The following is a 72089-nucleotide window of genomic DNA, read 5'->3' as shown; positions in this document are numbered from 1 at the left end:
TTATGAACAGAGAGTAGCGTGGGAGTAGAGGTTAGTAAGACATCACTTCACATGATAATTTTGAGTATTCAGCAGTATGATAGTACTCAGTATTGCAAATATGACAAGGTAACAGAAATACACTGAAAAGCAACAAAAACCTCACAAAGAGCAGATAATATGCAGACACCTCAACGTGCAGGAGATTCACCACCAAAGCCTAAGAGTCAGTTCCAAGTTTTGACTAGTGAACTATTCCCAGGGAGAAGATAATGGATAGTCTGGGCGGAGATCATGAGTAAAATCTAGGCAGGTCAATCTTCTCTGTCCCTACCTGGGAAGCGTCAGTTGTGTTACAAAGCTACTGTGATCCACAATCCTTTGACAGAACAACGATCATGGAATATACCAGGCAAAATTAAAGGAGTTTTGCCACAGACCCTTTGATCCACTCTGAAGCTCAGTGTTTGCTGTCATACAAGGGTCTAATCTGAGTACGGGAAACCGGTATTTCTGTCAGGAGCAAAATGTGAAGGACAAAATTTTTGAGGTGTGATGAACCAGTAGCTGAGAGATTAACCAGGAAGAAGGGCAAAATGTAAGATATGCTGAGACAGTAAAGTGTGGTTTCCAACTGTGTTGTGGGTTAATGTAGAGACTGGGTTAGAGGGAATTTTGAAAAGCAATCTGTATTGCACTCCGTTTTACTGGATAACACCCTGAGAAGAAATAGTTTCCTTCTTTTAACAGCACAACCTTAATATGGAAGGATCTGAGAAGATCAGGACCAAATAAATAAATAAATAAATGTAATTCCAATTAACATAACAGAAGGCCTATCTATGTGTACACACAGCTGCTCTAGCAGGGCCAGGGATTCTAAACCATCAACAGGAAGGCCACAAGGGTAATTACAAGGTAATACGGTTTTTACCTATAACAAAGGACCAAATATCACACTTGATTGCACTAATCTTACTATACTCAAAAAGACATATATATACATATATACGGGCAGTTCAGGTTGTGAATCTCCCAGTTCTGCACTTATCAGGGTTGTCCAGAGAATCTGAAATTACTTGGAAGCTTTTTTCCTGTACAGCTTGATGAAAACCTAGAGATTAGCTATGCTGGATGAGTGTCCAGCTTGGAGAGTGCTGTTGTGGCTGCAATGAGCAGCAAAGTCATCCTATTGAATGGCCTTGTCTCTGATTACTGCCCGTCACCTGCCTGGATACCCAGAGGGCTTATTCCCCTGCCATCAGTACAGGAAAGGGGCCTTCCTACCTTTGTAAGGAAAGAGGGGAGTAAGGAAGGTAAAAGTAGTTACAATGCAGTTCTGGTTTAGGAAGCTCAAAGGCAAATGGAGTGATTCCTGTACCTATGTGTGGGTACATGCAGATTGCCTGTGTGTTTCCTTTCCTAGTCAGAGAAGGGGAATTTGTATTAATCCCTTCTGCAGTTGTATCAGGGCTCAAGGAAACTTTAGGTGAAGGCTCTCACATAAAAGATACTTCCACATTTAGCTTGTTCAGAACTTCACAGTGTAAAAATGATATAATAACACATTTATGGTGGCAGGTTTTTTTATAGCAGCAAGAAATTGAAAGAGCCTGAAGACTGGTGGTTCATTACATGTTTGACATATAGAAATGAAATAAGATTTTTTCTGGCCTCATCATGGGAACTAATTTTGAGTCTGAAGCAGCTGATGTAGTTAATGATGTCCCTCTCTTTACCTTCCCAGTCTGAAAAAACAGGGTGGGTTTTTTTTCTTTATTTATATATTACAAGCATGTAACCAAAAGCCAAGGTTTATAAAAGGCTTTTATAAAAGTTACTGACTTTGTGCTTCCTACGTTGGCCTCAACTACAAGCAAGGCCAGTGGAATGCTTTTGATTCCCTGTATCGTGATGCTTCAGTGACATCTGTACAAGGAGGAAACCAAAAGATACCTTACTCTCATTGAAAGCTCATCCCTAGGAAGCCTTCATTTTAACCGGTTTTTTTTATGGCTTATTCTTTATTTCAGTGTCTGAGTGCTTGAGACAGAAGTTTTCCAAGACATCCTGAAATTTACCTGGCTCCCTCACAGAAGAGAAGACAGAAAAACACTCTAATGTTTTCACCACAAAATGCAGAAGTCATCTTTACCTTTCCTCAGATTCCTACAAATTTTACTCTCATATGACAACATCATCAAGTCATTTGAGTCTACCAAGAATAGTCAGATTGATTGTTAACCTTGACCCTAAGAGCTTCTAAAAATTACCCTGAGCAGAGCTACATATGAACTAAAACCAGAAATACTGGGTAAAACAGTTACCTGGTACAACTGAAGGCAGGCGATGAATTCTGGTTACCTCCTACCTCACAAAAGCACAGCACCAATTGCATAGCTGAAGATATTTTTTTTCTGCATCTTGTAAGTACAAGTTTCAGTTTCATTCCTAATGCAGAAGTTTATATTCACAAATTACAGTTCTGTTACATTTTGGAAGAAAAAAAATATTAAAATAGGGATGCATATAATAATTCTTATGGATTTTAATAATAGAAAAAGTATAGAATGGTATATGTCAGGAGTGACCTAAGTACAATCAAGTTACTTGTCCAATAAAGATATGAATATCTTCAACATAGAGATTTCACAACCTCTCTGGGTCCATGTTTGGACATTTGACCATTTGATGTGGTGAAAAACACATCTCCTAATAAATCATCAGAATGCCCTTTCCTGCAGTCTCTGCCTTTTTACTCAGTCTGATTCTGTCTCCTCTATACTTTTTTACCCATTACAGCTTAATTTATTTACCAGAATCCAACATCCTCAAAACTTGAGATAAGGAATATTTCAGACAGATTTTATTCCAATGGTGAGTGTACACTTCTGATAATCTGATTTTACCTGTAACCATTAAGATTAATGCACATTATAAACATTTTCTGTTTGCAATAATAAGTCGTCAGTGGCAATGTCTAACAAATTTTGTTTTGCTTTTCAAAACTGAAGAGCTTGGTTAATATAATATTTATTTTTAAAGAAGAGCTTTGTCCCCAGGCTATAAAATCAGATGAATATGGGAAAGAATAGTAACAGGGCTCATTACTACCCAGTCTCTGAATGTGGATAGCTGACAGATCAGTTACTACCCTGGGAATTTCATTCTCTGCAAGATACTGTTCAAAACTGTGTTGCTCAGAACTGTTGCTCACCTTACATGGGTTAGGGATAGTTTCAATTACTAGTTCTGGTACAGTAACACAACTTAACTTCTAATAGTGTGCCAGTAGAAGGTGAGCAACTGGGGTTTTTATCCCCAGGAATAAGCTCAGTTTTGATCTTCAAAGCATGCCTTAAACCTCTATCTCTTCACCTAATGCCTCCTTAAGATTTCAAAAGGTGATCAAGCTCATCTTGTGACTGTGGTGTCTCTAACACCTAGCTCTTCTGCCTCAAATGATAGAACAGCTGAGAAGACTCATGTGTGGCACTAGCTTTCCTGTGAGCAGTTGCTGTGTTTGCTAGGGTGTTGCTGTAGGTTCACACTGTAGTTTTTTGAAGTTGTGAGTGGAATAGGAAGTCTAGAAGACTTCAACATTGTGAATGGAATATCTTGAAAACTTGCATCTATTTAGTATGGGAAATTGGTATAATTATTGAAGGATACTTAAGGTCCACGATAAATATCACTGTCAAGGGTTTTTTTCCCCCTCACATGCTACACTTGAGACAAATCTAACACCCTGTGGTGATTTGTTCTTTGTTTGCTTTGGGTTTATCAGTTCCTTTAAGACATTACTGGAATGTAAATGTTTCAGGCTCAAATCAACTGTGATGGCACAGAGGTTACTGGCTTATTATTTTTCTACTGTTTTTCTTCATCCACGTTCATAAACCAGCATGTGGTGAAGAGCATCCTGGGCAGCACCGTATGGGCCAGGTATGAGCAGGTGTCTGCTGCGGCACATGGTTACAGCCTAGGATAGCTCCTATGGTGAACCACTAGAGGCTGCTCATTTGACGCAGCCCACAGCTTCCTTCCTTGAGGAGGGTGGATGAAATCGTATATGACTGAAGAAAAACATTATTAGGATGGCTGCTTAAGAGAGAACACTTTCGTCCTTCCCTGCGAGGACTTGTGAGAACAGACGTTAAAAATACGGAGATTTCTTTTTCTGATTTGCATGCCACTTATTTCCTGGTTATAAGAGTTAATGGTTGAAGTCAGTGTCCTGAAGATTGATGCTATTTTTATGACACTTAGGTCTGTTTAATGAAATTGAGGGGAAAACAAGAAAAAGTATGCAGAGGAACAAATTAGAACTGTAAAAACATCAAAGGGTTTCAGGAATCTGCTGTTCTTCTGAATAACTGCTTGGGGAAGAAGTGTGTGTATATATACTTCTATAATATACATTTCAAATATGTGTGTGTATAAATACACATGCTTGTTAGTGAAGAAGGGGTTCCTGACAAACCAGTTGATCCTTGCACCTTCCTGTTTCTGTCAGCCACTGGAGTTTCTCAGATGAGAAAGCAGTGATTTTCCTTTCCCAGGAGCTGCTGTCTCTCCAGTGGCTCTACCAACAGAGGATTTGGATGCTTAGTTAGGTCGTACAGGGAGTCGCTGTAGGTCTTGTACGGAACCCTGAATCCTTCAGCTTCAAACATATCTAGAACCTTTCCAGCTAAGAACAACAAAAATTATGTAGATGAAATGAGTTCTGATAATCAGAATGAAGTAATCTGAGAAGTGAATCGTGGTTACTAGAATTTAGAGATGGAATCAAAGGAAGAAGAGATAAGAAAGTATCAGAGGCAAATAGGGGCTTCATAATGACCTCCCAAAATAGAGGTCACCTGAGTCCTGACACTTCCATCAGTAAATTTGGCATTATACAGCTCGAGAGACAGTAGTGTCAGTAGCTCAGTGCTGATTCATCTGAGGTGTTAAATGTTGCATTAGTTAAGCAACACAAAGAGGAAAGCAGTTTCCCGGACATTAACGGGTGATGGGGAAGGCTCCGTGGCCTAAGGCTGCTTTTGTTATTGAAAGGTAGGACCAGGAGGAAAAAAGCTAGCTGCATGATATTTATTCATGAGCAAAGTGGGTTAACAAATAGGGACAGGATGTTTCTAAAATGACTGTTTGAGCCAGAGATTGAAGTCTCTTCCTGAAAACCTGAATCACTTCATAGCAGGCTGAAATTATACTTAAAAATGCAACTGTTAAAAGGGTATGTCTTTGCATAGTGCTATAAATGCACATTCAGGACTACTTAAAGGGAGCGTTCCAAATACATATGTTCATGCATCTGATGTGTTGAAAAAATCTGCCCTTCATACCACCAGTTTGTTGTGATATTCCTGGAAACAATCCCTGACATCCTTGTCCAAGATAAATTTTTGTCTTGTGCACTGATGATACAAAAGTTTAACTATAGTTCTGTATTATTCTTTTTCCTTGGCTGTTACATCTGTCCTTTAGCTATTGTTCTAAGAAGATCTGAAAATGTAAAATTCCGAAAGTGACTTGAAAGACCCAGAGGCTAAAATAGTAGCTATTGGTATTTCAAAAAGCTAAGTAGCTATGAGTGATTAGCCATTAACTCATTGAGAGTTTGGCTGCTTACTGTTCTTTCCACTTTACTATGTTGCTTCCTTTTGTACATGCATCTGAAGTAACTCTTATGTCTGTAGAGACATGCAGTCTGTCCTAAGCTGATTAGAATGTGTGCTGTAACACTTTAGTTGTGACACCTTAAGGAAGTCTGTTCTTACATCACCTCTCATACTACAATTATACTTAAGGACTCTATAAGGACATAATACCATGAAGATTCTGCTTGGTGGCAGTACTTGCTAAAGTTGCCTATAGCTAAAACAGCATTTCTAGCCCCAGCTAACCCCCAAAACCAAAAAAGGTTGTGAAACTGAAACTTAATTTAGCTAAAGGATAGTTTGGGAGTCAAGGCTTCTGAAAAATATACTTGCCAAAACAAGTTTTAAACTCCTGGTTATGAATGCAAAATAAACCTTCTACACTGTGTAAGTAATGAGAGGGATGTTGCATCATGACTTTAGGCAGTTGTATTGTTTGCTGAAGTGGGGAGACTCCATACAGTCTTGCTCCTGACTGTATGCCCCTCTATTTATGTAGGTTCTGGCAGTAACAGGCTGTAGAACAAAATCAGACTGGTGACTAAAAGGTGTTTTACTGATAAATTAACAAGTTGCTAGAGACTGACCACAAGAGCAGCAGGTACAAAGAGGTGGGATATATGAAGCTGGGAAAGAAGAGTGAGGAAACAAGAAGGACCTCCCACTTCTGGCAGTGACAAGCTGTCAAACCAGCTTAGCTGTAGTATTTAACTTCAAAAATTGTGTTCAGAAGTTTTGCTTGAAAGGCAAGTGTCAAAGGTTTTTCTGAACAGAGTTTATGTTCAGAATTCAATTTAAATTTCAAGTGGTTACATGAGCCTGTTGTCTGATAACTATTAAAGCCATTAAAGTTTTAGGCTTTGGTATAATTTTCTATGTCAAAGTATTAAAAATTCCCCTTGGTACTACAGTGCAATGAAACAAAACATCCAGAGACTTAAATACCGTCAACCAGTTCTGCAGTTCTCTTACCTTGCCTGCTAACATGACAAGTGGCAGAGCAATGTACCAGTTTATTGTGGTTTTAGTAGTTTCTTAACTCTAGTTCAGCATTCTCTTAGCAGTGCTGCTGAGACTACTGAATTTGCTGTCAGTCACAACCTGTGTTTTTGTACCTGCAGTTCTGAGCAGCAGAAAGGATTGGGTGAATGCTCCCTGGTACTCCAGGGGTAAAATCATCCTAAATGTCATACAATGTCTCTGTTGTGTGTTTAAACTCAAGTAGATGACTTTGAAGGAAATTAGAGAGTTTATACCTGCCTTTTCTGACAGTAGACCCAAGGTGACAGTGGTTTCTGCTGTAGAAGCTAGGACAAATGAACAGCATGTATACTAGTCACAAAGTAACTTTACACCAGGTCTGGAAACACTTCCCTTATGCTGAGGCTGAGTAGATCTCTGAAATGCTTTTGTCAGGCCAACTTTTAGTGCATACTCCTGTGTTAACTAGTTACAACTCACACAAAACATGAAGAAAATACTGGCTGTAGGCCAGGTGAGAGCTGAATTAAGATGTGAATTGTGTTTGCCTGCTGGATCATAGCTTGACTGCTCTGATCTACATAGAAAATGTTCAAGCAGAGGATGCTGTATTAATCAGCTGTAGGGTTAGTGTAGTAGGTGAAGGCTAAACTGAGCATTTAACATAGGGGATGTAGTGTTTCTCCTGGCAAACACTGCTACTGCTGAATGTTCATACGGACTGCACATTTTCATCTTGGCTTTTTGGAGCCACTACTCAAGACAGATTTTTTTCCTAAGAAGTTGAAATATTCCTCTTTTCCTCCTGCCTTACTGAGACAAACTGTACAGCAACACCATGGCAGCAACAGTATGTTTGTCCTCTTGCCTTGGTGTATTGTGTGGTCGCTGCCTAAGAACATTTTCAAAGGGGATCTAATTCTGGGTGGGCTATAAAGAAAAAATCTGCTTAAAAAGGGAAAGGAAAAGAATACCCATGTTTCTCCTCAAGGTTTCTGCCTATCACCTCTATATTGTGAAAGCCTTGTATCTGATTCCCACATGTCATTACTATATGTATGTAAACATACATATTTTATATTTCAAATTGGACATGTCTATTATCCTGTGGTTTTCTTTGTAGTGCATATGAAGTGTGAGACTTACTACTGTTTGAACATGCCTCCTGTACTTTTTAGATACATCTACTTGTTTTGATACTTTTTATGGTGAAAAATTCACATTGTTCTGGACAACACACAAACCTGGGGGAACAAATCTAGCCATTGGATGAATTTGACTGTCATTTTCTCCAGACATTAAGGAGGATTATTAGAATTAAGGTGAAGAGGGCGAAAATGTTGGGTAACTGTTGAGCAGAGACTTCTATAATGCTTTGTAAAACAAAAGCAAAAACCTCTTGATGTGGAGTTACTCATTTAAGACAGACTTTACAAATCTGAATGGTATTTGATCAGTGCAGCAGTTCAACTGTAAAAGTAGGCTAGGTACAGCTTAATGTTTCATCCTTCTACTATTTCCTGAACAACTTAAACTATTATGGATTATTGTTTGAATGAGCCCATAGGAGACAATCCACAGTGAGGTGTTGGTTTGGCTCACCATTTGATTTGAAGGTGAAACAGTAACTGCAAAGCACTGGTATGGGATCCTGTGCCACTTCTGTCTTCAAGTGTGTTTCTTAGAAGATGCTCATAGCTTCATGGCCAAACACAAATGCACTGTGATGATGTCTACTTAATGCCTCCTACATGAATTTCAGCTTTTTAAAGCTTCACTGTGTGCCTAGGTCTTGCAAAGGTGAAATGACAGTTATATTCCATTAGTATAATTCTGCCTTTTAGCCATGGGCAAAAGACAGTTTTGGAATCTTGAAAATTAAGGTGAGTATTACAAATAACCTTAAAACCTGCATTTGCTGCATATCATACCATGGTGGAATAGAATGCATCTAAATTGTGCAGAGGAGTAGGGTATATCCAGCATGACACTGGCAATGCATTCTTTATTCAGAATGGATTCAAAGTCCAGGAAGTATAACTGATTATATAAAATAGCAATAAAGCTTTTCTTTTCTTCCTTTAACTTTCAACAGGATTTCTCCCCCGTGCTATTCATGACTGCTAAATGCATTTTTACAAGGCCCATTGGAGTCTCTTTGTCTGTTGACTTCTACTGAGTCTGCGTAACAGGAAGCAGTAGTTGAACTTGAAGGCCAAAAGTTATCTATGTGCTGAATGCTGTCTTCACAACTGACATCTGTCATATCACAATGAAACTTCTTGAGAAACTGCACAAATGGTAGGAAATATGAGATCTACAGGAATGTGGTTTACATCACGTTTGGGATTTTTGCATGGCCTGGGAAAAGATCGGTATGATCCAGCTTTAGGGTAAAACCTGCCACTGGAGCTGACCTGATGTACAGAGAGCTCTGCATTATTACTCAATGGAATCATATCCTCTACCCTTTCCAAAGGCCCTGTCAAACAGATATCTTTTCAGATGTGGCTAAAATATAATTTCACACTCTTCTCAAATTGGGGAAGACATCCAGAGTTTCTGAATCCTCACAGAGAATTCTGCATTATCTAAAGGGCATCAAATTAAAGGAACATGGACTGAAACTGTAGCCATGTGCTGGCATGTACATACAGAGGAAGAAGTAATGACAGAAAAAGGTAAGAGATTATGCACCCATTCTGTGCAGTGCTTGTAGTTTATAATAAACATATGAAAAATAAAATTGCTTGAAGTCAAGCAGTTCAGTGGCAGTTCTTGCTGTACCGATGTGAACTTCATTTTATTACTTTTTAAGGTGCAGCCTAATCCAGATGGAAAGTATTTGAGGGCTACCTGAAGAGCAACAGTTGCATAGGTGTAGTAACTTCAGAGTGAAGATGCTTAAACATGAAGACATTGCTGGGAGGGCTGGTAGAAATGTGCCATAAGGAAGTGTTTGTGGAATAAGCATGTCTGTCCCAGGCAGTCGTACTTGGGAAGGGGGATGGTGGGGTGGAGTGTCCTATTTACTGCTGGTAGGAAAGTGAGAGTTGTGTTCAAATCAGATGTAAAAATATTAACTATTTTATTGCTTTATAGCAGGTATGAATTTCACACTACAAAGGCACTTTTTCTTTATGTCAGTTCCTTTCTTTGGAAGAAAGGGGGAGGCAGTAATGGCTGTCCTGAATGATGTGTTAAATAATAGGTATTCTATTTATACTTGTAATACTATTGTGGGGAAACTTGTGATCTATACAGACACTTGATCATTCTGTATTGCTGTACACTCAAATAATAATCTGCACTTTCAGATACTTGAGGGAAAATATATTAAAAAAACCACCAAGCCCTAAAGGAAGATTGTAGGAAGCCAGAAATGCTGAAAGGGTTCAAGTGTCTGCCTTTAGGCCAAAATTGAGGATTCTGAGGGAGAACAAAGGTGAGGAATGAAAATGAATATATAATAAAGGACCTAAGTCTATGTGCTTATAGATATGCATACATATTTGTCCATAATATAGGGTCATGTATTTTGATGAGCTTGCTATCTAACATCAGCATTTCCTTGGATGAAATAAGATGTATTTTGATCTAGGAAATAGATTAGCAAACAGAACTATTATATTTTGATTCTTTGAAATTGATGCTGAAGTCATTGAAGTGGTTCAATCTGTGTAAATTACCTTTGTATATGTCTTTTAGCCTCTAAAGGGCTGAAGAAAATAGACAAATCCCTGACCTCTGATTTTAATTTGGGTATAAACAATATTCTTGAAATTACTGGATTTCGTCTCAAGAACAGTGGGTCAAATGAACTCCTCAGTGTATCTCCTCTGTACTAATCTTTCTTGATACAAGCTGAAGTTTGTTTTACATTAAAAATTGTCAGCAACTGAGGCTTTATAAGTTTGAGAGCGCTCTAGTACCCATCCTTTGCTTCAGAATTCCTCAACCATTGCACAAACCATCGTGTCCAATGCCAAAGCACATTCTCTGTTGAAATGTGACAGGGTTTTTAGTCATCTAGCATCCATTGGGCTCTGGCCAGTCAGAAACTGAGGAGCAAATTTTATATTAAACACCAGCACTTGACAATGAATATTTGTTGCCCATGAATCAGGAGCTGTGGGCAGGACTTTAAGGGCTGTTGGCTTAATTATCCTTTTTCCTGAAACAAACTTAAAATCCTATGATCCTGACAAAAACGTTCTTTTTTTTTTCTTCAGCTGAGGCTGTGTAATCGTGCCTGCTTAACCCAGGTATTACCAGTCCCTTAGGATCCTTCAAAGAAAGGGATGTTTTCTCTCTTGCATGAGAGGAAAATACAAAGTCTATCTTATGCAGTATATTGTCCACATAATGAAGAAGTTACTCTATGACTCTGTGTGTGTATATAGTGGTTTTATAAATCCCTCTGCGCCTAGTCTTGAGAGAGACAACTAATCCCAGTAAAAAGGTACTGCTTTATATGAAGTCTTTGCAAAGCTGGGGAATATATTCCTCCACTCCAGTTGCCCAAGCTGTTTGCATACTGGGCCTTTGGTTGCTACTGTACAAAAAGCCCTGCACAAATAAATGAAACTGTCTGTTATTTTACACCCACTGGTTTTGCTTCATTATGTATATGCTCACAATCTCTTTCTTTCCCCAAGAGTATGTATTATAGAGATTGTTGTTCCTTCGAAGCCATGAAGATGTGTCCTCAAATGCATTGTTTGTCTCCTATTGCTTTTAGGCCTGTGCAATTGAGTTGCAATTCTTATATGCAATGGGAAAGGGTCGGCACTTTGAGCCTAAATCATCCTGTGTCTCATTCTCAGAAGAGCAAATGTAACAAAGTAACTGAATGCCAGTTTTTGATTTTCCATAGCTTTCTGCCTGTAAATATTTTCTTCTTTAAAGAAATCCTGGAGGAAACGTGTATTAAAATGCTGTTGATTTTTTTTTTTTTTTGCCTTTGTTTTTATTGCTCTGATTACAAAATACTTTCATACCCATGAGCTGGAGGATTCTGGTAAAGTTCCCACAGAATACAATTATTCACACCACCTCCACCTTACTGCTGCGTTAGTAACTGTTATTATTCATTGTTACTATCCACCCAAACCATAGAAGCTACAATAATTTGTACCATGCCACAAAAACTGTGAGAAATACTTATGGCAACCTGAAGTCGCAGTCTTTTGTTACCTTAAATTTTCTACCAGCTTGTGTGCAGTGGCAATAAAGCAGAAGATGGCTTTATGCACTGAATCAGAGGGAAGGGCAAAGGGGGGAATATGTGAAGCTACAGGAGTGGTTCATCATAAGAAGGTTTCCAATATGAGTGCTTTGTGTGCTTTAGGCATTTTCAGGCAGCAGTGAGTTCTGTGCTTTGATTTTTGTTTTAGTAGTGCTTCCTGCATGTTTAAAAACTGCCTCTTTTAGGTAGACTATGTTAAAACCAACAGCCCAAACAACAAACACAACAGCTTCCTGAAATTCATAAGACATGCTGAGCACAGACAGGACTGACAGACATTTCTAAATGATTATTTAAATTACAGATGAACCAGAAAAAGGAGTATGTGAATGATCTGCAATTATATGGTGATGCTGCCTCAGAGGACTGAGAGGGCTGTTTACATGTAATGAACCCTTATCCTGTCTGCTGGAACTGCCAGTCAGCCTGCCATTACTCTAGTACAGCGTACCCCAGAGGGATTTGAGAGGAACCCACCAATTCATTTTCCTCTAGTCACCAGGCAGCCACCAATGGAAGAGCTGGATTGAAACCGATGAAAGGGTAGGAAACACATTATCACTATCCTAAGCATCGAGTACTTTTGAAAAATACCTCTCATGGTAAATGCTTCCCTAAAATTTGTGTGAACCATTTAACAAGAGCACAAAGACAGGTGACTGTGCACCGGCTTTGCCAGTCAGCCAAGAGCTTAAGATCTAAATGTTTATGCTTCTTTTACCTCCAATTATCTCCCTGCAGTGTAGGAGAGTGCTCTTAAGGCTGTGCTGTGCAGGAAGTGTTAAGTATGTTCATAAAGGTGTGGCTTAGCTCCCTAGCAATTCCATGGTAACAGGGGCGTAGTAAACTAGCCTTAAGTAAAACAAACAGGCTTTGTGGAAATGAACAGTTGAGAATGCAAGCTGCTCACATCTCTTTGATTAAAGCAGCTAATCTTTGATTGAAGGTGGTGGGCTCCACCTTGTTCCCCTACACCCAACAGGTTAACAAGGGTTGAATAGATTAAATCTTGTGCTTTCAATACCAGTGCAAAGGAATGTTTTTAAAGTATTATTTTCAAGATGTGTTGTGAGAAAAAAAGAAGATTGAATTTACACATTATTTTAAACTGATGTTAAATAAGAGCAAAATGCCTGTATTGTTTATTAAAAATACATCTCATCATCCTGTACAGAATGGCTCATCTGGCACTGAGATACAGAGCAGAACCCATAATGCTAAAAAAAATCTCTAGCCTTGGTTGAGTCCTTTTGTACCTTATACAAGGTAAAGCAGATTGCTGATACGTTCCTCTGGCTAGTGCAAATTTAATTTATAGACAGTTCCCTTCTCCAGGAATCTACATGGCAAAAAGCACACTTGTTTCCGACTATAGATACACCCACAGACATGGATTCCTGCATAGATTAAAAAGTCATTCAGAGATCTGAAGAGACAAGAAGACCTGGTCTTCACAGTCCTTAACTTACAAGTCTATACAAAGTAGGTGTAAAATGCTACCCAACATGACTCATCTGTAACAGTGATAGCCAAGCTGTCCAGTGACAGCCACACAAGTAACTGATCATAGAAAAGCTTGATATGCCCTGAGGCCATGGATTCATGATACTGTAAGGCAGCAGTACCCTTCTTGTTTTCCATTCCCATGGGTCACTGTCTTGTTCTTGCCAAGATAAATGTTTGTGGGACCAGCCTCTGAACCAAATGAGGGAATGGGTCCATCTTAAGGAATACCCTACCAAAATGAGGTGGTGTGATGTTCTGTTTTTAACAGAATCAGATCCAGCTTTCTGAAACTGGCTCAATATTTCAATGTTAATTCGTAGCGTAGCCCCACAAATAGGAGTGCTGAAGAATCAGAGAGAACAATGACACAAGGGTGGGATGAGAAAAGGTATGCCTGAAATTTTTATTTATGTCAAACATAGTTTATTATGAAACATACAGAGTGCTGTTTGCCATATGTGGCAGGCCCAACCAATGAAGCTATTCTCATTTCTTCACTGGGGTTATGTTTGTTTATAGAGTGTAGTTGGATTTAATTGGTCTGAAAAATAATGGAGTAGATTGGATGACTCTGCCTCCTGCTCACACACAGCAAGGCACTAGAGAATGGAAAGGAGTGGTTGAAAGACAGCAAGTTCAAGTTATGTCCTAGACATCTACTTTGCCCAATGCGTTATCAGTAAGTTCACCCTACTTACTGAGCCACTCCCAGGATGTGCCAGGCAGCTTTCTCTTGTGTATGCCTCAAGGCTCTTCTCCTCACTGCCATATATTTAAGTGTAGAAAAGGCAAAATCCTAATGTATGTTAACGGCTACACTATGAAATATTTGAGAAAACCGAAGAATGACTGAACACAAGGTACTATTTCCCGTCAAACAAGGGTGTGCCACATTAGCAGAGAGTTGTGGAAAGGAGGTGTGGCAGCACTGGCACTTATAAAACAGCTCTGTCATGGTATGTTATCACAACTCCAACTTATTGGGAAGGGAAAGGGCAGAACTCATGGCACCTGCTTGCCATGTGCTTAGTTATTATCTCTGTTTATAAAGCACTTCTGAGGCTATTAAGTGATAAAATGCCCTGAATTGCATCATATCGTATCTTAAATTTAAAATTTCTGTGGTATACCCAAGGGAAGAACCTTGGTAGAGCTTTCCTCTTTTCTATTTTTACTTCAATACATTTATTGACTGTGCAGTATGCTTCTTTGAGAATGTTTCTTCTCAGGAATTCATATCACTGTCTAATATCAGCCAAATGTATCAGTAAGGACACTACTTCTATCTTACTTCCACTGAATATTCCACAGTGTATAAAATCCATCACCAGGCCAAAGGAAGAAGGATATTTATTCAACCATGCTCAGATGTTAAAGTGAAGGGAGGATTTGTTGTGTGGAAACAAGGAAATGTATTTGAGTGAGAATCTGAGGATTCTACTGATGTAACTGTAACTATATAATACAGTTCTAGAGTCTTCCATGCAAACAATTCCACCTAGAGGTGCTGTAGAAAAAGTGAAATATCTTTGGAATACCTGTCGTTGTCTTACCAAGTTGCAAACAGCAGAGTAGAAAATAAACTCATCTCATCTTCCTAGAAATTGGCATATTAGTTCTGCTAGAGTCCGGTAGGAATGAGTTGGAAAAGATGTTTTAAAGGCCATATACTTTCAAGACAAAAACAGTAAAAAGAAAAATACAAAAGTCGTCTCAGAGATGTGATTCTTCAGGGAAATTGTTCTATCCTTGTAGTGAAATAGAATAAGGCATAGAGCATGTTTGAAGTCCCCTGTGAGATCCTAAGTATATAATAATGGTAGAAGTGAAGTGAAAAGCAAAATAAACATAATCAAGATGCAAGAATGAGAAACCACTGAATGATAGGTTTCCTATCATGTCTATTTTGGATGCATAGAATTGTATTAATCAGTTTATTATGCAAAACACTTTGGTGAAAAGTTTTTAAAGCTGAAGTACTTCAACAGGCAGTTACATTTTGCTTAAGTTTTGCATTTATATTTATGCTGTGGTGAGAAAAAGATGTGTATTAGCATATCTGTATGTGGAATGAGTGTAATTAAATTATAATGAAGAAACAGGTTAAATATCAGAACACTTAAATCAAATGGGAATTAAACATTACAGGAACACACCCTCATTTTTTATCAGGATTTTAAAGTCATCTTGTGGTACAATCTGAATAAAAAGCCAGAGCTTAGTCATTCCTGCCAAGACACTCTCATGAGGCCAGTATCAACCAGTATCAGTAAAGCCTGAGAAAGTGTAACTTCCATAAAGTTGTCCTTAATTGAGTGATTCATACAGGTTTTTTTCACTGGGCAATTTGGACATACAGGATATAGTCATTTGTATTCACTTGGTGATCGGTCCACTCATCATTGATGCTGCAGGATTGATTAGAACCTTCAGCAAATGAGAGTAGTGGTCAGCATGTAGGTAGTGACACTTGCATTTCTTATGGTGACTGATTGGTTTTTATGGTTGCATGCAAGGTGGCTGGACTTGCATATCCACAGTTCCAGATGGCTTTGGCTGTCTCACTTAGAAACATGAGTGGGTTTGTGTATCAGTGAACTTGTGAGAACTTCCCAGATCTTCAGTGGGAAGGCAGTTATGTGTGGGAGTATGGTGGGCTGATTATCATCAATTCATTAAAGGAGTGAATGCAAAAATTCTTTTGTAAAACACTGAAGACTACTAATATCCTGTTTTGCTCTTCATGTGACTGAAGTCTCTGAGTTGTTCTGTTAAAGGTAAAGTATAAACTGGTCCAAGCAAAACATTTCACATGGACATCAGGTTATTCTAATTTTATGTTATGAGGAGCTGACCCCTTGATCTTTTCACAAGATGATATAAAATTTATCTTGTTGAAATTTAAGCATCCAAAGTAATATTAGATTTTATGGTTTATAAAGTTAATAAAATGATTGCATTTAAATGAATGAAAGCCTGCATTGTGGCAGATTGCTATTGCAGTGGATTGTGTTATGCATCTATGTACTTAGGCTCTTTGCTACAGTGTGGTAGTCGTGGTAGCAGTGTAGTGGGGTTTTCCTTTATAGTGGTGTAACAGACATCATATCAAACCTCATGATTGAAAAAGAAATTTTTCACTGTCGGATGTGCAGTCACACTGACAGACTTTTCAACTGCTGTATCCTCTCAATGGACAGCGAGGGGTTGGGTGTTTTAGAAGTGCTTTAATCTAAGACTGAACACCAGCTTAAAAACCTGCCACAGCAATAACATTTTCCATTGAATTTCCATTTCCATGTTATATCTGGTACTGGTAAAAAAGTGACCAGTTGCAATGAAAATTTGTTTTGTCAGATTCTAGGGGCAATAAAGCAAAGTGAATTTTCAATCACAGGTAAGGGAAATCGAAAGGTTGGGGAAGTACTTCCATATTCATCTCATTAGGTAACAGCAATCCTATCACATGGCTTGTCTAACTTCCCACAGCTTAGGGATCCTGTCACAACTAGTTGCAGTGAATTATTTAAAAATTTAGCTGTGAAATCAGATTGGTCACTAGGAGAAAGTTTCTCATCAGCAAGGTACCGCAGCATTGGAACAGGCCATCCATGGAGGTTTGGAATCTCTGCCCTTGGAGGTTTTCAAGATGCAGCTAGACAAAGCACTGGCTAGTTTGGTCTAGTGCAGGCAGTAGCCCAGCTGTGGGCATAACGTTGGACATGAGGACTTCCAGAGGTCCCTGCCAAGTAACGTTTCCATGATTCTAATTCCAGAAAATGGGTAGATTACTTGAAGGAGAGCATTATTTCCAATGAGATAAATCTAAATTCACTGTATATTTGTTGTGAACTATTTACTCAGTTGTAAATATATAATAATAATAATGAAAGGCACTGCTATGCATGCATGCTTTATTCGTCCATAAATTTGACAGAAAAATAAATGCTTAGATCTTCAAATGCCTGATACCTGCAACCTGGAGAAATTTGGCTAGAGAGCATACCCCTATATTCCAGTGGGAGCTGGGCATGTATAAAGCCTTTGCTGGATATATTGTCATTCCAAAAAGGAGAAAAGCTATGTAAAATAACTGGTAATTTCATTTTTCTTTATCTATTAATTTATCTAGCCAATTTAATGCTTTAATTTACCTTTGAGTCAATAGAACTTAAATTCCAACTGATACAGGACTCTAAGTGAATGCTTTTGGTATGGCTTGATGGGGCTCGTATCTTCAGGGTAACAGCCCATTGGAAAACACCTTGCTGCAGCATTTTTGCATATTGCCAGGCCTTTATGAATATCACAGTGGGGTTGATTTCAAGTCTTCCGCGTTGCACTGTAATCATGGCAGACCTACCTGGCAGACCAAAAAATCAGATCTCTCCAAACATCTGGACAGCAGTCAAAGAATACTGTTAAGTAGTCGTTCCCATGCCCTTTCCCACTCATTTGCTGTTAAAGAAAGTGTGCCAGAAAATTCAGGAGTTACAGTAAGCTCCTCCTCCAGAAAATATTAATGCAGTTGTTTATAATCCCATCTGGGAGCCAAGGACTGAATGGGTATGAAATCTAAATGTCTTTTCACATTTGCTTATAGAACACTTACACTTCTTCCTGCAACAGTTGAATCTGGAGGTACTGAGGCACACAGAGAATTTACTACCATCCCTGTTATGCAGATAAATACCAAGGCTCCATACTTACTTAATTTAGCATCTCTGTTTCTCTAAACCAGAGAATAATTTTGGCTAGAAGACACCTCTGGAGGTTATTTGGTCCAAACTGCCTGCCTCAACAGCATGGCCAATTTTGACTTAGACCCAACTTCACTGTTCACTTTTCCCAGGGCATTTCAAACCGTTTTGCAAGGTTAAATATCGTCATCGTTGTCTTCCTTTTAACTGCTGCATAAAGTACCCATAAGAGAGACAAATAACTTTTCAGTATCATACAAGTGGAACAGAAAATGGACTTTGAGCTTCCCTGAAAGGTAATTGAAGTATTGCTGTAGATCTGAATGTGGCTAGGATATTACTTCAGGTCTCATGTCTTCAAGTTTCATCCTCCTTTTATTAGGCTATAACAAAAGTACTTCAGTGATCAGGACATTCAGTCCACAGGGGTTTTTAACAATAATGTAAAATAGGTGGAAAAGGGTGGGGGTCTTGATTCGTGAAACTGGATGGTATGTATAGTATGAATGAAATTGTCATTACAAATTTGCCCACTGCAAGCATAATGCATTTAAATTAGCTGCTTCAGTGTTCTCATGTGATCTAACTGTAAAACCATTCTGTTTTACCTTTTGGATTGTTTGGATAAAAAAGAAACAAACAAAATAATCACAGTGCTGAACTTGCATAACAATGAACATCCATGTTTTAAACTTTTATTCTCCCCCCAGATACATTTATGAGATATTGTCCTGCATGGAGCCTACAAACAAGGACCTCTAAAAATATGCCCACCTGCATTGCAGCTAAAGGTGAGCAATATCTCTTTATTTCTGCAAGATCTTGGTTACAAATTAACTTTGCTAGTGCTCAGTGTACAAGGGCTTGTCCCACATACTGTTTCAGGAAGTGGATCCTGTTGGTGTTCTGTGGAGACATGCAATGTCATTCCATTAAATTTTTTAGATCAATAGAATTGCAGAGACTGGTATTATTAAGGGTTGCATGCAGAGAGATGGGGGTTGTGGATTGAAGGTGAATGGGAAAACAATTGCATAATGTGATACTTACACATGTCTGAAATCCCAATCCTAAAACACAATTAATTACATGGGTCTGGGGTTCTCTGTGCCAATTCACTGAAGCCTGTGACCAAGAATGTATCATGTGTATGGTCATCTACAGAAATCTGCTAATTATGGTTCCCATTTTGCATGAAGGTCTATGAAATGGCACCCTCACGAAGGCAGCTGGCACATGTTTTCTCTGAACATAGCTACAGGTGAAGTCTGTGTCTGCATTTATATGAGAGACACTACTTCCCCCCCAGACCTTCCCAGTATATATGTGTATCTAGGAGGAGTAGGTTGGGATAAGAGGAGCAGTTCTCACACTTGAAGTCAATGTATTTTTATGGTTCTTATTATGAATTTAAGGGATGAGAATCATCCCATACGCAATGAACAGGATGTTACGCTGCTTCATTACCACTATATCCAAAGGATCCAACTAGCCAAAAGGATATAGGAACGTGTTTTTATTCTACCAAGGACTTCTAGACATGCATTGACAGAGGAAAATATAGCAGTTGTGTAAATTCAGCAGTGCTGGAAAATATACTGCTGAAAACATTTGGAATGTATATATATATATGTGTGTTGCAGATTAAAGTTTCTCTCTCTGGGTGTTTGGGAATTTGCCCTTTCTATAAGAACAGTCTATCTCCAGTACTGCTTTTCAGGCAGCCCACACGTGAGCAGTAGAGACAACAGCTGAGAAGCATTTAGCAAACGATCCAAAAATGTTCAGTGAGCACCTGTGCACCGGGAAGTTCTCTGCATGGCTTCTGCCAGGTAAATACTCCACATACATGAATTGTAATGTATCTCACATGAGACAGCATTTTTGAACTGTAGCTTACCTTCATTGAAATAAATGGAAATAGTCTTGGTGATGGTGTTAGCATGTGAATCGGTGTTAGCCGAAGGAGGTCCATAATAACTGCTATAATTAACCTATTATAAAATTAACATGTTAAAAGAAGAGCAAATGTGATGTTAAATTTAAAGCCATCAGATATTCACAGTTAAATGTCCAGCTTTGCTTTTTTTTATGAATAGACATTAGTAGCTAGATAGCAGGACCATCTTTTGTTCAGTGAAAGCCTATTTCAGCACACTAATAGCGAAGTACAAACGTTTTATTAAGCATCACGAAATTTTGACTAGCCAAAATGCAGTATTTGGCATTTTAAAATCACACTAACTCAGCAGTAGTGACAATAGGAAAAGTAGGAACAGTGTCAAAACTGTTTTAGAGGCTTCTTGACTTTTCCTTCTGCTTTTAAATCAATTTGAGTTTGGCAACAACTCAGCATTTTAGCCCCCGATGTTTCAAGTGTTACTGCTGCTCCCAGCGAGGGGAAATGCCCAGAGGAAGTGGTTTTAGTAGGAGCAGTGTTTGGTGGTGGTTTCTTGTTGAGGGTCTCACCTGTGAAACAGGAAAGAGGAATAGAGAAAAGCTGGAGATAATTCTTTACTGAGCAGATAGAAAGTACAGGGATTTATAGTTCTGTTTTGCAAAACACCCTACACCCTTTCTCAAAACCAACAATTATTTCACTAGGATCCACCTTTCCAAACCGCATGCAGAATAGGGCCTAAAATGCAAAGTGCTTTCTGCCTGTAATACCCCTTCAAAATTCCTGTGTGCCACTGCACCGCTGCTACATCGGCGCGTTCACACCACAGCAGCACGACACGCACAGCAACGCGCAGGAAGGACACTCGTGCTGCCAAGCGGAGCCAGAGCCTGGCGCACCGGCTGAGCGGGCGTAGGCTTTACAACTACAAGAAATAAAGGAGGGGGGAGGGCAGCCGGTGTGAGTGCACAGACCCCCCCAAATCAACCCCCAAGTCCCCACACACACACCCCGGGCATTGGGCTGCGGGCGGCCGCGTGTCTCCGCGGGCGCGCAGCCGAAGCGCGCGTTGCCCGCGCCCAGCGGCGGACGGGATCCCGCAAAACTGAAAGCAGGTAAAGGCACTTCCTGCAGGCACAATTAGAGAGAAAAAAGGGAGTTTTCCTCTGATCTCCCTCAAAAACCAATCAGGCCGGATCAGCCAGGCGTTGATTCTCCCTCCGTCCCTCCTACACCTTTTCCAAAGGCCCAATGGCCTTGTCCCTCTGGGAGATTGACTAGAGTCACATGAGCTGCACCGGGGGCAGGTAGCTCAGGAGAGGGGAAGGGGGAAGGAAAGGAGGGGGGAAAAAAAAGTGAAGGAAAAAAAAAAAGCCAAAACCCAGGCTGGGCTTCTGCCATGATGTCAGAGGGAGAGAAACCCACAGCTTGCTAATTCCACCTTCCAATCAGCCCCGGGAAGAAGGAGATCACCGGGAACAGGTAGAGATGCGAGCTTTCTCCATTTTTTTTGTCTCAAACACCCTACCTCCTAAATAGCTCTTTCTCTCCTCTTGATATCCTGACTCCTTGTTCGCTCCTTTCCCCTTTGATCACTTGGAGGTAGGGGGTGAGCTTTGTGGGATGTTTTGTTCTTTTTTTTTGTTTGTTTGTGTGTCTTTTTTTTTTTTCTTTTTGTTTTTTTTTCCCTCTCTCCTTTTTTTGACCTCTGCTTTTGATTGTAGTTGTTTCCCCCTGTGGTCATGACGGCTTCGCACAGTGACTCTTTGGTGGTGTTGTTTGGGGCAACAGCTGGTGCATATGGGGCTAAACTGGGTTCGGATGAGAGGGAACTAATTCTCTTGGTGTGGCAAGTTGTGGATCTACACAGCAAGAAGGTATGGCTTCGACACCCGGTCCGAGGGCGCGTTCCCCGGGCGCAGGGTGAGCAGGCTCGCCCGGCCGCTCGCTGCCTCCCCGGAGCCGTTTGTTCATTTCACAAATGCACCGAGGGGAGGGAGCGGGCCCCCCCCCCCCTCCCCGTGCCTGAGGGTCACTCGCCCCTTGGGGTAGGCACTCCCCAGGTCCCTGTTGTTCCGTTTTAAGGGAAGAAGTAACTTTTAAAGAAAGTTTGGCCGCATCTACACCCCCCACCCCCGCCGCCTTGTCCTTTTTCAAGTATCTGTAGCTTCAAATTCGAAGATGTGTACGGGCTTCTGAAGCTTTAAAACAAAAAGCTGCCCTCGGTAGGCTGCCAGCGTGCTCGCTTCATGGGAGCTGTCTCAGGGAAACCGGCCGACCTTTGCGGCCTGCTGTGGGAGACTTTTTTCCTTTTTATTTTTTTTTTAAACCAATTTTTGGGTACGTTTAAGAGAACATTGACTTTATTTTCAGACGAGCCTAAAAATTATACTTTTAATTTTTTTCCAAAAGCCCTGTGGTAAACAAGAACCCCCTAGAAAGGACGGGCTTTGATAAAACAAACGTGACTATCAATTTCATGAATAGCTTCAGGAAACCACCTTAACATATATGATCTTCCCCTTTGCCGTTAACAACTCCCGCAAAAATCGGTGCTAACCACAAAAAGCGTCCCATGAAAGCCGGCCCCGACCCACCGGAGCAGAGAGCGTGGCTCTCCTGGGTGGGAGGGAAAAGGTTTCGATTTGTGAAATCCACAAGTGCTTTTTCTCACTGCGATTGTTTTCGGACGCGATACTGCACCTTTCTAATTTTTCTGGGGTCTGATCGCCTTGGTAAAAAGAGCTAATTCGATTGCTTCTCACTTTTGCCCATCATTTCTTACATGTTTTTAGGTAGGGGTACTACACAAATCCCTGGTGAAAGCAGACAATTTGGACTTAAGTGACCAGTGTCGCGAACTGAGTGGTTTAACACCAGAGGGACTGGGCAAAGCTGAGCCGCTGGACCGGGTCCTTCAACAGGTAAGGTGCTCCTCGTGGGAGTGGGGTAAAGCCCGGGGACAAGAGGCAATGGATTTGACAAAAGAAATAGAATTTAATCTTGCTTTTCACTTTGAAATCACTGCCACGTTTTAGTGCTTATTTTAAAGCTAACGCAAAGATACCTGAACCCTTTGAAATGGGTAATGCCCCTAATTCTGGAACAGTTAAACACAGCAGCAGAGCGTTTGAACCGATGCTGTAGGCCTTGGAGGATCTGGCTTCTGATTATTTTGATGGGTCTACTTCTATTCCAAATTTATCTTCCTTAAGGCAAATAAGAGCACTACTTAATTTAGCAGTGCTAACCAAACTTTGGAAATTCAGGTGGCATGTAGGTTCACTGCTATAGTGTGTACGACAAAACTGGATCTTTTCTCATTTGTTATCCTTTGAGTTAGTTGAAATCTTCAAAGCTATGCATTTGTAAAACATCAGCTGTGCTTGTTGGGTATCAATCTTTTCCAGATGAGCTTAATTAGTTTAGTGGGTTATAAAGTTGATTGTGGTGTTTGGGGGGTTTATTCTATGTTTTCTCTATTTTGTTCTTTAGCTCATTGAATATCACCCTAAGACAGTAACTCTGTGAATTTGTATGTTCTTGCAGTTCAAAAGGTCCTAAATTACCTAAAAAACTGAAATGCAGTTCCTGAAAGTTTCCTTGGTTTTGCTGTTTCTTCTATATACAAATTGTGCTTGAATGGAAAAATACAATAGTGCATTTTTGTGTAACATATAAAACTGGCTTTCCACACCTTGTCTGAATCATTCGTAGGTGCGTTTCAGCAAGAAACTTGCTTAGGCAGTAGAACAGGTTCATGTTGCTGTAACTTCTAGTGACACAGATAACTTGGCAGACTAGGTCCTAACCCTATTTGGTACTGAATGGTTTATGCTTTGCTCTGGAGTAGCTTTGAAAATAGAAGTGTGTAACTTTTATGTGTATTAAAACCTGTTGACATTGGCTGCAGATGGCATTTATTCTCCTTGTGCTAGTTTTGCTAGAGTGAGGAGGTTTGGGGTTTGGGTTTTTTTTTAATTTTTTAAAACTTCAAAATAACCCCTGAGAAAATGTGCAGCTGCAGGTTTGATCTTGTCCCAGATCTTGCACTAAAGACATCTGGAACAGCTTAGCCTAGTACACTCTGTTTACCTTTATAACAGACACACTTTAATTATACTCAATACTTTATGAGAGATTGTATCTTACTGCCGTAAATTGCACTGTAGGTGGGTCTACTTTAGCAAATAAAAGGAAATACTACCTTTGTGTGGAGGTGGGTTTAGGCTCTTGAAAAACAATTTCCCCCCCCTTTTTGTTTGGCATATCTGTGCAACCTAATGATGATTTTGCTACCGATGTTATACACCAGTTGTGATGCGGACAGTTCCATCACAGTCTTCTGGAACACGCTTTACCTAAGTTCCTCTCCCTCCCTCTCCATGTGTCCTGACTTGGAGTTAGAAGTAATTGATCCTCCCATTTGCAATGGTGGCAAAAAGCAAAATTCCATGTTATTTAATAGTAGGTCCTTTTCTGCGTTTTTGATAAGTCCATTAAATATTTTAATTAGATTATGTATTTTGAGAATGAGTCAGGTGTTTGTCAACACATACAGATTTTTTTTTTTCTTCAGTTAAGTATTTTGATTAGCAAAAGCACAGGTGGGTGAAGTGGTTATTTGAAAAGGAGGAGGAAAAGGAAGTAGACTTGTACCTTGATTTGAGATAATGTAATGGAGTATGTGAAATCATCCACACCCTGCTTGGATTGTGGTGGCAAATTTGATGATGCAGCTGAAAATCTTTTACTTTAGCATACATCTCAATTGTCTAAATGAAAGTTTCGGGGTTTGCTTCTGGCTTTTGTCTTGGGTTCCCACTCTACATGTAGAAGGAAGTGAAACTCACTAAGAACAAATCCATTGTAGCTTCTCTGTGCTTCAGAGGTCTCTCCAAACCTCAAGCATTCTGTGAGTGTAACTGGTAAATGGTAGATCAGCTGCTGTGGGTCTGGAGATTTTTCCAGTGGCCACAGAAAGCCTCTTTCCTTCTATTACTATCTAATTCCCTTTCCAGCAGCGTTAGGGTCTACGAAACGGCTGCAAGCTGTGGTTCAGCCTTGTAACAAGGCCTTTCTGGATCCCATGCAACATTTCAATTTTGCTTCAGATTCTCACAGGGGAAAATTTCACACAACTTACTGCTTGGGCTCATCTTCAGCAACATTCTAAAATAGGGCTCCCCAACGATACGTTTTTGCTGTGTAATTTTACAAAGTGAGATTCTGCAATAGGGCCCCCAAATAACCGAGCTGTTTGCTGCAGTGTGTGTTCTATGTGTTTTGCTACAAGCCTTTAGATGCTGTACTTGTTCAGGATAACAGGCATTTGATTCCACAGATGCTAGTATGTTTATGGGTTTGAGCTGTATTTTCTGATAGGTGTTGTGCAATGTTTGGATAGCTACATTTTCAGTGGGGAGGGGAGATCCTGACAGTGTACAAATACTAAGGAAATAGTTACCTCAAGTCATAAAATGTGTACCCTTAAGAAGCAGTCTGTTTGTATTTAGTTCTAAATGGCATTAATAACTTCCCTCAGTTGTTGGACTAATAATGGTAGATTTATAGTTGCTGAGCTGACTGTGAGATGTGGTGTAGTTGCAGAATGCTGCCAAGTACAAAAATGTGACTTTTGGGTTTTTTAAACAAAGTAAGTAGGACATCTCTTGTTCAGGTGTGTGTTTGGAACTCTTGAGCCTATGATGTAAAGCTCTAAACATGTATTGCCTACATTGCTTACTTACTAAAGGGATAATGTCCTGTGTTTCTTCCTGCGTTACTGGGACATTCTCACTAGGTTTCATTGTTCAGTAAGGCTGGCTTATTTAGCATGATGTTTATATTTTTCTAAGTGCTGGAACTTCATGGTTGTCCACTTTCCAAGCTTTTAAGGGAGAAAATCAATTTTCAGGTTGCTGTCTAAAACGTTGCAGCAATGGAAGCTTGATTTTAAAGAGCAAAACCAAAATGAACTTTGCCTTTCTCTTAGCCCCATAACTCCCATTAAACTCCAACTCAAAAAAACCTCCCATCTTCATGTGTTTCTCTGGTTCTAGCCATGGAGGTTTGGAGTTAAGGATTGAATACTAAATTGGAAGTGTTGTGGATTTCTTAATCCTTCCCATACAGAAAACCTGGCTGAATCAGGATGACTTGCCTTAAGACATGTAACTTTCCCTTTGCAAGGCAATATTTGCATGTCTTCCTGACAAAGGATAAGTCTAAGAAGAGCTAATAAATTTGGAGAGCTGTCTGCAATATTTAGCTGTAATTACCATCTGCTTTGAACATCAAATGAAAAGGGAGAGGTCTGAGAGCTGGGGCTGCTTTTGGACCTATTGAAAGAGTCCAAATTTCATCTATGGGTTGACAATTATTAAAAAATTGCTTGAAAAGTTGCCCAAGTCTTGCTGATCTTTCATTGCATTTTACACTGAATCCATTGATAGTGGATTCGATTAGAGTCTCAGACATAGACAAAAAGCAAGCCTTTTCCCCCTCTCCTGAACTATGCAAAGATTGGAAATACCGAGGAGGTGCCACTTCAGCAGGGGAGAGCAAATTACTGGTTCTCTAAATGCTGTTTGGATGCCTATTGATCATCCAGCTGAGCTACAGGTGCAGTTTATTTTCTCACATATCAACAAATTCAGCAAGAAAGAAGCTGGTTAGATGAGAGTTTGGAAGCAAATGGGATGTGGGGGGAGAGGTGGAAGAACCAGTGAATTCCTCTAACCTGATAAACCGGTTACAACTCTTCTTTTTTTTTTTTTTTTTTTTTTCAAAGTGAAACTTGTTCTGCAGCCTCTTCACAAAGTGCTAGCAGAAAGCAGCAGAAAGTTTCCTTGGCTTGCTTGCCAGCTGCTGCACCTTCATTTTGAAGAAATGATTTTTTTTTTAATATTTTTTTTTTTATATCACCTCTGAACCTTCAAACTGCAGAAAAAAGCCTGAAAATGCAGGGTGATTTATTTGTGTGTGTCACTGTCTCTTGGTTGGTCTTGCAACTTCAGATTATTTGGTGACTGCATCACCTCAATAAAAATAAAACTCCCAACAGAGGCTGTGTTTTGGAATATTTGCTGGGTCTGAGTTCTGACGTTTTGGAGCAGGTGCTTGGCAAACCTTTGGCAAGTGTTACTGAGCGAGCTGTTCTCTCCATAACAAATACTTAGGGTGTAGTTTCACAGGGTTTGGCTTTAGCAGTGAAGCCGGCTGCTTTCTTGCCCCTGCACTGTACTTTGCCATCTTTTTGTTGTGTTGGTAAAACCCTTTGTGAAGCTGTGCTGTAAACAGGATCACTGAAACGAGCAGGTAGGGTGGGAACTTGTAAGCTGCTTTGCTGTCCAAACTCATGTCCCATGAAACTACGCCCTTTGGTTGTATTTTCATGATCCAACATGTTTAATGGTGATACCAGCTTAAGGTATTTCTGCCCCCGCATTATATTCTCTTGCTGCAATTGTGAGAACGTTTTAGTGGCACCTTTTACTTAGGTGTTTACTCCCTCACCTGTGTTCTGCCAGTGCAAAGGTTTTTGGGGCTGCATATTAAAGTGGAGAAAGGCGTTGTTCACAGTTAAAAAGGTTCTGGTTCAGAATGGTTCTGTGTAATGTAGTGTGTGGCAGATTAGGTGGTGTTCTTGAGGGCAGCCATAGCACCAAGGTGTGGGGTGAAAGGACAGGTTGCCCACCAAGCAGATGTAAAGTGAAACTGTGCCCTTGGTTTTGGTATCAGCAGTGAGCGATGAGGACATCCTGACAGCCACGAGGTCACCTTCAGGTTGTCAGGGCAGGTAAGTGATAAACTCCTGCTCTTACAGGAGGGCAGAGTGCGCTGTGTGCATGTAGCCCTATGCAGGGTTCTTCACATATACTAGGATTTAATGGCTTGCTATTCCCATTGATAAACTTAGAGGAGCATTTGTTAAATTCTGTTTGGCAATATTCCAATATTGGGTATCAGCCTTTATTGTTGGGAAGTAAGGATGTGCTGATGCTTTCTGTGTCTGCAGGTGTTAGAGCTGGGACTTTTTTCTTCACCAATGAAAATGGGTGGTTAACTCTTGTTTCCGAACCCTAGTTGGAATTCTGTTGATGGTACAAACTGTTTTTCCCTCTACAAATCCTCTATGCTATCCAGCTCCCACTAATTATTGAAATACCCAAATATGTTCTCTCAAAAACAGTCAATTGAAACAATTCCTCTGTTATGTTAATAATATATATACACATGAATATATAGATGAAGATAGCGTGAATGCAATTTTTTATTGGCAGCACTTATGTTCTGTTAGGCTTTGTGGAAAAGCAAGCTTGGTTTCTCTGAAGGCTGCAATAATTTCATCTGAATTCCTGGAGTATTTCCTTAAACCTTGCTTTGTTACTGTGTTTAGTTGCATTTCACTTCAGAATGAGCAGAGAATTAGATAAAGGAATTTGTTTAAAGCTGTGTATTTTTTCCATTGCAAGCATAAAAAATATGGTAGTCTTGACTAGCAGGGCTATCTTCTCTTAAAACTAGAATTGCCAAAATCCATTAGATACAAATAATTTGACCCAGTGGTTTGAGGATGAGCCTGAGTAGACTTTTTATGATAGCAGATGCTGCCGCTTGTTCTGAAGATAACATTAAATCTCTTACCAAGTCTGGGTACATTAGCATATAAGGAAAATAAACTTTATGGCCAGTCCAGAGTAGCTTGAAACACCTGTCTTAACAGGGTGATGCTGTGCAGTATTTGAAAACTCTGTTGCTAGCACATTTGAACATCCTCACAGCTATAATATAAAGTCCAAATACTTGAATTTCTCATGAAATTAAGTCATTGGAAGACAGTAAACGTGGGGTAGAAGCCTTTTAATACTAAGATTTCTGGATCCTCAGAGACTTAAACTTCTTTCCTGTAACTTGCTGTAAGTAGCTACTGAAAAAGTCACTGGAAATGTGTTAATGAACTAGAGCTGGCATTGTCAGAAGTGACTAGGGAATGAGAGGTGAGGAATAAAGGGTTCATATTCTACCATTCTGACATTAAGTATACATGCAGTCCTTCTACCAGTTTTTCCATGTTATCATGGAAGCAGCTTAGAAAACTCTGTGGATACACTGGGTTGTCTTCAAGCTTCATTCTGCTTGTGGCAGCCTTTTATCTGGTTCTTGTCTCAGCTTTTGAAAGGGTTGCACAGTTCTTGCATCGGTGTGCTGGCTTGCTTGGATTTCTGTTTTCTTTATAAAAAGAAACACAGTTGTATGTAGAAGCACTTGGGGTAGCCAAGTGCTGCCAAACGAGGGCAACATCTCTGTCAACATGTTACAGCACTTCTTTGCTGAATAGTTAGGTTTGAGTGACGCATAGATGCTGGAATTGATATTGCTGGCAAAGCAGTGCTGTGGCCAAGAAGAAAAATGCTGATTGGAGATGATTTTTTTTTTTAAAGCAACACAATGACAGCCCTGTTTTGTTTTTTAAAATTTCTATGGTTAAAATTGGAACTTTTACATCTCTTTAATTAGAAAAATAAACAGGAATTCTCCTTCCTCACATTCCTGTCTTTGCCATCTCCTGTCTGCTCTGGAAAAATGCTCTTTTTTTTTTTGTTTGTTTTTTTGTTTTTTGTTCATACTAGTTGCTGCATAGAAATTGCAGAGATACCATGTTGCTTTCATTCATGATCAGTTTGTTAGCTAGAACCTTACTTCAGGAAAGGAAGAAGATACTGTTACTTTGAAAGGGACCTTCATGTGTGTGTCCTAGGAAGGTACTGAATCACAGGTGATAGTTGCTCTACAAACCATTTTTACTGCTCCGCTCTAATAAATCTGTGATGATGTTCTTTAAACTGTTCCAGCTTTCTCCAGTATACTTCTATACAATAGCCTCTTTTCTTTATTTATAAACAGCTGCTCTACGAATCTGTCCCTTGTTCGTTAAATCCCTGTGCTGTGAGGATTAGATGTGTATTGTAGGAGAAATACTATGCAAGAGATACTGTGAATTAAAATTTAATTGCTCACCACTTGCAATCAGTGACAAAACAAAAAAACCCCAGTCCTGCTGCTTCACCCAAACTTCCATTTAAAAATATTTTAGTTTTTCTTTCCTCCTGCTGCCTTTCTTTGTACAGCTGCAGTGAGCAGGGGAGACAAAAGGCACTGAGAAATAGTTATTGTGTTAGCACTGAAATATTGAAAAGGTAACAGTTGTATTCTCTTTAGCAAAAACTTGGCTCCTGTGATGATTTTAGACACCTGTCAGGTTAAAAGAAAAGATTCCATTACTAGAGCTTTAGTCCAGTCTCTGAATTGTGTTATCCTTCTTACAGAACTGAAATAAAAACTTTCTAAAACTTTTATCAGTGGCATTTCCATTATCTGGCTTTACTTCTAGAGAAATTTAAGCATGTGCTGTAACATCACTCTAAATTGTGCAGATATTGGCAATGTGTGAAATTAAATGTCTTTACAAAAATCAACAGAATTGCTTTCCTGGTAAGCAATCCTGTTGTAGTGAATTGCACTAAGAGTAAAGTAAAGCTGTAATGTGCAACTTGGAAAATAAAAGTGCAAAAAATACTGTGGAGGTTTTGCTTTGTATTACATATCTCTGTACCAGAGAGTTAATTTAGGAGTCCTTTGCAGCCGAAGAGAGATAACACATCAAACCTTGAATCAAAGAACTGTTGGATTGGAGGGGGGTGTTGGCGGTGAGAGATGGAAAACATGTAGCAGTCATGAGAATGTGACTGTGGTCGAGCTGTAGGGTTTCCCTGCTGGATTACTCTACTGTGTTAGCCAGTGTTACTTCTGCAGGACAACTTGTTACAGAATGAACTTTTGCTTACTGTAAAGCATGTGAAATGGCATCGTGTAAGTATGAAGTGCAGGAGGAGAAAACCTGCTGTTAAGGTATGCTTAAAGAAACAGATGAAAATATGGACCAATCTCCTCTTCCTGTGAACCTTGGACACTGAGTTTTGATCACAAGAAGCTGCCTGACTTGCTTCGTGTTCCAGGCAACTCATATCATGTCTTTCCGGTCACAATGTACTCCCTTTGGAAACAAGAGCCTAACTGACAGGGTGTAGCTCTGTTAGAGAAAGCAACATCTAAGTGATGTTGCTGTTATAATGTCACCTCTAATGTTCCTATTCTGTATTGGACTTGTAATCCCTTGGAAGGCCATGTGTGAATTCTGATCTTACTCAGGTATGAACACTTTTCCTGTTATCAAACAATTCCTGCTGCATGGGGTTGCTGTGACTAAAATTTCACAGATTAAATGCAAGCTGATTTAGGGATCTTCTACTCATGTTTTTGTGGAACCATATTGAACAAGAAAGAGAAAGCTCCCTGTTTCTGAAGCAGAGACAGCTTATGAAAGTGACTGGTTTTGCTTGTACTCATCAGGGTTTGAGCAACAATTACTTGAATTCTTAAATAGGCAGATATAGTTCATGGATCTCAAGGATGTTATTCAGGAAAGTCCCTGCCTAAGATATTCTTTAAGTTTAAAGGAGAGGATGGAGTATGAGAGAATGTTGAAGGAAACTGAATCGGGGATAATAGGTGTGGGGTTTTTATGTTTCCTTTTTACTTTTCCCTGGATATTACTACAAAAACAACCTGAAAAATAACCCAATAGGGAGAGAAGAAAAGAGGGGGGAAAAAAAAAAGGTTTGCAGGTATTAGCTATTCTCCTACAACTGGTTAAGCTTCCACTACAAACAATGAGGTAGTGTTGAGTAAATAGAGCAGTGCCATGCATTACAGTCAATAGAGCCAGTGCTAAAGATCACATTGCTAATGAAAGTTTGTCCTTGAAACAGAGGTAAGTAGGAGTGGGGGAGGTATAGAACACAGAGAGCTCCTGCTTAAGTCAGGACTTCGGGAAATATTGCAATCATGGTATTAATTAAAACCTAGAGTTTGGAAAGTGTGTCCAACCTTGTCTTTCAGGCTGTAATGACTTGCTCTGTGAGTTGAGCTGATAGCAAGCAGCCCGTGAGGAGTGTGAGGCACCATTGTAATCCTGCTTGAAATGTAGGTAAAAGGTTGACAGTATGGATTTTTTTGCATTACTAATAATCAGCGTTTCCTTTTGCTTAAAGACAGACTCGTGAGTACTCTGTGCTAACAAATGCTAGGGTGTTGTGTGAGTATGCATCTTTGTTGCATTATTTTGTTGGTTTTGATAGCCAGTGGCCTTTCAATACAGGTTAGTTTAAAGGTGAAAACTTACTTTATCTCAGTGTGTCCTTATTTAGCAGTTTCCTGACAGATAATATAGTAGTAAAGTAAGTCCAGAAACTCTGAAATTCTTCTGTTGCTGGACTGGGGTGCTTTATCTTACACAAGACTAACTTCAAGTAGCTTATTTGTGGAGTACTCTGCATATTTCAACACTCTCTTATTAAAACAGATTGTGCTTTTGAAGATAAAAGCTGTGACCTGATTGCTGTGACATTTAGATGGCCTGAACCATGGTCTTGCCTTTTATGCTTAATGCATTATGTGAATTAGATGCTGTAGATACCATAGCTGGAAAGCATGCAAATAGTCCAGTGTTGCAAACTTTGATCTAAGAAATAATTAATCAAAAATGGTCATAAACTGCTCAAGTGGCATTGCTTGGACAGATCTTTGTCTTGGCAGATGGCTAGATTTTTGCATTCTTTCCTAGGAAGGATAAAACATTTCGTTAGCTATTGTTTACTTCGTAGCACAAAGACCTGGGCCCAGTTAAAATGAGCCAAATACAGAAATAATGTGGAAATTTCATCCTTAAGGCAGTTTATTGAGTCCTGAGTCACAAGGGTGTTCATGTTCTACCTGCTAAACAGACCTATTTTTATGCAGAAAGTTAGCTGTAGGCTGCCCTCACCTGAGCTGAAAGTTTCCGGTCCCTCTATGTGAGTCTGAAGGAGTATGATGAATTTTGAAGTACTTCTCTGTGTTTTGGTGAATGGAAGGATGTGATAAACTTGAAGAGTGTCTTCCATTTTCCTCCTTTGAACTCTTATGGTCATTAGAAGAGTCACATGTAGGCTGTGTGCCTTCCTGACTCAAAAAGCTGTGGTGACCTGTGTGATGACAATGGGGAACAGGATAAGATGGTATTATGTCCTGGAACTTGAGCTTCCCAACAAAGTAAAAGATAAAAGTGAATATCGTAAATAGCATTAAAAATGCAATTCTGTAACTATATTTCTTCTTTTGAGCATTTGTGATGTTTGGAATCTCATGGCAGAACCAAGTGTAGGGGAGTTGAGACCTTAACCCTGTTACCTTTTTAACACATGCCATGGATGGAAAGAATTTATTTGTTTCTATGAGAAAGGCAACAAGATGAGTTTATTATGTCTATGCAGACACCCAGTGTAGATGAAACTGCTTTGGAACAGATGCATGGTACCTGGTTTGCTGCTGTTGGACCTCTAGTCAGCAAAGAATACAAAGTCTGCGGTTCTGGAAGCATCTCCTTGAGACAGAGGAGAGAAAACCTGCTCCTACACTTGCATGTTCCAAAGTTGGATGGAAACTCTGGGTTTGGGTAATATATGCATCTGTGGTGGCCGTTGTGACTGACTACTCAGTTACTTAATACAGTTTATGGTACCTCAGGTGGCTTAAAATGATATGTGACTTGACTGGTCGTATTGAGCACAGTTGTATTGTCTGTGGCATGCTGGAAATGAAAACCATGCTTTTGTCCAGTCTTCAGTCACTAAATCTCAGGTATTAGTGTTCAATAGAGCAAAAAATTGCTTTCCTCTTAATAGGAGAAATCAAACTGGTAATATTGGTTTTTAACATTTCTAGTGAGTGGACCTGGGCTGCAAAGAAAAAAAACCTAAAGAGTAACTTTTTTTTTTCATGCTTGTGTCTTAATAGTATCTAATTACAGTTTTTTTTTCCTGTTTTGGTAGGAGAGTAACATAAAAAAATCTTAGTTGCGGCTTGTGGCTGCCCTGTAGCTTTCACTTATTTTTTTCCATACAGTAATTCCAGTACAAGGTCACCATGTATCCGTTATCAGCCTCGTGGAAGAGGAGTTAACAGATGAACAAAGACAAGGGCTTACTATAGGATTCTCTGTTTAAAAAGTTACCTAGCACAATAAAGGGTTATCATACTTGTAAATACTGCTGAAATGCAGTTTGTGCACCTCCCAGTAGTATTGACATGCTTTAAATTCCTCCATTACATGGATAAGGCTGGCATTATCACTGGGGTTTGAAGACTGAAGGAGCAGAAAGCTACCTGTGGAGAGTATTGTAAATAAATGTGAGACCATCATGGGCACATCAGGATCTGAGGTACAAAGTCCAAGTGAAAATATTTCCCAAAGTTGACATGTCATGGTGTTTGTGTGTTCAAGCTTTGTCTACTAAACTCATGGCTTGATACTCCTGAGATTTCTCATGCTGTATTGGAGTCTTTAGGATGTTTTTCAGTGCTGTTTCAGTCTTGGTTTTGTTTTGATGTCAGAAAATTTCTGTTAATCAAATTCAGCTGCATCTTGCCTCTTGATTTCCTCCTTTTACCCTTCTCCAGACAACATGTCCTTTTCCAATCACCCCCCCACGTATATGCACTATGGTGGCATTGATGTAATGGTCTTTCATGTAGTGTCAGAGTAGGTGAAACAGTCCAAACTGATCAGAGAATGAAGCTGAGGCTGGAAGGAACCTATAGATGTCATCTAGTTCAACCCTGAAAAAGCAGGGTCAGCTAGAGAGCTGCCAAGGATTGTGTTCAGTTGAGTCTGAGTACCTGCAAGGGTGGAGAGTCAGCAACTTCTCTGGGCAGCCTGTTTCAGTGGTCAACCACTGGAGATCTTTGAGGAACTGCACTTGCAACTGTAGAATTGGTTTTGGGTGTTCTCTGGCAATAAATTGTAGAGGACTTTCTGGAAAATCAGGCTTCAAGGCAAGAACTGCAGTATCTTTGCCTGTTGAAGCAGAACTTGGAATAGAGAATCTTCACACGCCTCTTTGGAGATTGTAATTTGTTTTTCATGCTTCTCTGACCTGACAGAAGTCAGATCGTTGTTGTATGATCTACGCTGAAAGCAAAGAATGACCCACACTAGGGGCCTAAAAGACAGTCTAAAGCTCTAATGTAGTGATTACCATAATGTCTAATAAGTAGTGATGATTTTTTTTTTTTCTCTTTAGTCAGAGCACACAGGATGTTCACTGCAAAGTGGTAGTATGTCTGATAATGTAAAGCGTGTGGTCTCATTGCTAGGAGAGCTGCAATTAATTTCAGTGTCTCAGTTGACATTTCACATGGTAAAATGTAAGAGTGTGCATGAGAGTGAGCTCTGGGATTTCTGGATTGAAAAAAGCTTTATGTGGTTGCTACTTGTTTCTGCAATGTTAAGCACTGCTATATGTGTGCAAGTCTATAGATCTTGGAATTATTGATTTTTTTTTGGTGAATTCTAGTTGATTATCTGTCTGACTGCGAGCTGTAGCTATCAAACTTCATTATGCTCATAAAATGGAACAAAACTCAGGCTCTGAGAAAATGTTGAGAAACATGGTGAATTCAAACTTAGAAATAATTTTTAAAATTATCCTGAATTGTTAGATGTGCAAACATGAAAGTTGAGCTGATCTGATGAGATATTGTAATTCGTCTCACTATATATTTTTATACATAAACGTATATGCATGTGCACACAGAGATGGATACAGAGAGGGCCACGAAGATGATCAAGAGGGCTGGAGCACCTCTGCTATGAAGAGAGGATGAGAGGGCTGGCTGGGTAAGCCTGGAGAAGAGAAGGCTGTGGGGGGACCTCATTGCAGCCTTTCCATCCCTGAATGGAGCAGAGAAACAGGAGGGAATCAGCTTTTTCCAAAGGGCAGAGACTGGCAGGACAAGGGGGATGGAGTGAAGCTGAAGGAGGGAAGGGTTAGATGAGGTGTTGGGGGAAGCTCTTTCCAGAGAGAGTGGTGAGGGGCTGGAACAGGCTGCCCAGAGAGGGGGTGGTTTCCCCATCCCTGACGGTGTTCAAGGCCAGGTTGGTTAGGTCTCTGGGTAACCTTGTGTAGCTCCAGGCCTGGAGGTTGGTGTCCCTGCCTGTGGGAGTGGGGTTGGAGTGCTCTGATCCTTGGGGTCCCTTCCAACCCATGCCATTCTATGATTCTGTGATCTGTATATTAGAGCTCCCTGCCTGTAATAGTTTCTGTGCTGCTGATCTCCAGCTTGTTTTCTAACAATTCCTTACTGGAGGAGGTCTCTTAAGTAAAATAATTTGTGAAAGAGATTCCAAATAGATCCCTAGCTTCTGCTTCACATGGAGATTGTGTGTTTCTCGGAGTAGATTGATTTCTTAAAATTTTACGAGTTTGAGCATGAGACATAAGCAGTTCACGTCTATGTGCCTCAGATAAAACGTTTTTGCCTCCAAGTGGGTGTATTCTACACATCTGTGAAGTACTTTCACTTTCTGTAGGACCGTTACATATTAGTAACATGAGTTCTTTAAGATCAAGGGATTATATTGGAATTTATGAGCGTATGTGAGCTGAAATGCCTTTTTTTATTATTCCTGAAAGTTTTGCTTTTAACGACCAAAAGATGTCACTCCTGAATAAGTTTTGGGTTGGTTTCTTTGGTTGTGTTGTTTTCTTGTTTGGGGGTTTATTTTCCAAACGACTGATCTCAAATTCTAAGCCTGTTCAAATCCTTTATCCTGGATCAAGTATCTGTCTTAATTTTTGTCTGGACCAGCTGTGATTTGTCTTCACACCTAAATCATGTCATAGAAGTCAAAATGAGCTCTCTGATATGCTAATCTGGCAGAAACTTAGTCTTGTGTAATCACCAAACTGTTATCTCTGGGCACTTTAGTAACATGTCTGTCAATACCGTTGATTTGAAACCAGGTCCCCTCACCAAGGACCATCCTTTGTGCAGGGAATATCAATACATCTAATAACTCATCTTTCCACTTGGGAATAGATACATGTCTAGGTTAAGGATGGACTACAAGGTAAGCTGCTTTCTGGAGTTTTATGTTATGCTTTATCATAACATTCCAGACCAGATCAAAGTACAAGGATGCCTTCAGCTCTGAAGCTTTGGGAATAATTTTGTGTCTTGTCTGGTGCTGTTAGCTGGGATGGGGCAGTGGGGCTAAAAGAAGGAAAACAGAGAAACATTGCTAAAGGAAAGGATCCCATTTTGAAGATGCAGTAGGACTGCTGGAGGTCTGAGGAGTAGAAAGCAGCCAAACTTTCTGTTATTTCTCAGAGGTGAATTAGAGAGGATTCCCCAGAGTATCTTGATGTTTTAGAAAAGGTTCAGTTGACAGCATGGAACTGAACTATCTTTCGTATTCTGCTACCATGCCAGACACAGATACAGTGCAGATGCCTTGGCCTTTCTCAAGGAGAGCTATTTTTAGTTGGGGAAATGGGAATATTCAAATAGCCAGAGGTTTATTGTAGTGCTTCGTGCTTCATAACTATAGAAAGAGCTTAATGAGGAGTCTTGTTTCTTTAAGATCCACAGCTTTGTTCAGTTATAGTTAAGGCAACACTAAGGGGGCCGTGTCATGTCAGTCACTTGGGATTCATTTGCAGAAAACACAGCAGCTTGTGCTGGCTTTCATCCAGCTTTGCTGCTGGCGAAACATGTCTCTTCGCTCTCTTTGTACTCTCAGCTAGGGACCAAAATCCTGTTTAGCCAGTTTTTCAAACTGGTGCTCAAATCTGTCCTTCCCTCTGCCCACCTTTTCTCCAAGAACGTTTCTGTTTCGTGGAGAGCAGCTTGTTTAATTCTTCCTCTTCTCTCTGTTCCATTTTTAATCTCAGTACTGAGTTACCAAACATTCCATTTAAACATGGAATGGTTCATCAGAGCTCTACTAGAGAGGCTGATCTGGTGGAATAAGAAATAAAGAGTGGAAGGTGATGCCAATATACTGTGGTTCTTGCAGTTGAAATGAGGGCTGGTTGCAAGATGCAAACAGTGCTAATTAACTCTCAATGTAACTCTGTTGCTAAGAAATAAGTAGATTAACAGGGGAGACACAGGGTGTGGGAGCTTGGTGGAGGTAGTCTCAAGGTGGGGCAGCTTTGCATGCTAAAGTGGAGGAGCGCTATGGAGGGCAGCATGAAGATGAATGACAGGAGGTAAATAGCTGAGATGTTTTTTATTAGTGGAGTGAAGGAGATGTGGATGGAATTTAGGAAATGACAGTTGTGGACAGGTTGTTCAACATGTGAGACGGAAAAATGTAATGTAAATCTGGCACTGGCCTCAACTTGTCCTTAGCTTGCTGCATTTGGGTGCATGCCAGCTCGATGCTGGTTTTTGAGATGCTGCCTGAATTTCATAGTGCAAAAAGGAGGCTGGAGATGGCTTTTCTGCAGGAACACTGAATCGCTTAATTCATTTCAATGCGGCTTTATAAACACATCTGCCATGGTTGCTTTAAGTCCTTTGGATACACGTGATAGGCTGTGTCTATTGCCTGAAAGACTTTAGGGTCTAGTGTAACCTACAGTAATGAGAGCTGAGGCACAGCTATGCTTTCCATAATTAACCTTTCCAGAATTCATACTTAACCTTTCCAGAATTTAGAGACATAGATGAAAGAAGCCAGTTCAGGCTAATCTCAGCTATCTGTTGTTCCTGGGGAGCTGTATTACCCTTGCTATTTTGCCTCATGTTGTTCTAGGGGACTCTTTCCATTCACACTCTGCTACCCCATTCTTCTTTTCAGTTAGCCCATGCTATAGCTAAAGTGCTTTGTGTACGAAGGATGTCTTCTGACTATTCTTCCCACACTCTGTTTGCCCTCTTCTGGAGCAGTACACCCCAAAGTTTGAAAAAGGCTGTTTTTAAAGTAGAGGTTTCTAAATAGCACTCAGCAAGGCCTGCCAACCTTGTGGTGTTTGGTCTGAAGCATGTCAAGCTGCTAGCCTCTAGTAAGAAAAGCAGACAATAGTTTTGACATGTCAGTTGTCCCACTGGAAAGGAGTGTGCAATGTTAAATGTTATCACTGACATTTAATAAATACACAGTACAAATACTTAGGCTCGGTTAAAAATGAAAACAAATGCTGCCTCCCATGTCTCCTTTAAACCTTGGTACACTTCAAGTATTGGTCGTTCTGCTGTCCTTATGCAATATTTCACTCTTACTGATGTCTTCTCGCCAGGGGCTTCTGAAAATGTGTGTTGTGTATCTGTCTTTTCAGCTGTATGTTGTGTGGGATGCACCATCTGAAAAAAAGGTGAATACATCAGGGCAACAGTCATGACTCTTAACAATTTGCGTTATGCGATTTGGCCTACACATTTCCTCCCTTGTCCAAATGTCTTTCTCCTTTTCTTTCCAGCTGGGTGAAGACTTTTTTCTTACGTTTTATTTATTTGCTGCTTCCCTTAACTTGTTTGTGTTGGATTTCTTCTTGCATCTGATCAAAATAGCTCCCTAATTGCACTCTTGTGCATCTTCAGAAGCACACGGTACAAGGTTGAAGGTTTGGGGAGTGTTTTATTGCTGTTCATCAGTAAGACTTCCTTTGCTTCCTTTTGGCAAGAATCCCTGTACACCTTCTGGAGGCTAATTCCTATCACAATTTCCAATCCCGTATTACAAATACTTGCTCTTTACAGTGCCCAGGAGTTAAACCAGAAAGTAATAAGGTGCTGCATTTAATAAGGCAATTTTCTTAATGTTTCTTATTGTGATGAGAATATTTGTTGCTGGCCTGTGACTGGCATTTCTCAGAACTGCATTTCTGAAGTGGTTGCTTTTGAGTCCTCTGGAATTTTCTTCTTTTTCTGGTGCTTACACATCAGCTGAGGTATTTTGAGCACACTCAGATCTCAATTTTCTGACTCTAAATCATCCCTAAACAATTACTTGCTTTATAGCCTCAGGTTCTTCAAGAACTTCAACAACCCGAACCAGCAATCAAAGGGAAACTGGCTTTCTGAATCTACAAGAATTTGGGTGGTTAGTGGGGTTTTTGATGGGTTTTTTTGCTTGCTTGTCTTGGGTTTTTGTTGGGGGTGATATGGTGTGTTGGTAGTGTGCAAAGAATGGCATTGTAAAGTTTGGGGGGTTTGGATTTTTTTTTTTTTTTGGGGGGGTGTATTTCACCCTTCTTCATTTCAAAGATTTTCTGTTCGATATCAAAGAGCTTATAGATATAAATATATACAGATACATGTCTGCAAACTAAGCAACTTGCACAAGATGCTGATTTGAGTGCATTTCCTTACCCAGCTTGGCCCCACGGTTCTCGTGGCGTGATACGCAGCTACTACTACCACCACAGCATTTCTGACCTCCAGGTGGTGATGGAACACTGGTTACCTGTCTGAGCCTATAAAATGGCCTGAATTGTAATTGAACAGTTCCTTTGAAATAAAGCCTGGGTGATCACATCTCTGCATCTACTAAATCAGGTTCGGTACCTGATTTCTCCCTGGTGGAGTCTTACCTGTGGGACACAGATGCTGCAACATGTGTTCACATGGTGAACACTGTGGATCAGGTCCTTAGGGAGTCATCTTTCCTGAGAGAGACCGTAGCTATGTAAAGTGTCATGTAATGTGTCCATGGTAAACCAGCCCCCTTCCCTCACATACACAGCTTAAAAAGCAGCACCAAGATATTGTCTGAGTTTCAAGTTGCTTGTAATTTGCGTTTGGGTGTGGTTGTTTTGGAGAGCAGTGGGTGGCTACTGCATCACGTGTTAATTATTGCTTTGTTTGCCATGCGATGCTTTCCTGGGAGGGAGTAGCATCAAGAGGAAAGCTTAAAAATAATTGTATTTGTCCCCTTGGAAGTTAGCTAACAAGCTACTATTTACTGATTTGATGCACGTAGGTAGTATAATGCAGTAGTTGACTATTATGAACAAGGAACTGAACGCTGGTATGGACTAATAAAAGGTTAGCAACTGTTGCATAAGGATGGAAAATAGCATTGAACAAGACAGATGGAGCTCTTTGTTCTTGAAAGTTAACCTCTTGGGGGTTATCCAGTATACAGGTAGGGAATAATTTTGTTTTATTTAGTGTTTGCAACACTGTATCTCTACCAGGAACTTGCATTGGCTTGGATCCAACTTGATTGTAACTTCACTTTTGCAGGTATTAGACCACAATTTGTTGGCTGTTCTTAGCATACAACTTCTGAAACATTAGCAAATCCTGATAGATAGATAGCTTTTTTCTTTTTGAAGTTCAAATTAAAAAAAAAAAGATGATTTAACTGAAGTCAGGGGTGCCATAGGGAAAGAAAGGCTGCTGCAAAATCGGTATTACCATTGATCTTGGAAGGTTTTTCCTTTTGTAGGTTTTACAGTTAGTTAGTTCAGACTTTGAACGTTGCCATTATAATACCATGACCTTTCATATGAACTCATAGTTCTGCCATGTTGCCCTAACTGTTCTTCTTATGGTGCTGCTGGTGTTCTTATTTTCTATCCCACAAATGCATATAATTCTTTTGCCTATCTTTATCAGGACCCCGCGCCAGTTAACTGCCATGTTTTTTTCAGAAGCCATTACAAATTGCTGAATTATGTTACTACAACATTTTTTTTTGAGGATGATGGTAACTGCTTGTTTTATGGAAATATCTGTATCAGCCAGTACAATGAAAGTTATCACTTTATTTTTCAGTTTAGTCAGCTGGTATCCAGTGATTTGAAAGTACTTGGAAGGAGCTCTTACACACTCTGCAGCGATGGCCAGTTACTCATTCGACAAGTCCTCCACCCAGAAACATCTAAGAAGGTATGAGATCAGAACTGATGCAGGAGGGCAGTACTGTGTTTTAAGGACATCAAAGAAAATCTCTTACATGAGATGAGCAAGACAATTTATCCTTGGGAGCTGTAGTGTTCCAAGAATATTTAAGATGATCTCCGCCCTGTCTCAACCCTCTGTAGCAGAGAAGTGGTTCTTGGGACTTGCTCTTGGAAGTCAACTATAGTACTTGAGGACTCCCAGATGAGCATAATGAAGAGGAAAATTAGGAGAGACAGGATAGACACAGGAACAATACAAGTACTTTGAATTTTGTGTCTGAAGAACTGGAAGCAAAGGTACAGGTCTAACCTCAGTAGAGGTGATGGAGAACAATTGCTTTGTTTAGGCTTGATTTAAATCACAGGTTCTGTGCAGAACCTTGGTTTCTACCAAGACCTGAAATTGCTAGGAGCCGTATGTCGGTGTCCTGTGGAGAGTAAGCACACGGGCAGTGACTTGCCCTGGAGAACAGCAGTGGTTCCCCATCTGCATTTATTCAAGGCAAAGTAGTCTTACAGCGTATTTGCTTCTCCCACACGAAGCAACAGTTTCTGCTCCCAAGTTGCTGCAAGGGCTGAGAGCAGGCTGTCTTGCACAGGAAGAAGAGTCTTGCCATTGTGCAGGGTGGTGGCTCTTGAGTGAGCCTGCTTGGCAGAGTCTGCAGGAACCCCACAGGAATGGGAGCTGCTGGCTTGGAAGGAGCTGACTGATCAGTTGTATTTTTTTTCTCTATATAAGGGTATTGGCTCATGCTGGGTTTCTACAAACACTCGTTTGGCATTTGTATTATATTAAAACATAACACTGACTCCTTATGAAAAGTGCATGTTTACGTAGGGATGAGGCAAGTAAAGAAGCAGGAGTAGTTAACATTCTAACACGATAGTACTTTTTTATTTCATGCCACCCTGTTATACTTACTGTGGGTTATTCTTTGTAGTTCCTTCTTGAAACAAATGTGAAACAAATGGACTAAAATGAAACAAACACTGTAATGTTGTGGAAGAAGTAATTGTCCATACCAGATCAAGGAATGGATCTAATCAAATGTTAAATCTCTTAACACTGTATTTCTTTCTCTCTTTTTTTTCTTTTTGCTCCTTCAATACTTTTTTGTTTGCAAAAGTGTATTTCTCCCTGCACATTAAATGTTAGTATGACTCAGACCTGAGCTTTTACTATTCCTACCATTCTAAGAAGTATTGCCCTGTGACTGTTCTAAATTCCTTATTTATGAAGTTGGGTGCTGTTTGGTTAAACCAAAGTCAAACTTTTTATATAGTAAGACAGTAGGAGAGAGCGAGAGGAAAACAATAGTGAATTAGACCAAAGCTGTTTGTTTTATCCCTTGAAAAAATAAGCTAATGTCTGAGTGAAGGGCCGCTTAAACATTGTTTAATAATGTTGTATAATTGAAATTCTTATCTAATATATAATAATAATGAATAAATGTCTTTAAGTTGCTGGAAGACACTTGTACTCTGTAACAATATTTATTTACACTTTGTTGTCATGTTTTCCATGAATGATAGAATAGTTTGGGTTGGAAGGGACATTAAACATCCTCTATTTCCACCCCTCTGTCATGGGCAGGGATACCTTTCACTCAATGGTACATGATGGCTTTTCGATGTAGCCACAAGAGAGAAAATAGAGTATCCTAACGGGGAATATTTATAAGTCAGCAAAACCTAGATTTTAAATTATTTTTATTGTTTTTTGTTTGTTTGTTGTTTTTTTTTTTCTCCCTAGCTCTCTTACCTAGCTGCTTTGCACAGGTTTGCCTCTCAGAAGCTATTTTGGGTTTGCTCATCCAGAGATCTAATTCTTTAAGGCTATGGAATTTGAACTGTGTTACAAAGGAACTAAACTGGTCTCTCATAGACAAGCTGATGATAGGCAACTATGTGACTTTTGAGACTGTCTCGTTCGGTCTGAAAATATTAATTGAAATTTAAAGGAATGGTGTGTACAAAACAAACTTTGTCTTCCCTGCAGAACTTCCTGCTGTCAGACTGCTTCTATTCCTTTTATGATCTGCGCAAAGAATTTCACACTTGCTACCCTAGTTCAGCCGCCGTGAAAGATCAGACTATCAAGACCATGGCAGAATGTATCCTTTTCCTGCAGCTTTTACACCAGAATCGATTATACTTCTTCAGTTTTTATCTGTTTGAGCATTTTATTCTTTTATTATAGAAGATTTTATTCTTCTGAACTATGATGTGAGTTTTAAAACCCCACAGGTAAAGTGGAAGTATGTGTTGGGTGGGCAGCTCTGCTTGCAACTATTTTTTCCAATCTGAGTCTAACAACAAGTTCTAAGCTGTATTTAGTAAATCTGCTAAAAAACCAAAACAAACAAACCCACATCAATTGCATTGATACTCGATCTTAAAGGAAAGGCTTACCGATCAGTGGGCTTTTCTGGCACTGCTTGGCCTGAAAGCTTCTACTGTTTGCAAGCAGTAATAGTTCTCTTATGATCCTGACTGAACTGAGTTTAAAGCAAAAACCCCACCACCCTACATCTACATTTTAGGAGAACTTTTGTGCCAGGGACTTGGTTAAAGTTCAGTTATGTTTGAAGTGATAGGAACTTATTCGGCACTTAAAAAAAACTATCCTATTAACACTGAAATGATGTAAGCTATCGGTAGTTTTCAGACTGTTGACCGTTAAAGTGAATATTAACCAGTTTATGAGCAGAGTAACAAATGTCTAATGGTCATGTGTCCCCACTAAGACCAGTAAATTTGATTAACAGTTCTGTGTTAATATCAGGAAAGGCTTATGACTTGTTTACAAATGATTGCGCAAGTCTGTTATTTTCTATAATCACCTGTTTAGATCTAGGCTTAGGGACAGATGAAACAGAGGAGGACTTTGGCGTGTGGCAAGTGAAAACCATGGTGGCTATCATTTTCAGCATGCTCTCTGAGAGTTGTAGTAAGTGACCTATTTATACAGAATGCTGAAATCTTTCTTTTCCTCTAAGAATTGGCAGTGGTACTGTCATTCTTAAGTAATCTCTGACCCTGGTTATATTTGAACTTGCTGTTTTGTTGCAGATCACATATTTACTGAGCCTGAAACTGTGAAGTACAAGTACGAGACAGGTCCTTGGTAAGTGCCCTTGTCACGGTTGTTTACAACTAAAGTCGAGTCTTGTCTCCAGCTGGTGAATAATCCTCATGACCACTGTGAAAGTAGGTTGGTTCTTGAGAACAGTGACAGCACATTCAGCAGTCTAGTGTAAACAGACTATAGCTGGTGTGTTGAATGCTGTACTTTAGTCCATGTCTCTAAAGTCACTGCAAGTAAAATGGTCTTTGTTCTCTAGCTTCTGTTTTGCATGGCAGCAAGGCTGACTTTTATCTTACCCAGTGGTGAAGAAATATTTGTGAACTTTCCCTAAGTCAACAAGGGTAATGGCTGGTGCACCCTACATCGAGCTGAGCTGCCTGGTGCCTCTGAAGAGTGGTCCAGGCGCTGTATTGAGTGCTGGGTTTAGGCAGGGAAGAAACTGAATGGCTCTCTGTTTTCAAATATGCTGCAGTAACTGGAGAATAAAGCATCTAAGTATAACATGTATTAATATTTAGGACTGCCTTGTAGCCATCTGTATTGGATTGTTAGGTCTTTCAAATAAAAGTGGTCCACTTCCTTATTACTTCACATTTTTAAGCAACTTCAATGTGGTGACACCTTGGGCATTGTATATATGAAAGGATTATCCCTGTTATCTTTCTTTATTGAAACAAATAATGGAATTAGAGGAATTAGAAGAGTCTCAACAGCAAATATACTCCTGATTTACAAGTTTAATTAGTTGCAAACTGAAATTTGGTAATACAGTGGAAAAACTAAGTTGAAGCTTACCTTTGTGACTTTTTTTTTTTTATGTGCAGTAGTAAATCTGAAACAGTGGACAGTGAGACAGTAATACGTGCCAGGGGTTTGCCATGGCAGTCTTCAGACCAAGATATTGCTCGCTTTTTCAAAGGACTCAACATTGCCAAGTAAGATCATAAGAATTTGTCTTTAGTAGCAAGTACTCTTAATATTTGTTACACATATCCCCTGCAACCCCGCTAGAGTCCTGGCTTCTAGTCTTCCCACCCAGGCCCCTTCCCACCCCACAGTCATGATAACAAACAGTCTTACCGGTCTTAGCTGTGCAAAGAAGAAAAGAAACTTATCAAATGAAACCCAACATACATTTGTTATTGCTAAGTACCTAAAGGGAGAAACTCCTGCTGTATTAACCAAGGCAGACTCCAAGATGTAATAGAAGCTTTAATTTTGTGCTGACTCTCCAGATGTACCTCCTAAACAGGTCCAATGTAGAAATCTCCCAAGTGTTGTTCAGAAGAAACTTGTGTGACAGATGTGTGTATACCTCTGGGTATTTATAATGCCAGTGAGTTTAATTTAGTGTGCTTGTCACTTAATATAATTCAGCCTCTGAGTGCTGAGAAAAATATTTCTCTTTTTTTTTTTAACTAGAGGTATGGGGAAATTCAAATACCCACCTCTGAGATGATAGGAAGGACTTACAAACTTATATCAGTGTGGAAGTTGAGGAAGTGGTGAACAGCGTGAGATCCAAGATCTGGCTGAAGCAGAGTCTGCACTGTCGTGTTACATAAAAACTAAATTAAATAGTGGATAGTAGCTATTCCTTCCTCATGTCCCTCTAACTCCACGTTAAATCTGATTTCTTTACTATTCTTACACAATTACTTATTAAATTTATTAAAGATTCAAACTAAGTTTACCGTGTTGGTTTTACCTTCCAGAGGTGGTGTGGCTCTTTGTCTGAATGCTCAAGGAAGAAGGAACGGGGAGGCATTAGTTCGGTTTGTCAATTCTGAACAGAGAGATCTGGCACTGGAAAGACATAAGCATCATATGGGTAGCAGATATATCGAGGTAAAAAGTAGTAACTTGAAACAGCTCTTTGGAGACCAAATTGAGTATTCGACTACAAGTTTAAAATGAGAAAAAAACTGCACTTCTGTTTTGCTTAAAGTACCAAAACCCAGTATCCTCACAGGTGGAAGAGCATGTGTGTTAGCTAAATATTGTAATTTTCATATGTGGCTTTTTTTTTCTTTTCCCCTTTAAGGTTTACAAAGCAACTGGAGAAGAATTCTTAAAAATTGCAGGAGGTGAGTGATGGTGGAGTTCAGTGTAATTACTAGAGTTTGTTTGGAGTGGCATTCTAGTTCTTATTTTTTTAATTTTTTTTCCCTTGGCTGAGGAGACAAAAGGATAATGAAGTGGCTTTTCCTGTTTTGCTTTCCAAGAATTCCTGACCCTGTCAAATTCTCGTTTCGTGTGGTTGAATTTGAGCTGTGAGCATTTGGGCTGTGATGTTCACAGACTGGTCTTGCTGACTGGGAGGAAGATGAGCCTTAGCAATTGAAGCATCTGTGTACCTTGTATAAATTTACACTAATCTGATCTTTGTTCCAATTTCATTAAAATATCAAACACTTTCAAGGTAAAGGAGTTTTGCTTCAAAATAGTTTACTGGAAGTTAGTAGTGTCTCAGATCTTCTACAGGTTTGTGCCTAGGCTGCTTCTTAAGGCTTTGCCAGTCCCACATCGTATGGAATTGACTCACCGTCATGGTCATACATTGCTGGCTGACCATATGCTGTCATCCTTCTAACAGGTACCTCCAATGAAGTGGCCCAGTTCTTATCTAAGGAGAATCAAGTTATCATCAGGATGAGAGGCCTTCCATTCACTGCTACTCAGGATGATGTCTTGGGGTTCCTGGGGCCAGAGTGCCCGGTCACAGGAGGAAAAGAAGGACTTCTCTTTGTCAAATACCCAGATGGGAGGCCCACAGGAGATGCCTTTGTGTTATTTTCCTGTGAAGAATATGCACAGAATGCACTTAAAAAGCACAAAGAAATACTTGGAAAACGTTACATTGAACTCTTCAGGAGCACAGCAGCAGAAGTCCAACAGGTTATAATTTTTGGCTGTGACACTCAAATCTTAACAGTTAAAACTAATGCTGGGAGGCAAATACACTGTAGACAATCATGAAAGTCTATTGTATCAATGATATGATGTCCTAGAAAAGGCAGTATGTGCTTCCTGATTTGGTGTGGAAAATTGTGCAGTGTTGTGTGTTGGGTTTTACTGCCACTGTTTTTGTTTGTTTTTTTAATATCCCTCAGATGGTGAAGTAAGAATCATGGAATAATTTTCTTCTACTCACAGATCAATTGAAATCACAGAAGTAATTTAAAAAATAGATTAGATTTGGTGTTACAGTAATGCTTCTTGAAAATCTGCATTATTTTTAAATTCTGGTCTCCATATACAGAATTTGTAATGTTAAATCCAAATCTGGATGCATTAAAACTGCTTTTCCTACAATTGTTTTCTTGGAAACTAATAATGACCATAATGTTTCAACAAACATTGGATACAAAGTGAATATTCACTGCTAAATATGTCTTTCAGCAGTAGGCCCCAACAGCAAGTTGTGGTCCCTTTGTCATTTGAGAAGTAAAGAGAAAAATAACACGATAAGATCAAGATTTCCTACGGTTTGTTTTTTAACTTGAGTGCCCATCTCCAAGTACAGGGTTTCTGAGAGAAGAAACAAAACATTCCCACATCCCACTCCCCCAAAAAAACCCCCACCAAAACATCCTCCCTTTAAAAGATCAGGTTAATTCTAAAATTAACTATGTGGTCCAATTGTTTTAATGATAAGATTAATAAGGTCCATTGTGGTGGTCTAGTGTATTAAATTTGTAAGACTTCCATTCTGCCATTCGGAGTTGGAAATTGTCGCTTGCCCAACAGAAAACTATCCAGGATAATTTGATTTCAGAAGGTGTTCTTTTTTTTGTTGTTGTTGTCGTTCTCTGATGTGGCAAGTGGATTTATTTAAATGTGTGAAGTAGTATTGTGAGAATTGATTTGTGCTCAACCAGGTCGTGTAAATTGCTATTGATGCGCCTTCCTCTCCACCAACAGGTACTTAATCGATATATGTCAACGCCTCTGATTCCTACTCTCCCAACTCCCATCATTCCTGTCATACCCCCACCCTACACCATTGCCACGGGTAGCATCCGGGACTGTGTCCGGCTCAGAGGCCTTCCTTACACTGCTGGCATCGATGACATCCTGGAATTTATGGGAGATGCCACAGCTGATATCAAGCCCCACGGAGTTCACATGGTCCTTAATCAACAGGTAACAGCATTCTGCATGGGAGGGCATACTTTTGTTATTAGCCAGGGTTGGAGGTCGAGGTTGCTTACGTGTTCTTGGCTGTGCTTGTACTACTGTATAACCTTGACAAAATACTGTGTCCTGCCTGCCTGTTGTCTTCATTCTTCCTTCTCCTTGTTTCTCCTTCCCCCTTCCATAAACACTTGTCTGTCTTCCTATATGTGTATAGGACTGGGGAGGATGAAGCACGTTCTTATAATCATAGCATTATCCTGGAGGCTGTTTTAAATAGTCTCTTGTGTTTCAGTCAAGTGCTGGACATACACAAGACAGAAATGTCTCATGGCAGTTGGGGTAGCTGCTCTGTCAGCCTGAGGGCTTTTGCTCAATTGCATTGTTTGAGTATTTGTGGAAAAAAAAATAGATTTTGCCTGACGTCTAACTTGATCAGAGACTTCTCAGGCTTTAAAGGAAGCCGCTAATTAAAAAATGTGCTTTGGATATATTTTAATGACATAATCAAGGGATATTTTTTTCCTTGTTGTCTTGTGTTTACTAGCCATAGAAATATTGAGGTATTAAAGAAAATGAATGAGTTCTTTACTAAAGTATGTCTGGAGCTTTATACTGTTGTGCTATTACCTAAAAGTAGTGACAGGGAAGGCAAAGCCAGACTCTTCCTAGAGCTTCACAGCAAATGAGTAGGAGTCAGTGTTCATGAGCTGCATGAAGGAAAATTCCAATTGGATGAAAAGGAAAAAAAAAAATCATAATGAGAAATTAGTTAAGCCATCCTAACAGGATCCCAGAGATGTTACTGTGTAATCTCTACCTCTGGAGACTCTCAGAGTTCAAGTGGAGAAGGCCATGAATAGCCTGATGTAACTTGAAAGTTAGCCTCACTTTGAACAGTGCTTGATTTAGAGATCTCCAAACTTTGTTTCCATGCGAAATTAATCTCTTTCTTCCTGCAGAAGACAGTAGTAGTGTTGTATTAACTGGGCCCTGGTTACCTTTCTGCTCCTAAAAATTATTGTTGAGCTTTTTTAGTCATTGGTACTACATGAGGAAGAGGGATACAGACTTTCAGCAGCCATTTAATCTTAGTACTACTAGCATTTCTTGTGCTCTGAATGTTTTAGTAACAGACTTATTTCCTCCCCCTTCCCCAGGGACGGCCATCAGGTGATGCGTTTATCCAAATGAAATCTGCTGACAAAGCCTTTATGGTGGCTCAAAAATGTCACAAAAAAATGATGAAGGACCGTTATGTGGAAGTATTCCAGTGTTCAGGAGAGGAGATGAACTTTGTTTTAATGGGTGGCACTTTAAATCGTAGTGGCTTGTCCCCGCCGCCATGTAAGTTACCATGTAAGTCTGCAATTCTTCTGCTCTGCTGCTAAAGGCTGATGTGTGGTAGGTGCTGAAGCTTTGTGGCCTTTCACCTTTTGACTTGGGTTTTGCCATGATCAATAATCATTCACCTGTGTACATACTGAGATTGGAATTGTTCCCTTTGGGCAATAATGGGACTGATCAGAGGTGTTGTTATTGTATTTTTGGTGGCGAGTAGAGGGCAACAGGGTCTCACCAGTGAAATTGCTGCATACTTTGCTTTTTGTGGGTACACTGTTCTTCTGAGCTCTGCGGTAGACTTGCCTGTAGTGAAACCTACTTGGAATTACAGGGACTTTTAAAAGGGAGAGAAATTCTGTATTCTAGCTGCCGATGAGTGCTCTTGCTATCTTGCTGTAGAGCATTGGGCTTTTTTTGAAGGAACACACCCACTGGGATGATATGCTAACAGACCATAGAGTGGTGGAGTTGGATGGATTTTTGTATTTTTATTTATGACTACAGTGAAACTTACTGTGGAATTATAGTGTAACTTTGCTGTACCATTCTAATCAAGCTCACTAAGCAGATACTGGTGTGTATTTGTAAATGAGTAAAAGCCTGAAAAGCTGCCAAACACAGTATTTAGAAACAGTTTGATTGCACACCAAGCCAAGCTTTATGTTCCTATAGAAATTAAATATTTGCTCATTGAAATGCATCAGACCTAGTGATCTAGTGAGATGAGTTTTGTGGGTTTTTTTTCCACTTGTTGTATCCTAAAAGTACTTTTTGAAGTCACAGGAGGCTTATATGTGAAGACTCATGGACAGCAGTTCTGGATGCCCATGTGTTGCCAATTTTGATGGTACTTTGGTCCCACAGAGTACGACTTCTGTTAGAAAGAACAGAGGGTGTGTTGGTGTGCACGCCTGCTTTCTCTATGCACATGGCTTTATGCTTTCTTTGAGTATCTCTGAAGTTTCCTACTTTCCATTTGAATATGGACAAGGCTGCTCAGCTCTAGGAGTTGTGAAGTCTTGGGAACTAACTGCTCATTTTGAATGGCCAAGTGGTCATTCGTGGTGATGCAGCGGTCTCTAGGGTAGAGGCTAGAGAGTAGTCTTTGCACAAGTGCTGATTAATCCTGCCCAGATGGTATCAATCACATTAGGATGAATTAATTATTCCTTTCCTTTAGTAGAGATCTCCATTCTCATTGTAGCTTTTTTTTTTGTTTTGTTGCTGTGTCCTGGTTTGGTTTTAGGTCTTTCTCCACCAGCTTATGCTGCTTTCCAAACAGCAGCTGTGATCCCAGCAGAGGCAGCGCTCTACCAGCCCCAAGCCCTTCTGCCAACCACCAGGACTCCCCAGGCATCCGCGGCTGCTCCTCCAACTGTTACCTACTACCCAGCTCAGGCTGCTCAGCTTTATATGAATTACACAGCTTACTATCCCAGGTAACTTCCTATCTCAGGGAGCTTACAGTGCCCAGACTTTGCTGCTTGTCTTGACATTTCATCGCAGTGGAGCAGTCAATTACGTATGAACAGCTCTCAAATTTATACTTCTGGTGTAGATAATGCTGGGAACTGATGTTCATCCACAGAGGCAGTAACCATTTTTGCTGATTCTCTGTGGCCACGTAATGAAGTTCAGGTTTTCTGTAGGTTTTCTTTGAATCTCATGATGATATTGGTCTAATATTTAACTGTGGTTTTGGCAGTGTCATCAAGGCAGTTCTGTTTCTTGGCCAAACAAGATGATGTGCCAATACACACCTCTACTCTCATCCCTTAGTTTGTTCTTGTACTTGCAATACTGTTCCCACACTGAAAGACTCACAGATATAAGCCAGGTATGATTCTTATATTGATGAGAGCAAAGAACACTTCACATGTGTAAGCAAAGCAGATGATCTCCACCTTTTCCCTTCCCACAGATGGTATCAACGTGGCTTGCAGAAGTCTGATACTGGGGTCCATGGGAAAATAGCTGCTTCTTTGATGGTTCCTAGGCTTGTAAGACTTGCTAGCCTGAGTATCTGGTAAATGGCTAAACAGGCCTTGACCAGAGAAACTACTTTACTCATTGTTTTGTGGCTCAGATTTGGGTCATTGCCTGCTTTTCATACTATGATACACCCATGCACATTTTTTTTCTTCAAGGTTCTATTAAAAATCTTACAACAAGTCATCTGCAGCCATGACTTCTCCTCCCCTGTGACATGCCAAGCACTGCTCTTTGTCTTCAACTACAAATGTTAGCTGTTTTTCTTTTCCTCTCTTCTCTAAAAATAAGCAGATGCTGAAGTGAAATGAAGAAAGGCCACAAAGCAGCCCACATCAGGGCCCATCTTCCGCACCAACATGTGGAAGAACTTTTACACAGTGAGGGTGAGGGAGCCCTGGGACAGGCTGCCCAGGGAGGTGGTGGAGTCTCCTTCTCTGGAGATATTCAAGACCTGTCTGGATGCCGACCTGTGCAATATGAGCTGGGGAGCTGCTATGGCAGGGGGGTTGGATCTGATGATTTCTCGAGGTCTATTCCAACCCCTGTGACTCTGTGTTTTTTAATTTTCAGTTTCATTTTAGTACCTGGAATAGAAAGTAACCAGCTACTGGTTTTCATAACGATTTTACCTCTCTTTCTCTTTCAGTCCTCCAGTATCCCCTACCACTGTGGGGTATATTGCAGCTCCCCCAGGAGCTGTAGCTGCTGCTGCTGCCACTGCCACCCACACTCCACTTCTGCCCCAGCCTGGAGCATTAGTCCGTATGCAGGGCTTGCCGTATAACACAGGAATGAAGGAGATACTCAGTTTCTTCCAGGGGTACCAGGTTAGTATTAATATTGTATTTGGACCTCCAAGTAACGATCAGAGGGGATAAACGGACCGAGTGCTTTTGGAAATTGCTGCACAAGTGTGCAAGCTCAGTGTTAGGTATTTAACTGGCAGACCAAAGTGTAATACACAATTTGCCTTATTTCTTATATAATAAACATATACTAATTTGAAAGCTGTAATTTAGTATCTAGAGTTAAAGCTTTCAGTTGGAGAGGAAGAAAGTGCAGATCCCCAGGGTGAGTGGGGCTGTGAAAGGGCTCCTGGAGCAAGCTGAGGGCTTCCAAAAGCTTTCAGTCCTGGCCAAGTTTTGGTGGGAGCCCTAGTTGACCTTCAAGATGTAAGTGTTAAAGTCTGCTGAGAGCAAATTTCTAGTACAAAAGGCAGTGACCTAGGTGTGGTGCCTTGCTTTCAAAAGGAGAGAAACAGATGCCTCTGATGATTTTTCAGAGATTACTTTGGTTACAGGCAGGAAAACATTCCATTAAAACTGCATTACATTGCAGCCAAAAGAAAAGCTGTGTTCTCCAAACCATTTTGTGTGGATTCTACAATCTCTAAATACTCTACGTGCTGTAGGTAAATTCAGTCACTGTATGCTGACTCAATGCTCTATCAGTGAGCAAACACATGGAAACTTATCTTCTGGAGGAACATTTAAAAATAAGTGACGGGTACGAATGTTTTTTTTCCAGCAGCACCTATTTGAATTCATGTGATGGGTCTTTCTCATGTCTTCTGCCTTTCATCTCAGAAAATATTGTATCTATATCCATGTCTTGTCATTACATGTTTGTTAAAAGGAAAGATAATTAAAAATGGTGTGTTCTGGTGAGTATTCAACTTCTGCGGGTAACAGCACTCACACAAATAGCAAGTCTGGCTGTTTAGTACTGCTCAGATGCCCTGAGTTAGAATCTTTGTGGTGGGTCTCAAATGACCATTCAAATGGTATTTGTAAAAGACAACAATTTTTGCATGTTTGTTCTTTAAGATGTTGTAAGTTGGATAACAGTGATATTGCTAAAGGGTAAGATGCAGGCGAATTCTTTTTAATGCATAACAGCAGTTAACACAGAACAACGAGGCACGGTATGTTCTTCAGTTTTCTCTTTAAGGTTCTTAAAGGACAATGGGCTCTAATTTCTAGAGTTGAATGTCTGCTATGTTAATGAATGTAGACTGAGAGCAGATGTGCAAGTTCCAGGTTTTGAGTATTTGGAAGATACAGTGGGCTACCTGTTGTGGCTTCATTTATGTTTGAATACTTGTTTTTTCAGTGGAGAAATTCCAAGGTTAGGGATTAGAAAGTGTGGTGAATTTTGACAAACGTTAAAAAGATCCTAAACATCCTTTTATTTTGAAGCTTTTTCTTCTGCTCATGTTTCCAGGGTTCAAAACCAATTCTGTTACTTCTGGCTTTCCTCATTTCCAGTCAAACAATAGTAATCATTCATCTGCTGCTTATCTATTGATTTTATATTTTTTCCTAACTGACTGGGGTTTTTGGTGGATGGATGATGGGTGTATTGAAACCTTGAGCAGGGAAATTTATTTCCTAAATTGAAATTAAGCTGTAAGAGCACCATTGAAAAATGTGACCTGAATTGGTGAGTGATGATATCTAGCAGCTCTGTCTTCCACTAAATCTTCACTTTAGTCAATTTGGACTTTGGGTCTGGTGCTGAACTTGCCCTTTTCCTTGTTTCTGCATTTGGAGAGCAGTTTGTAGTGTTCGTATTGCACAATGAAATGTTTCAAATTAATGGAAATTTTGCCACAAGGTGTAAACTATATTTCTCCTGCTGCAACCCCCTGTCATCACCAGTTACTATTATTAAATTGGTCACTTCTTTGATTTCTTTAGAAGATGTTGTCCAAATGAGATCGGGTTCAATATCTTATAAAGGAGCCAAGGGATTATTTTGAATTGTTCTTGGAATCCCACATGTGGTAATGCTAGTTTTATACTCACTCATTCCTTTAGGGGGGAAAAAAGAGGTGGTGACTTACTGTACTAGGACAGACAATAAGTCTGGAGCAACAACTAATCTTTTTTTCTTTTTTTTCCTTCCCTTTTCTCCTCATGTTGTTGTTTTCATTTTTCTGCTGCTGCCCAAGGATTTATTGCATGATACTTCTGCTCGTTTATAAAGTGAGCCCCTAATAATTGTCAGTGGTTTGGGTGTGGTTTTAATCTCTGTACAACTAATTGATGTTGGTATTCTGGGATCCGGATCGGAGATGCTAAGATTGAAGGGTGATTTTTGTCTTTGTATGTCCTTGTCTGAAAGGAACAAGTTTTAGTTCTTGCTTTATTCTCTTCTGTTTTCTTCCTTCAGTCTTCCTGGGTTCTATATGCTGCATGTATCCATATGTTGCTACTTAAGTGAAAGCACTTTTCATACCAGACCTGCCTCTAAAGAGATAGACTGTGCTTATCATGGGCTTCAATAAGCTGGTCTCAACATCAGTACATGCTTCTAATAACAAACAGTGTAAAAGTCTGCAGATCAGCATTTTAATTTAATTCTATAAGCAGTGGCCTCTTGTTTAGTGGTTCAGCAGCTTGATTTCTTCCTGTAGTTCTGCTTTTTTTTATTGTTGAAAACTTCTTTCAGCTTGCATGCATGTTAATGTACAGTTTGTTAATCCTGAAAAACCTGTGAAGAATTTTAATAGCAAATCTGCACCTTTCTGTATAGTATTGCAGTGTACTGCAAAAGAGCTGTTGAATCAGCACTCTGATTCAGTAGTTGATGTTGAACTTCTGTTTAGCTGTGCTTTAAAGCAACAGGACTATTGATTTGGCTCCAGTTGCATACTGTGTACATAGCTAAATAATACTTAGCAGCAACCACAAAGACCAAAACAACATCAAACCCCACTAAACAATTCAGACAGGATGTTGGGATGGCAGTAGCTGCCCTGATAGGTGCTAAGACAGCTGCTCAGCAGATGCTGGTTCTTTGGACATTATGCTGAGGGTATAGGAAACTTCCTTTAAAATTTGGAAAACTACGTGGATTGTGAAATCACCTTCCTAGAATGAAATAATACATATTTCTGGTCCTGTGGGGAAAAACTGAAAAAGAAATGGTGCAAAAATAGTAATTACATGGAACAGACTTCATAATATTGCTTTAGGCCCTCACTCTATACAGTTAGTTGTAGAAGCAAGCAAGAGAAATTAAGTAAATAAGGGGAGGAACGGGTGTAGTAGTTGGGTGATGGATTTATGTCAGGTAGTTTGTGCACATCAGAACAAAATTTTTCACTAAAAGTATCTTTCTTTATTTACTGGTCAAGTCCTGTATAGATTTTAGATTTGCCACTATATGAAACAAAGCAATATTTCCTCTTAGGAGGGTGTGGGTTTACTGGTAACACTGAGCTGGTATTCTGACAAGAACTGTGGGTTTAGGTACAAGTTGGTGCAATTTAACTGTGCCTGTGGTCCTAGCTGACCAACCACTGGTTCACAACTGTTGTCTTAGCTAGAATTCTGCATGCGTTTAGTAGTTATTGCCCAGGTTCTTGACACAGGGCTATGGTCACCATCTGAGTTCTGTTTAAAGCCTCCTACATTTGCTGACAAAGGCAAGGATGGAAACGTAGGCACTTGTTTGTGTACATTGTTTATGTAGGGAATGCTTAAAATACGCTATTCTTTAAACTTCTGCTGGGGTTAGGCACCTCTTATCTGTAGCTAAAAAGAGCCTTTGCAATATATTAATCCTCCAAGCCCTCAGAGACTTCAAGGCTCACTGTTGCGGGGGGAGGAGGGTGACTTGTGTTTAAAACAGTAATAAGGAAGGGAAGGGAAGTGGATGGATGGCTAAATTCCAAGGGCATTAACAGCACTTCTCTCTTGTATCAGGACAGCAGGCTTCATTGTAACTGACTTTCTGGGATTAGTTTTTTCCCTCTGAAATGCATGCTTGAACAAAGAAGTATTCTCTGTTTCCTATGGATTCCTTTTGAAATCTGATGCTTTGTAGTCTGAGAGGGATACCCCATCATCTGTGTGCCCATTCTAGGCATGGCACCTTCTGACTAGGGAAGGGAAAGAGGATGTCATAGAGGAAGAATTCCTGCTTGCTGGTATTTGAAGTCATCTGGCAATGTAGACATTATTATATGTTCACCTCCATGCACTCGGAATAGAGTATGCTGTTTGTTTTGCTTTATTCCTAAATTCATCTTCCACTGGGAAACATTGCCTGTGTGGAGAAAGCATCTGAGAGAGACTAAATTAGTGGTTACCCTTTTGTCTGTGACCTCCCATGCTTGAGGTGAGAGACTAAGTGGCACCCTCTTCAAGGTGTGTGTTTTGGAACAGGCATTGCATATTTCACTATCTGTTCCACAAAACATTCGGGTGGTACCTGTTCCACAGAGCGTTTAGGTGGTGGCCAGTGCTTGTATCAGCACTGTTAAGGTACAATTGATATACTTGGTGGTAAAGCAAATTTAGAGTATTTTTCCTGACTCTTGTACCAATGGTTACGGTTACCTAGTCAGTAAGTCAGATTCTGCATTCCAGACTTACTATATCTAGACTTTTTACCAGAGTCTGAGAGAGATTAATTTCTTCCCTTTGGGAACTGCTCTGTGGTAGAGTTTATTGGTAGCTTAGGCCAGAGTTGCAGCTGCAATCCTGAAGAGGCCATTCTGCCTATGATGTTTTTCCTTTCCAGGTGGGAACCATTTTTAGCTTTCATTTCCCTTTGTTTTTTTCTCAGTTAGAGTGTGACTAAATACTTTCCAATTTGAATTTTGCTTTCAGCAATAGATTCACACCCCCCCACACCCCAAATTGTTCTGCATGTGCTGGTTTAGACTGATCTTTGAATGTCCACTGTTGGAACTACAAAAGTGAAATGCAAATCAATGTCTCGCTGGTTAAATTTGTTCCCAGTCTGAGAGGGGACAACACAGGAGATATTCCTGAAAGAAATAAAAAAAGCTTAAAGGGGGGGAAAAAAAGTACAGGGAGGTAGTGTTATATACTACCTCTTTATTAGGCAGTCTGTCTCTTGATTCTTGTCATCTTGACGTGTTTTGCAGTGCAGTAAGCATAGCAGATAATCTGCCTGGGAGATGCTACCATGCTGGATGTAGTTGTTGGACAAAAATGGTAGTCTCTGTTAGTGTCACTTTATATAGTCTATTTTAGGGTGCCATTTAGTATTTGAATGAGTTATTTCATAGACATTTGAGGGTAAACTGCTGATTCTGTGAAGATGCAATCTCCTTCAGGAAATACCACTTTGCCATTATTAATAGGCATGTTGCAAGCTACAAAAGCCCTTGCTGTGGCAGGGGAGATAGAAGAATGTAGGGAAACACCATTCTTCAGTGTTCAGTGTACTCTCCCTGTCACTCAGCTGCAGTGTTTTTCACCAGCGTATATGCATGCTCTTCCTCCTGTCGAGCTCATCATTGACCTCAGAAGTTTATTTAGAAACTACTTGCAAAGGTTCAGTTTTGCTTCCTTCTTATAGGTTAGGTTCTAAATGCAAATCTTATGTCATACCTTGTATTTATATTTAGTTTCCATCTTTCTTGATCCTGGGCCCCATCTCTGATCAGTGGAAGAAGTCAGTGTAGCACCAGAGCGAGTGCCAAGAACCTCGTCTCAATGTCTTTAACTCTGAGGCTAACTTTTCTAATGGAGCTCTTAATATAGGTGTTCTGTGCCATCTTCCTTACTAGACTATGCTAGACTTTTTGATGGCTCCTTCAAGGGAAAAAGTGAAATTGTTTTCTTGTCTGAACTTATGTCTGCATTCTCCCCTGTTCTAGGAAATACGTCTCCTCTGCTCCTCATCCATGAGTATGTGAGAGTATCCAATTTAATAGGATGACATGAAGGGAAACTTTGCTAGATTGTATTTCACAGATTAACTAATGGTTTAAAAAGCAAACTGCTACTGTGTCATCCCGGCAGACAGCTGTATTTTAATGCTACTGTTGACTTACTGAGAGTTACTGGAACCCCCTGGGTGAGAGAATCACGGGATCTCAGTATTACACGCTGTCTCAGGTCTCCATAGCATTTATACAGGAAACTGCTAGAATCTAACTCAGTGAATTTGCAACTGGTTGTATTGGGGGGTTAAATCACTAGGTAGTAATCTTTCAAATGGAAGCAGAATTTGGCCTACTGCATTGCAGGTGAAGCTGGCAAAGCTGTGTTTCCATTTTGAGCAATGAGTTTATATTTTCACCCTTGTCCTGTGTGATTGGATGGTTTTCTTATGGGTTTCTGAAATGCAGACAGAATCAAAAGTATTTGTGAATGCCTACTTCCTCAGGCAAGTTAGGGTAGTGTGTATTTCATTCACAGGTGATAAGAATTCTCCCTCTCTATTTCCTAAATTGGTTTGCTACTTGTTGAAATCTGTGTGTTTGAAGATTGTCCTGTTCCACAACTTCTGTTTTAATTAACTGCAGTCTCTTGCTGTCTTTCTTGTGATTACCAATTGCTTCTGTTGCTATATCTTTTGATTGTCTCTCTTCCTTTACCCAGGCATAAGCTCTGGCAACTTTCAACGTTTTTGTGCTGGGTAGTTTTCCCACTTCCATGTTTTCCTCATTGTTTATGCATCTCAAGTGTAGCTTTTTAAACACTGTCCCTCACAAAAGACTATAGTACTTTACCTACTGTATATCTACTAATAATCTAAAGTATGTACTATCTTGAGACATTCCTTCCAAAGAGTAAACTTGCATTTTGTAGATTTGTTTCAAGGGCAGGTCTGGGAACTGATAAATCTAATATTTGCACGGTCTGGTTGCCCTGGCAGAGACTATCGAGAAAATACTTCTTATATTTGTCTTTTACTTAATGGCATGGGTCTAGATGTGAAGGTGGCTAGAATTCAGTAGTACAAATTCTGGGAGGTTCGGTTCTTTTTTATTCTCTGGGCTCTTGGTTGTTGTTCTCTGTAGAAGGGGTAAACTGTGATGGTTGAGGTTTGTTTTTCTTTTCAACTTCACTTGGATGGATACAACATGTCCTGTATGCCCAAATAGAATACCTACTTCTCCATAAGCTGGCAGGAGACGTTTTGTATTACAGAAATACCAAAGGAAGGCACCATAGTACATCTACATTGTGCACATTTGGCAATGCTCTAAAATATCAGTGCAAAACAACCATTTTAGGAGGATACAGGAAACTCTTCTGCTACTGAATGGATATTCTATAACTTGGGTAATGCTGAATGTTTTGTCTTGTGGATTACAGGAGCCACTTCAGTAGTCTTTGAAGCATGTGCAGATATGCTCAGTCCCTTTCCAGGACATGTGATTTTTGGAAAGATTATTGTAAGATGCGTGCAAGACAATGTTTCATATTCCTCAAGATCTACGTACTGACCATTGATTTCACATTTGTACCAAGCCCTCCAATAGCATGCATGATTACTGTTCAGATTTGGGATTTCAAGTATTTCTTAGATTTGAACCACTTGTGGGGTTTTTGTTTGAATTTATTGGTGTGACTGCTGTGCAGTCACTACTTTTATTATTCTTGTACTACAAACTTAGCCTGACACAGTTACACTATAGTTAATTTCTCTTTCCTACATGGAATTATACTCTAGTAGTATGAATGCTCTCTTATTAAGTGCATTCATGCTGGGACATCATTTTCCTTTAGCTACCTTGGTGTGTAGTCTATGTAATGCAAGTATTACCTGCAGCTGAATTGTGTATCACTGCAGTTTATTTCCATGACTGCACACAAGATGTGAATGAGATCCATACACTTCTGCAATCCCTCACTTCAGTATGCACACGGGAAGATGCTCAGCTGGCCCAGTGACAGCCTTTACTGGAAGCACACCTGCACAAACTTAAGAGTTTTGTTACTTGATGCTGCTGTCTCATGAATAGAAGGACAAAAGAGAGCATTTCGTGGTCTGAACTATTTCCCTTCCTTGATAAGGAACAGTTCAAATACACAGGTTGGAATATTCACCACATGCATTTACTTGAAATCTATTTTTACAACCAGTAATTCAATTAATGTATTTTTTCTTGCATAAAAAAGTCTGTCAAATTCACTGTCTCCTGCCAGTTGTTATAGCTGATGCTCTTAATTATGGTTGCAAATGATCGTCTGTGTGGCTTGCTGTACCAGAACTGTTCCTTCTCTTGCTGATTATCATGTATCACACTTGTACTGTAGTATGCACCTGATGACTACAATGGCCTTATTCAGCTGAGCGATCAAGCAAGGAGTGTGTTACAAGCACCGAAAGAGTGGGTCTGTTTGTAACTCTTTGTAACTTCTGAAGAAGGTAAGATGCAACTGGCAAAAACTGGGTCTCCAGTGGTGAATGGGAAGGGAGCGAATGGCTTGGTAATATAGGAGGCTTTTGCTTATGGCTTCCCCCCCTTCTTAGCTTGCGTTGCGATTCTTGCTTTAACCTTCTTGCTTTTGTTCTGTTAAAAAATCAACTAACCTAAACAAACAGACCAACTGTGGTCTGTGTTTGATGGGGCAGCAGTGGTGGAGGTAGTGGGACTGCCTGGGTCTGCTCGGGCTGCCTGGGTCTGCTCGGATGCTGTGTTAAACTTGCAGAAGAGTTTTCTAGCGTTTGTTTCTCATGCAAAGCTTTTTAGTCCCATATTTTGCTTTTAGCATAGCTATGGAAGACTTTTTTTTTTTTCTTGATATGGCTACAGAGTGCACACAAATATACATGCAAACCCCCCCAGGCCTCTAGCTTTCCTTGCCTGTATTATGTAGTGGCCTAGAGATTAATTTCTCTCTCTTGATCTCCCTAATGCAATGTGAAATGTTACTTTTTTTTTTTTTTTAGTATAGTGGCTTTCTAATTCAGCTAACTAAATTTGCTAGTGGTAAGTTTTTGCATGTTTTTGGCACTAACACATAATTCTTAAAGCATTTTTGTTGTGATCTGTGTGGAGTTCATGATTTCCAATACTACTGTATTCCATTCAAAAAGCTACTTATTAAATACTATGTGGGGTTTTTCTCCTTAAACCATGCGAAATTTTCAATATAAAAAAGGCAAGCAAACAAATACTGAGCCTTGATAGAAGTATCTTCATAGATAAAGCTATGTCCTCATAAACACCATCAGCTCAGTTGTTTTCAAGCTAGTTTGTTTCTCATGATATTGTTAGATCTGCAAAGGAGAAAATACGAGTAGAGGCTGCATGGTCTGGGGCTGTACAGAGGAACACATGTTATTATTTTGAGCATTTCCATATTTTTGTGACCTTGGACAATCTGTCTGGCTCTTGTGTTTTACCCAGATTAATTGGAAAAGCAGATCAGCAATAGGGATCTGCTATGTATGAGATGGGAAAAGTCTTTGACTAGAAAATAATTAATGGAGTTACCTCGTCCTGATTTCTAAGTAGTCCAAATTATAGAGATACCACTTTTCAGAATAAAGCATAAAGAAAAAATATTTGTATGGATTTCAATTTGTATTTTAGAAGACTATATGTATATAAAGAAAATAGATTTCTTTTTAAACCTGTATAAATAAGAAGATAGAACTTGCATGTCTGAAAAATGAAACTGAAGAGGTTTATTTAACCCTTATCAATTATGGTGCTTGCAGAATGTGTGGATTTCTCTAACTTTCTATGCAACTCTCTTACCCTGGTATTACCCCAAGGCTGCTATTAAAACTACTTTTTAAAGCTTTCATCTGTGTGTGTTATTGCAGTTCAGAGTCAGCTTTAAACTAACATTCAGGACTGATGTGCTACATTACTTGATCCCACATGGATTAACAGCAAAACGCTGGTTTTGGGCAGACCATCTTTTAGCTCAGATTTGCGGCTAAACCTCAAACTGTGTTTGGGCATGGTGTTACTCTGAAATAAACCTGGCTTCAGACATGATGTTGCGTCTTCCGAATGCCTTTCTGCATGCTATTCCTTGACTAACTTGAGTTCTGTGAGAAGAAATGATATGAAATCTGTACTAACTGCTTATGTATGCTTTTAGTTTCTAAAGTGTACTGTTGCTTTTATCTCAAGAATACTTCTGCCTGCCGAGTGTTTGGGTGAGCGAAGCTCTGTCATGTACATGCTTTATTTTCCCATGTTTGAATATAAAGCTGATCAGAAACTGCTGCTGGTAATAATGGAGAAGTCTGGTATTTCTTACAGTATATCAGGCACACACAAATTCTACAAAAAGTGAAACTGAAATATTTTAACCTTTTATAAAACCATGAGGACATAAGTCATATGAACTTAACTCGAATTGGATTAACACTCATAAAACTGGTTGATCCAGCATAGATCATATATTTTGTCTGGCGCTGATTTCTCTAACAAACTAATCTTGTTTGCTAAGCTTTTGATCCTTCAACCTCTGGTTTTGATACTTCAAGATTTACATCTATCCAACAATTAGGGCTTCCAAACTTAGCTTGGGAGGACTTCCAGCGTGATGTGAGAAATGGCTGGGGTACTTACTGCAGGGCAGACAGGGGTGTCTGCTTTAAACTCAGTATTTTGAAACTGCCTTTTAAGAGTTCACAACAGCAAATGCACCCCAAAGTAAATCAATTCCAACAGCTAAATCTAACTTGCTGTTCTTTTCTGTTAAAATTAAAAAGGTTCTTTAATTCGTTTGGACTGCACCAAATGTTACTTTGTTGTACCAAACAATCTTTTGTTCACTACATACTTGTGTTGAGATCAGGTCATCTTCCCAACACAGAACTCTCATATAGCCCTGTCGTTTGGTTTGGTTTGTTTGGGGGGGGTTGTGGGGGTTTTTATTTAACCTTTATGTGTGAGTGTTCACATGCCTTATGGCCTTTGTCACTTAGACAGTAGTCCACATAATACAAGAATTATTCACTGAATGCCTGGACTTTCTTGCTCCATTTACCCTTTATTAACATCTAAGTCTGTCTTCTCTTGTCAGTCTCTAATCTGAAATACTTCTCTGCCAAAATGTCTGCATGGAATTATGTTTACATCATTCTGTTCAGCACAACAGTGGAATAAGAGCTGCTGCTGTTCTCCAAGCCAAGCTTTTAATCTTCAGCCCCTTCTCCTTCCTTCTGTCACAACCAGAATATTTCCACCACAAAGGAGTGAACAAGACTGTGCAGCATTAAAAAAAAAAAGTTTCCAGGTGTTGTCTCTGGTCTTAATTGTTTTTTTCTTTTGTCTTCTTGTACCATTGCAGCTCCATGCAGATTCCATCCTCGTGCTTTACAACTTTAGTGGCCAGCCCAGTGGAGAGGCATTGGTGACTTTTCCAAGCCTGGATCTAGCTAAGAAAGCAGTGGCTGAGAAAAACGGACAGCTTCTGGGAAGCCACTATGTAGAACTGTACCTGGTCTAACTAAACACTCTTTGGGGGATGGGGAAAGAATGTCGCACTAAACACCGTGCCTTTTGCAAAATAAGTCTTCCCTTGCCACCCAGGCAGCAGTAAATGTGCCTTTTCCGCGTATTGTGTTGGAATGTAGAGTGGTTTGTGTCCTGTATTTAATTTGAAAAATGGCATAACCTATGCCAAAGATACAGTGAAACCAAAAATGATGCAGTTAATTTACCTAATGTCTAATATTCTCATTTAATAAACAAGCCTGCTCCTGGCATCTAGTTAATTCTGAAGACGATCTAATAGCACTTCAGCTATCGCAGCCATGGGAGAAACCTGTTCAATAGTATTTGAAGTGGAAAATGAAGCTTGAGTCATTCAGTTTCTTCTGTGTTTAGTTTTTAAGAGTTTACACTTGACAAAGTGTCTGGGTTTTGTAGAGTTTAAATGTCTTTAGAAAGGTCTTTTGGAATGCATAGCTTTCCCAGTTCAAAGTGTAGATCATATTGATTTTTTTTTCTGTTTTTTTTTGTTCCTGACTGGAAAATAGCAGGATGCTGGACCCCAAATCCAATTGTGCTTTCTCCTGTTTTATTATATGTTGTTTTGCAAAAGCCATATTTGTCTTTCTTACCAATGTACTGCTGCCAACATGGAAAAAAATAAAAACAATGGAAAAACCAGGAAAATCCTCCCTGCCCTCAACCCCAAACTTTTAATCGCTACAGGACAAAAATGGCACATAAACCTGAGTACTAATAAGTTATATTTTTTTATTTAAGCATAATAGCTTTCAGATACTGTATTAAAGATTTTGCTCTAGTTTATGTGCATGCAATTTGTTTACAACTTTAAACTACTTTATTTGTATATTATGAAACAAGATATGTTGAAATCTAAATCCTCTAGTGCATGCTTTTTTCTTTGTGTGTATATATATAAGCTAGAAGTACTTTTATGTCATGTAGCATGTGTTTAAAAAAAAAAGACGACATCTGCTGTAGAAGCACTAAATGACTTTGTTTTTACTGTGCCTTACTTCAAAACCATTCTAAGTGCAATACCAGCAGAGCAAAAAGTAGTGAATCCTGTTGTGACATGTTCATGGATGTCTGAATTGATTTTTTTTTTTTTGTTAGCGTACAATTTGAGTTGTACTTAAAAGAACTGAATGATGTATGCTTCTTTATATTACAACAAATAAAAGATACTTATGATGTGCATTGGCTTTTGGAAGTAACATGCTTTGCTTTAATGTATTTTCATGGGCATAATTTTCTGATAAAAAACCTTCTATTCATTTTTCTCCTTCTCCTAAATTTAGGTAAGCATATGTACCTTGTGATAGTGGTATGATTTTTCCCTCTTTGATTTTTTTTCTTCCACTTTTGGCATAAGCCAGACAACCTTTCTGTGGTAACAACAGAGAGGGTAAAAAAATCAAGTTAGTTTCTTGCTAGTCAGAAGCCTCCCAAGCCAGACACCATTTCATCATTAAAGCCTCCCATCAGAACTTTTGTCACAATCGGGTGGGATGGGAGACAAACCTTTTTTGTGATGGTAAAGTGAGACTTTGAATTAGAAATCTGCTTCCAAGATTCATCTTGGTGAAGTGTGCCAAAACTCTTACTTTTAAAGCAGTACTAGAGAGGACTGCATCATTATAATTAATATTCTCCTTGTGCCTTTGAGGAGAATGCTTCACCTTGTTAAAATTTTTGTGAGTCTGAGTCCTGGGCAATGCAGTATCTATGCCATGTAGCTACTGGGCTGCACTGCTGCATTCTGATGTGGTTCAGGTGTGGTCACCTTTCAGTTCTGGCTTTGCAATCGGCTGAGACATCTTATTTTTCTCTTGATAGCCTGTATAAAGTTTATGGTCTTCTGTTAGTTAGAATGATGCTTAAATGACTGAAAACATATTTAGAACTTTGTTGTTTATATGGGATTTGTGCTTTCCTTTAGCAGGCTGGGAACAGTGAGCTAGGGCTGGAATGGAGCAATACCTCCAGTGACACATGTACATGTTCCCCCTGTGCTTTTATGGTGTAGTCAAGATGATTGCAGTTTAAAAGTTTAAGCACAGTCCCATGAACTAAACGTGAACTGAAGTTAGTAGAGGGATCTGCCTCACGCAAAGTCTGTCCCTACCTATCTGTTAAAGACAGTTGGCTAAACTTTGTTTTCATTCCTGTTTAGCATGAAAAGGTGGAAAGGGGTTGTAGAAATGGAACTGGGCTGGGAGAGGTGCTGGGTCTGTGTAACATGTGAGAGGTGGGAGTTGTACCTTTTCTATTTCAGAGGTTACCTGTGCAAAGCAACTGCCTGGCAGCGTTTTGGTTAGCCCAGAGCCCAGGTGTGTGTCTCACAGCAGGCCTGGCCTGAGCCGTTCTTTCTCAGACCTTTCTTGTAGTGTGTGGTCTTGCCTAAAAAACCAGAGCAGTGAATGCCCGAGCAGTGGAACGCGTGCCCCCCTGCTCTCGCTGCTGGTACCTAAAGCGGCTGCCTCTTCTTGCCGGGAAGGCGGGAAGCGGCTGCAGGGCCTGCCCGGCTCGCGCTGCCCCGTCCGCACGTGCGGCGTTCGTCCCTCACCTCAACCGCGCGGGGCCCGCGCCTTGCTCAGCCGCCGGCAGAGGGGGGAGGAGGAGGAGGAGGCGGCCTTCAGCTGCCGACTGGCCTGTTACCCTTTTCCACCGAGAAAATGAGACGGGCCCTGCCAGAGCGGTTTCCCGGGGGGTCGTCTCTGGGGCGGCGGGGGGCAGAGGAGAGTCCGCCAGTAGCTGTGGGTCTTCCCAGCAGGCCAGAGGGCACGTCTACCTCCGCCATGTCCCGAGACCTGACACCTGACTGCAATCGGGTTCTTTCCCTGGCAGCTGTCACAACCAGAGCACATTAGTGGTTGTCGTCCGAAGTTCTTCAAGAGGCTGAGAAGCAAATCCCGCGTAATTAAACCCTCCTGGGCAGGAGGGTGTGAGCCAGCAGGTCGGCTGCCCCTCAGGGTTTATGTGGTGCAGCTGTGAGGGGGGAGTCTGTTCAGAGGCCAGGAGGAGGGGTTCTGCTGAGGCAGGTGTATTTTAACTGCTGGGGTCCTCAGGTGTAGCAGGAAACTTCTAGAAGTTAAGGTGTGTTTATGTGCTTCTGGAAGCAGTATGGGTCACATACAATGTGAGTTTGGAGCTGGTTACCTGCAATTTGGTAGTAGAGGTTTTATAGTTGATGAGCTGACTTTCAAACCCAAGCGTTGCATGCGTGTACAAGTGTTGCAGGATGAAGACATGCATCGCACATCCTTGGATGATGGCTTGTGTCACTAGAGAAGGCTGAGAACTTGGGGTAAGGCCTAAATGTTTTCTTTTCTCTTTGATGTATATGTTTATTCCTTGCAACTAGATTGTTAAGTTGTAAAGTGTTGTGGAAGCCTTATTTGGGGGGATTGCTGTCTTTATTTGTGTGTTGTGAATAAGAAATATATAGAAGGCGTTAAGCAGTAACTGTTTCAAAAAGAAGTGATTCCTGAGGAAGAACTGTGATCTGTTGCTGTTTAGAGTCTTTGTATTCTGTCATCAGTCACAAAATCTGTTTCTCAAAGAAGATTCTGGGTTTACAATCAGCAAAATACCTTATCTGTATTTGTATTGCCATATTATGTAATTGAAGAACAGAATTAGAGTTATTTGCATGTCTTCTCTTGCTTTCATGCTTCTGATAGCACTGTTTTGGAGATGATACCCTTAGTCATGTATTTGTGCTCCTGTTCTCTTGATAGTTTCACCTAGAAAATATTTATGTGTTGATTATCCTATGGGATGTTCCTCTCCAGTTTACAGTAGCTTATTCTTACTACTTCTATTTGAGATGAGGTGAGAGGGAAGAGTTTGAAATGGCCATAATCTTGCAGCTGTGCTTCAAGATCAGGTGTGTTGTGTTGGAATCTGTTTGTAGAGCAGACTCACAATGGACAAGCTTCTAAATTTGTATGTTTATGTGAGCTAAGAGAGTTCAACAAACTTAATTTTAAAATGCAAACAAAAAATAAACCAGAGGCCTCTTTTTATTTTCTTTTTATATAATCAGGTAATCTAAATAGTCAAACAAAGATGATGGTATCTTAATCTGGACTTTCTGGTTGCCATTTCTTATTTTGGTGTGCTGTTATATTAATTTTTCATTTTGCTTTCTATGCTTGATGACTTGAAAACAAAGTTAAGCTATTTGATGTTGCTTTCTGTGAATAAAAAGTAGGGTATAATAAAATGCCTTCCCTCTGTAAACGTTGAAGTACTGTTATAACTGTGTCTGTCTATTGGTAGCTGTGCTTTTGAGAGTGTATCTTTTACTATGGATTTTTATTTTTTTGGTTCTCCTTATTTAGCGGCAGGAGTTGGAGTTTTTAGATTTGTCGGGACCATAAGTGGTTTTTTAGTTTGGAATTGTGAAGTGTGGTTTTGGTTTGGTGTGTCCTGCCTATTGTCTTTGCTGCCAGTAGATGTCCCCTTTCGATCAGTCTTTGCAAGCATGTTTGAAACACAAATGCTTAGGGGGCCGTGACTTTCCTGCTTAGCAACAGCGGCAGAAACCTCGGCATGCAAATATTAGTAAAAAAATATAATCTGTTGTCTGCTAGTCTTATCAGAGGTCATTATGTTTCCCATAGAACAGTTGGCTTAATTACTTTTTTTAAATGCTTTCCAGGTAGAGTGGTACATTCACTGATGCCTCACATGGCTGTTTTGAAACATACAAGTTTATTTCAAATTGTGACATTGCAGTTGTCTCTGAGTCTATTAACTTGGAAAAATAAGCTTTGGAAAATTGCTCTGCAAAAATAAATCAGTAAAATATCTTGCAGAAATCCAGTAGAAAAGGAGTGCTTCCAGTGTGACTTAAATGTGAACGTGCTATTTTAGAACAGTAGAAACTATGGAACCAAGAAATTAAAACTAAATGATGCTTTGGTCTTCTGCCTTTATGCTATTGATATAGTTCTTTCTTTCTTAAAGATAAGGGTTTACAATCAACTAAAAAACATGACTGCAGCTTAAGTTGGACAGGCATTTGATTGTGATGTCTTTCTGCTCCCAACCGGTAGATCACGTGTGGTGGTCACATTTTGCTGATTGATTTACTTGCTCTTGGCCTTGTGGTTGATTTTTGGTTTCCTTGTGTGGTGTAACGGCCTCGGTATTGGCAGGGTTTCTCTTTGAGAGGTGGCAACTGTCTTGTGCTGCTTGTTCAGCTTGTCATTGCTGGGGATTGTAAACTACTGTTGATAGAAAGCTACTGTTTGCAGAGAGCAAATTTGTTGTTCTTGTTGTTTTAGATCCTATTTCCAGCCTACTTCAGGTCCACAGCTGCTGGAATCCTGGCACAGTGGCCAGATAGACAGGGATGCCCCTACTTGCCCACCTTCTGATGCTGCCTTTGCATGTAGCTTGGGGAGCTGGAGTTCAGCATGAGGGGAACAAGACTGCACATCTGTTTTGCCCCTCTAAGGCACGTCTGCTGTTCTGAATACCTGTATGAGTTGATTTCCCCCCACAAAGAAAAAGCCAAATTGTTGATGTATGCTTTTTCTCATTTTCAGCCTTTCCCCCATCTCTCAGGTCATTTCCTGTGGTCATATTGAGCACCATGAACTGACAGTCTTCAGAAATAGTCTTTGTAGAGGATCTCACATGTGCTAATCTCAGATTGTAGTGTGCATGTAGTATAGGCAGAGAGGTGTCATGAGTTTGGGAAGGGGGTTTTAATGTTTAGTATTGGATATTTTTGTGTTGTTCTAGCACTTGCCATGTTTTGGGACTGCCTCGTGTTAAAGAGAGAATTCTGTGAAACTAGAAATGATTTGGGGCAGTTGTATAACAATGGTTCCACTATTAAAAAAATTAAGCAAACACTCTCCCAGAAGCCTTAACCTTCAGACACCTGAGCTGTCTTTGTACATTTTTGTTGTTTTAAAGCTTTCCCTGTATTGAGTGCCATGTTTCCCACAGTTTAAGTGAGGTATATTTAATTCATTTAAAATGTGAACATAGCAGTAGCACTGTAAGGAAAAAGCATTAGTGCTCAAATTGAGGTCTCTATACAAACTTGTTTAATTAAAAAAAACCCCAACATTTAGCTCATTTGCAAGGTATGTTCTTAAATGAGAGCATATAAAGCCTTTTTTGTTGTTGTTGTGTTAGAAATTCTTCTTTTCCTTCTTCCTGTAAGTGTAATGAGCATTTATTTACTCAGACTTCTGACCTGCACATAAAGCGTTGAGGTAGTGGGAGCTACAAGGAGTGGTTAGAAACAAGGGAGAGTTTTTAGAGAAAAGTTAGTAAGGCTGAACCAAGAGAATAAAGAATTTGGACTTGTGAGAATGCAGCCCACCTTTTGTCAAAAGCCTGGGCATTTTGCTGCTGGTAGACCTTCAAGGGTGATCGTCCTTTCTTGAGCAGTAAACCAAAATGTGAACTATGTCATGTTGTTTTTATTTTGGGAGAGTAGCTTTTACAATAGACCTGGTGAAAGTACAATTGTTCTGGCTTAAATCAATCTCTTCTACTGGTCCCTACCTTCTGGCTTGGCCATTAGAGCTTGAAAGTTTTGTTGCCGTTTGTTTTTAATTGTCACCTGTTACAAGCATTTCATTTTCTTCTTGCTGGGCTGAGGGGGAAGCTCATGTGCCTCTACCATGGGTCACTTGTATGTGTCTGTTCAGGAGAGCAGAAAGGTAGACAACGAATAGGTGCTGCTTCCTTTATGGTCATTTAAGTGAGGAAAAGGCAGTTTGAGTCTCATCCTGAGTGGAACATTCGTTGCTACAACTTTAATCCAAAGAATTCTTATTTAAACAGGCTCTGAAAATGTGGGTCTCATTCCCATTGGATTAGGAGTGTCTGTCTTTTTGATGCAATGCAGACCTTGTGCAATCATGAATTTTAATGTGAAAATCCTTGCAGGCTGCCCTGAATGTTAATTGCAGTAAGAGCATTAAGTTAACATGTCCCTGAAAAGGTCAGGGTCCTTTTTTTTTTTTTTGGCTAGTGGGTAATTGTTTCATTTTTCCTGACACTGAAGTAACCTATACCTGATCATTATAGGTGATTTTACAATTTATATTCCTGTATGTTTGTGTGTGGTATTTACCTCTTAAATCCTTCAAAAATGACTTCACAGAAGTACATCATATTCCTGATGGGTTCTGGAGTGCAGGTTAGATGATGACCTGCGTGCCTTAAGTTGATATGTGCTAAACAAGCAGCAAAATGTTGGAATTATACCTGCTGGTGTTCATGTGAAATGGACCATTTCTCTTGTGAGGAGAAGACTTATAAGGCTGGCAGCTTCCATGTTTTCAGTGGTGTGTGACTTCTGGTTGACTCTAAATTTAACAATTTCACTCAGATAAAATATATTGATGACAGAGGGATACTATCATGTCAGTGTTCTTTTGAGAGTAACCTTATCTTATTTTGTAAGAAGTAAGAAAACAAAGGATTCTGAATTTTCAACTTGTGGGGATAGTGGGAGCTGGTTTAGAAAAGTAAGTAAATTATAATGCTGTGGGTCTAGACACTGATGATG

General features: G+C 39.9%; 1 protein-coding gene across 1 annotated transcript; it reads left to right on the top strand.

Moving 5' to 3' along the window:
• The first annotated feature begins 21286 nt into the window (after positions 1-21286).
• ESRP2 (epithelial splicing regulatory protein 2) lies at positions 21287-64492 on the top strand. Its single transcript, XM_084269894.1, has 17 exons — positions 21287-21462; positions 21705-21857; positions 22776-22904; positions 41653-41766; positions 43780-43894; positions 44632-44730; positions 44853-44907; positions 45693-45803; positions 46584-46716; positions 46913-46955; positions 47465-47766; positions 48793-49014; positions 50166-50352; positions 51596-51788; positions 52988-53168; positions 61374-61485; positions 64377-64492. The coding sequence occupies exons 2-16, from the start codon at positions 21723-21725 to the stop codon at positions 61461-61463; spliced, it is 2109 nt and encodes a 702-aa protein (XP_084126020.1). The 5' UTR covers positions 21287-21462; positions 21705-21722; the 3' UTR covers positions 61464-61485; positions 64377-64492.
• Positions 64493-72089: the final 7597 nt, after the last annotated feature.

This window comes from Gallinula chloropus (genome assembly GCF_964237585.1).
Source record: "Gallinula chloropus genome assembly, chromosome: 13".
NCBI classification, from domain to species: domain Eukaryota; kingdom Metazoa; phylum Chordata; class Aves; order Gruiformes; family Rallidae; genus Gallinula; species Gallinula chloropus.
The sequence above is the reverse complement of the archived record's forward strand: the minus strand, read 5'-3'. Positions and strand labels throughout refer to the sequence as shown.

What these genes read in the sequence shown, in the direction of transcription:
- ESRP2 (XM_084269894.1), top strand. Translation starts at nt 21,723, where the DNA reads ATGACGGCTTCGCACAGTGACTCTTTGGTGGTGTTGTTTGGGGCAACA. An exon ending in AAAGGACTCAACATTGCCAA is followed by an intron (nt 45,804 to 46,583) that starts GTAAGATCATAA and finishes TTTACCTTCCAG; the next exon opens with AGGTGGTGTGGCTCTTTGTC. An exon ending in TACACAGCTTACTATCCCAG is followed by an intron (nt 51,789 to 52,987) that starts GTAACTTCCTAT and finishes TTTCTCTTTCAG; the next exon opens with TCCTCCAGTATCCCCTACCA.